This window comes from Lampetra planeri, chromosome 48 (assembly GCF_965212315.1).
Source record: "Lampetra planeri chromosome 48, kcLamPlan1.2.h2, whole genome shotgun sequence".
Taxonomy (NCBI): domain Eukaryota; kingdom Metazoa; phylum Chordata; class Hyperoartia; order Petromyzontiformes; family Petromyzontidae; genus Lampetra; species Lampetra planeri.
Genome location: NC_136154.1, coordinates 5809080 through 5881168, shown reverse-complemented (window position 1 = coordinate 5881168; position 72089 = coordinate 5809080). Strand labels below are relative to the sequence as shown.

Below are 72089 nucleotides of genomic sequence, written 5' to 3'. Positions count from 1 at the left end.
GAGACCCAGAGAATCGCACAGAGACCCACAGTCTCACACAGAGCCTTAGAGACTCGCACAGAGACCCAGAGAATCGCACAGAGAGACCCACAGACTCACACAGAGACCCTAGAGACTTGCACAGAGACCCAGAGACTCGCACAGAAACCCAAAGAGACTCGCACAGAGACCCAGAGCCCCACACAGTCACCCACAGACTCGCACAGAGACCCCGAGACTCGCACAGAAACCCATAGACTCGTACAGAGACCTAGAGACTCACCCAAATAATTTCAGAGAGACCCCCAGAATCACAGAGTGACCCATAAATTAACGTAATTATAATTTAAACTTGTAACACACAGCAAAGACGGTGGTCACCGCATGGCGCGCGCTTTTAGATGCACTTCTGCGGCCGTCTGGAAGGCTCTTCCTTCCAATATTAGAAGCCACTGGGAGCTATGTACTTTTAAATCTTGTAGATTGAAAACGCATTTCTTTAGAACTGCTTTTAGTGTTTAGTTTGTTGTCCTTCCCCCGCACCTCCGAACAGCACGGTTGACTACGTAGGGCACGAAAGAAGTTCAACTCACAGTCCAACTCACATTAATTATCCGTGAATCTGCTCGTGTGCGTGTGTGTTTCAGATTTACAAAAACAAAAAGGATCGTGAATATGTTGATGCTCAGGATGAATCTAAATCAAACTGGATGAGGTGATTCTTGCCTCAAGGACCACTACACAGAGATCGGAACCACTACACACAGAGACCAGAACCACTACCCAGAGACCAGAACCACTACACAGTGACCAGAACCACCACACACAGAGACCAGAACCACTTCACACAGAGACCAGAACCACTACACACAGAGACCAGAACCACTACACACAGAGACCAGAACCACTTCACACAGAGACCAGAACCACTACACACAGAGACCAGAACCACTACACACAGAGACCAGAACCACTACACACAGTGACCAGAACCACTACACACAGAGACCAGATCCACTACACAGTGACCAGAACCACCACACACAGAGGCCAGAACCACTACACACAGAGACCAGAACCACTACACACAGAGACCAGAACCACTACACACAGAGACCAGACCCACTACAGAGACCAGAACCACCACACACAGAGACCAGAACCACCACACACAGAGACCAGATCCACTACACAGTGACCAGAATCACCACACACAGAGGCCAGAACCACTACACACATAGACCAGAACCACTACACACAGAGACCAGAACCACCACACACAGAGACCAGAACCACCACAGAGACCAGAACCACCACACACAGAGACCAGAACCACTACACACAGAGACCAGAACCACTACACACAGAGACCAGAACCACTACATATAGAGACCAGAACCACTATACACAAAGACCAGAACCACTACACACAGAGACCAGAAGCACCACACACAGAGACCAGATCCACTACACAGTGACCAGAACCACCACACACAGAGGCCAGAACCACTACACACAGAGACCAGAACCACTACACACAGAGACCAGAACCACTACACACATAGACCAGAACCACCACACACAGAGACCAGAACCACTACAGAGACCAGAACCACCACACACAGACCAGAACCACCACACACAGACCAGAACCACCACACACAGAGACCAGAACCACTACAGAGACCAGAACCACTACAGAGACCAGAACCACCACACACAGAGACCAGAACCACTACACACAGAGACCAGATCCACCACACGCAGAGACCAGAACCACTACACACAGAGACCAGAACCACTACAGAGACCAGAACTACTACAGAGACCAGAACCACTACACACAGAGACCAGAACCACCACACACAGAGGCCAGAACCACTACACACAGAGACCAGAACCACAACACACAGAGACCAGAACCACTACACACAGAGACCAGAACCACCACAGAGACCAGAACCACCACACACAGAGACCAGAACCACTACACACAGAGACCAGAACCACTACACACAGAGACCAGAACCACTACATAGAGAGACCAGAACCACTATACACAAAGACCAGAACCACCACACACAGAGACCAGAACCACTACACACAGAGACCAGAACCACTACACACAGAGACCAGAAGCACCACACACAGAGACCAGATCCACTACACAGTGACCAGAACCACCACACACAGAGGCCAGAACCACTACACACAGAGACCAGAACCACTACACACAGAGACCAGAACCACTACACACAGAGACCAGAACCACTACACACATAGACCAGAACCACCAAACACAGAGACCAGAACCACTACAGAGACCAGAACCACCACACACAGACCAGAACCACCACACACAGACCAGAACCACCACACACAGAGACCAGAACCACTACAGAGACCAGAACCACTACAGAGACCAGAACCACCACACACAGAGACCAGAACCACTACACACAGAGACCAGATCCACCACACGCAGAGACCAGAACCACTACACACAGAGACCAGAACCACTACAGAGACCAGAAATACTACAGAGACCAGAACCACTACACACAGAGACCAGAACCACCACACACAGAGGCCAGAACCACTACACACAGAGACCAGAACCACAACACACAGAGACCAGAACCACCACACACAGAGACCAGAACCACAACACACAGAGACCAGAACCACTACACACAGAGACCAGAACCACTACACACAGAGACCAGAACCACCACACACAGAGACCAGAACCACTACACACAGAGACCAGAACCACCACACACAGAGACCAGAACCACCACACACAGAGACCAGAACCACAACACACAGAGACCAGAACCACCACACACAGAGACCAGAACCACTACACACAGAGACCAACCCTGGGCCTCCCCTTGGTCGACTCGGCATCAAATGAGCACCCGGTACGGAGCGTGGTTCCAGCCACACCACCCCCACGTAGCGCCCAGTGCCGGCCCTTAATAGGCGCTCGCTAACGGCGCCCACCCCGCCCCCGCGTCTGCCCGCGCAGGTTCGTCAACTGCGCGAGGAATGAGCAGGAGCAGAACCTGGTGGCCTTCCAGCACCGGGGGCAGATTTACTACCGCACGTTCCGTGCCGTGGGGCCCGGCTCTGAGCTGCTGGTCTGGTACGGCGAGGAGTTCGCCCAGGAGCTGGGCATCGCCTGCGAGGCCGGGCCCTCGCGACGCCGCAGCAGCAACAGCAACGAGATGGCTCCCAGGGCCACCGCCAGAGACCTGCAGCCCGTGCAGCCTCCACCAAGCGAGGAACACTGTGAGCACCGCTCACCAGAGACTAGCCACTGCTCACCAGACTATAGCCACCACTCACCAGAGATGATAGCCACCGCTCACCAGAGATGATAGCCACCACTCACCAGAGATGATAGCCACCACTCACCAGAGATGATAGCCACCACTCACCAGAGATGGTAGCCACCACTCACCAGAGATGATAGCCACCACTCACCAGAGACGATAGCCACCACTCACCAGAGATGATAGCCATCACTCACCAGAGATGATAGCCACCGCTCACCAGAGATGATAGCCACCGCTCACCAGAGATGATAGCCACCACTCACCAGAGATGATAGCCACCACTCATCAGAGATGACAGCCACCACTCATCAGAGATGACACCACCACTCACCAGAGATGATAGCCACCACTCACCAGAGATGATAGCCACCACTCACCAGATATGATAGCCACCACTCACCAGAGATGAAAGCCACCACTAACCAGATATGATAGCCTCCACTCACCAGAGATGATAGCCAGCACTCGCCAAAGATTATTGCCACCACTCACCAGCGATGATAGCCACCACTCACCAGAGATGATAGCCACCACTCACCAGAGATGACAGCCACCACTCGCCATAGACGATAGCCACTGCTCACCAGAGATGATAGGCACCACCCACACTGATAAGGTGCAAATGAGTAACTGGTGTGGTGTGTAGTAGGAGAAATGGCCACTGGAGAGACAAAGGCGGCCATGTGTGGTGCTGGCCACCCTCCCACTCGTGTGCCGTGCTGGCTTTCATAGGTGCCCGATAACAGCACTTGTCCCAAAAGTATATACAGGCTATACGGGGGTTCTTTGTCATTGTGTGTATATATAAATGGAGCCTTCTTCTTAGGTTTTTTCGGTAAAGTCACGTAGGTAAAACATCAAAATGAATGAAAATAAAATAAAATCAAAATTCACGACGTTTCGGAGGCAACACAAGTCTCCGTCATCAGGTGGGACCGTCACAGCCAGATTAGTTGCATCAAGTGAGGCAATGATTCAAGATGTAATCCCTTAAAAGCGAGTTGAGGGGGGGAGGAGAGGGAGGGGGGAGCTCATCAGACTATGGTAGCCAATGAATGGAACGTATCGGGAGGGAGGGGGGGGCGAGGCCAAAAGGGTGGGCGACGGCGTGCAAGCGATTGTGCGCAAGCGGCTAATTACTGCACACGTCAACACAATGGAGCGATTATGCGCAAGCGGCCAACTGCCGCACACGCCAACACAATGGACAGAGAGGGGGAGGGAAGCCTTAATACACATGATAGACAAAAGAACGAAAATGCCCATGTGCTGATACGTTCCATTCATTGGCTACCATAGTCTGATGAGCTCCCCCTCCCTCTCCTCCCCCCCCTCAACTCGCTTTTAAGGGATTACATCTTGAATCATTGCCTCACTTGATGCAGCTAATCTGGCTGTGACGGTCCCACCTGATGACGGAGACTTGTGTTGCCTCCGAAACGTCGTGAATTTTGATTTTATTTTATTTTCATTCATTTTGATGTTTTACCTACGTGACTTTACCGGAAAAAACCTAAGAAGATGATTCCTTGCAGTCACGAAAGCTTCAAATCTAGTATAAATGGAGCCCCCTGCACTACGAACCCGGCCACCTGAGTTCGATTCCCACTCACGGCCAACGTCAGTGGTGAATATTTAGGCCTCCTCTAGGTTGACTCAGCCCCAAATGAGTACCTAGCCTCAACGTGGAAACATCGCCACTGGAGAGATAAAGGCGGCCGGGCCTGGTGTTGGCCACCTACTCCCTCGTGTGCCATGCCGGCCTTCATAGGTACTCGCAAACAGCACTTGCCCAACAGTCTGATATGGCTGTTGGGGACCTTTACCTTTGTATGTACACACACACGTGTGCAAGAGTGTTCATGTCTCGGTGTTGGTGTTTGCGCGTGTGTCTTGTGCCTCTGGGATGATGAAGGTGGAGTGGGTGTGGAGGTCACAAGGCTGCCGTGTCCTGCCTGCAACCGTCAGTTCATCTGCCGCTCTAGTCTACAGCATCACGTGCAGAGGAGACACGCCACTAAGCCCAGTAACAAAAGTCATCAGTGTGACCAATGTCCATACAGCACAGACTACAAGAGTACCTTGAAGATGCACCAGAGAACACACACGGGAGAGAAGCCGTTCAAGTGCACCGTGTGTGAGAAGGCGTTTGCACACACAGCAACTCTTCACACGCACCAGAGAACACACACGGGAGAGAAGCCGTTCAAGTGCACCGTGTGTGAGAAGGAGTTTGCACATTTACAACATCTTCACAGCCACCAGAGAACACACACGGGAGAGAAGCCGTTCAAGTGCACCGTGTGTGAGAAGGAGTTTGCACAGCTATCAGATCTTCACAGGCACCAGAGAACACACACGGGAGAGAAGCCGTTCAAGTGCACCGTGTGTGAGAAGGCGTTTGCAGACCTATCAACTCTTCACAGGCACCAGAGAACACACACGGGAGAGAAGCCGTTCAAGTGCACCGTGTGTGAGAAGGCGTTTGCAGACCTATCAACTCTTCACAGGCACCAGAGAACACACACCGGCCAGAATGCATTTTCTCCTTCCCGTGAAAACAGAAAAGTCAACCATCCTGAGCATAAAGCGCACAGCGCCGAGCTGTGAATTAGTTTTAAACAGGCCACGTGATTAACTGAGGCTGTGCCACCCTTGAAACTGATTTTGAATGTGAACACGGAAACCTACGGATCCTCCTACACCTGCCTCACACTCTGTGGGGGGTGGGAGATTAAACCGACCCGGCCACCCCTCGATTGCAAGTGCGGAGTTCTAGGTCCCAACCACTGCACGTCCCCCCCCCACCCCCATCACCTGGGGGTCCCTGTGTGCGTGAGTGTGCAGAGTCCCTCGTGCAGAGCTGCACTGTTGTTACCCTAGAGGGGGGCACCGCAGGGCGATCCACCTACAGATACCCCAGTCTGCACGTCTCCGGCCGATCTCCATGCGCACCGCGTGCCGTCTCGTAGCCCTGCCCCGTGCGACGTATGTACAGTACGCACAGTACGTACTGTACATACAGTACGTACCCATCCAGCGGTAGACTGAACCGCGGCCGATGACGTAGGTGGCATCCGCTCACAAATCTCCGAACACTCAGTCCCGTAGCCCCGAGCCATCGCTTGCACGATATTCACTTTGCCGCTGAGAGGAAAGCTACGGGGAGGAGGTGGGGGGGGAGTGCTAGGAGAGGACATCTCGGCTGGAGATCTGCGGAGAAGAGCTTCATAGCTCATCGGATTCCTGCGGTCTGAAAAAATATTCTGAGAGGGCGTTGGAAGGGGGGGGTGTAGGTATGAGTGGGGCATCTGCACTTGAATCACCCTGCGTGTTGTTGCTGCCTCCCCCGTTGAAAATGTTCCCAGCGTGAACTTCACCCTTTGCCGTCGCGACGACGACGTTCACGCGCCGTGCGTGAACGTCGTCGACGTGGGAACAACAAAACGCAGTAAAAACTAAAGTAACTTTATCAGTACCGAGGCTCCCACAGGGCCACGCGGGGCAGGGAGTGTGGCACAGTTTTGGCGCCGGCTAGCGCAGAGTGGCGGCGGTCGTGTCGCTACGCTTCTCTGCGGTGAGCAACGACGTCTTTATAACAACAACAGCAGCAGTGCTGCTGCTGCTGCTGCCACTGTTGCGCCACTCTAAATACAATTAACGAGGGCGAGCCGCTCGCTCGTTTCTCGGGATTCTGCATTGAACGGTGACACCCACCCCGTGAACGGTGACACCCACCCCGTGAACTGTGACACAACCCCGTGAACGGTGACACCCACCCCGTGAACGGTGACACCCACCCCGTGAACGGTGACACCCACCCCGTGAACGGTGACATCCACCCCGTGAACGGTGACACCCACCGACCCTGCAACTCTGCAGACGTCTCGGGAAAGGGTTGAGAGATTCTCTGCGTCGTCCCGGTTGCTCGCGTGATGTCGCACGGTGGTGGCGCGCGTTGACTCTTACACGTTTAAGAAAGTTGAGCGTTAGTTTGTGATTCTGTTTACAATTATATATATGTACATACTTAAACTAACAAAAATTATTTTGGGATTTTACCAAGTAAGGTCTAACTAGATACGTAGTAGCTCTTTTATCAGACGCGACCACCTGGCCATCACGAATGAAAGCTCAACGAAGTGGCTTATCATTGTGTGGACATTTATAGCGGCCAAATACTCTGATTGCGTGATCTCGATTCTAAATGTCGAGGGAAAAACCGGAGGACCTGGAGAAAAATCCACACGACCACGGGGAGAGAGAGAGAGAGACGCGCAAACTCAAAATATACAGCAGGCGTCAGGGTCAGAATCAAACACACAATCTTCTGTATACCAGGAGAGGTAGTTAACATCTCAACATGCGTTCAGAGTATTTGGCTGCTGTGAATGTCACGTGATGAGCCACTTCGGTGCGCTGCTGTCGTTTGTGATAGCTAGGTCGCTACTACACAGCTCAGTGGGGGCCTTACCTGGAAAAGTAAAATGAATAATAGAAATCTACTGTATTCTTGGTTCTTTTGGTAAAGTCACGTAGAAGGGAAATAATAAAATAATGAAAATTTAAGAATCAAATGAACACGAAGTTTCGATTGCAACACAAGCAATCATCCTCAGGTTATGAAAACCACAGCAACAAATTTATTGCCGTGGTTTTCACACCTGATGATGATTGCTTGTGTTGCAATCGAAACGTCGTGAGAATGATGTTGTTTTATTTTTTATTATTTTACTATTTCCCTTCTACGTGACTCTACCGAAAGAACCAAGAATATGAATCCCTGTAGTGACGAAATCTTCAAATCGAGAAAAAAAATCTCCTCTTCTTGGTTCTTTCGGTAAAGTCACGTAGAAGGGAAGTAATAAAATAAAAATAAAACATAATAAAATAATATAATATAACATTATTATATAAGTCACGTAGAAGGGAAGTAATAAAATAATCAAAATTAAACATAATAAAATAATATAATATAAAAAATTTAAATAATATAACATATTATATTATGTTTTATTTTTATTATTTTGTTATTTCCCTTCTACGTGACTCTACCGAAAGAACCAACAATATGAATCCCTGTAGTGACGAAAGCTTCAAATCGAAAACTAAAATCTCCTGTTGAGAATTACCTCACCGGACCGGTGGAGGCAGCGCTGCCGTCTTGGTCCCAATTGGCAGCGGCGGCATCTCGTTGGTTGTGAATGGCAGCCCAGCTCACACAGCCCGTGCCGGTGCAACAGGCCGTAGTCTACCCGGGGTTCAAGCGGCCGAGGCTACATTGTACCCGGGTGTATTATGGCCTGGGCCAAATTATATCCCTCTCGGCCAAATCATACCCCCATGATAGTTATAGTGTTGAGCGATATACACGTGAATTACTAAATTTTTCCAACATTTTATTTAAAACTGTAAATACATAGACTTTTCATCTTCTTGGTTCTTTCGGTAAAGTCACGTAGAAGGGAAATAATAAAATAATAAAAATAAAACATAATAAGTTATATTATTATAGTATATCATGTTATTATATTATTTTATTATAGTATTATATTATTATATTATGTTAATATATTATAATACTATATTATTTTATTATACAATATTTATTTATTATTTTATTTTAATACATTTATGTTTTATTTTTATTATTTCCCTTCTACGTGACTCTACCGAAAGAACCAAGAAGATGAATCCCTGCAGTCACGAAAGCTTTAAATCGAAATTTTACATAGACTTTGATTGCTTCAACCAGAAAAACTGTAATAATAACCCTTAAAATGCTTCAATTGATCAAATTGAGATTCTTACATTCATTTATACGATTTTTAGATATCGATTGAAGTTCGTTGTCGGCTGTTCTCTGTATGGATAATTGCCTTTGAACTTTCACATGGGGCATATTCTGCCCTGGAGGGGTGGTATGGTCTGGACCAGTCTAGTTTAAACCCCCGGGTATAGTTTAGCCTAGGACACTTTATCCCCCCGGGTATACTCTGGCCTGGGCCAAACTATACCCGCGGGTTTAATCGGGGCAGGGGTTATTTTTAAGTCCTTTATATTAAGTTCACTTGGTTGCTTGCTTGCGCGCTTACGACCGTGCAAATCTTTCGGTCGTTTTTAACCCACTTCCCGTGATCCAATCGAGCTGACATTTTGCACACAGATTCGTTGTGCGTGACAATTTATTTTCGTGAAATTTTTTTTCCAAAATTTCCCACTTTTTAGGAAAAAAAAAATTTCACTAACACAATCATATATTTTTCCTAAACATAGAAAATTATTCAAGAAAACAACAAAAATGTACAATATAAACAATCATACAAAAACTGAAAACCTTATAATCCTTATATTCGACTTTCCTTATATTTAATTTAAAATACCAATGTGATAAAAGTGAAACTCTTACTCAAGAAAAACAGAAGTGAATAATAAAATAAAACCGATGCCACGCATATAAAGGATTTATAGTGAAAAACTTTGTTTTTACGGGTTAATTTTTATCCTGTTACACCGGTATCTCCAGGAGGTCGGAGCGACTTGCTCTGTGGTGACACTTTTCCGTGACAGAGGTTTGGTTTTTGTTGTTGTTGTTGTTGGGTTAGAGATCTCGTAAACATCAACATTGTGTCGTTAACCCACCACCACCCACCACCATCGCCTGACACGGCCAATCAGTAAGGGTTTGTCACGTAAACGAAACGTGCCAATTGGTTACCAACTTCAGCACACACAGCGCTTGTGTGTCGGGGAGAGTGAACCCACAACAGCATTTACAATTCGAGTGCTGGTGACGTTTTACAAACAACGGCGACCGGTTTCATCGGGCGATGTGCCAGGATTGTGATCCAACGCCATCTAACCCAGCAGCAGCAGCAGCAGCAACGACGACAACAAAAACCTTCATCACAGACACCGCTGGTCGCAAGAGACTGCGCGTGGCGCTTTGTGTTGCCGTTGCCACGAATCGTCGAAGCGCGTTCACGATCTGTTGTTCTCCTGTAACGCGGTGGTCATTTCGATTTAAAGCTTTCGTGACTGCAGGAATTCATCTTCTTGGTTCTGTCGGTAAAGTCACGTAGAATGGAAATAAAAAAATAATAAAAATACAACAATAAATGGCTGAATTTTTTTATTTTATTATTTAATAATAAAAATGTTATTTAATAATAAAATAAAAAAATGTAAACAATAAAGTAAGTGTTTTATTTTTATTATTTAATAATAAAATTGTTATTTAATAATAAAATAATAAAAATAAAACAATAAATTAATTGGTCAAATTTTATTATTTACTAATAAAATAATAAAAATGCTATGTCATAATAAAATAAAAATACACCAATTATTTTATTGCTTTATTTTTATTATTTCCATTCTACGTGACTTTACCGAAAGAACCAAGAAGAGGTGGTGGTCGTTGTTGCGTTCCTGAAGAACACCACGTTGTGGAGAAATAATATAAACTATAGGGGGTGAAGCGTGGTCCGCGACAACACGCGAGATGATGGGTAAGACAGAGGCCGGACTACGACTGAGGCGCGTGGGTAGCGTCTAGAAGCAGCATCCAGCAGCATCCCAATGCCTCCTCGCGTGATGCCGCGACGCCGAGGCAGACGCACGGAGAACCGCTTTTTCCTACTCGCGTTGCGACGTAGTTCCGTTCGCTCGCTCGCGTTGCATCCAATCCGCATCCGCGTCACAAACAGCGTGTTCCCCTGCACATCATTCATGGCGTTATATCATCCAATCGGCGTTCAAACTAACACGCGGCGTTGTAGGAGAACCAGACTGTGCCGTTGTCTTCTGCTGTTTAACGCAGAGGCCGCATCGACCGTTCCCAATAGTCGCTGTAGCCACTGCGAGCCCCAAGCTGTCGGCTCCCGGCTCTTAAAACTCCCCCCACCCCCCCCCCCTGGCGTTATCTGTAATCGTTACACACAGCAGCACCTGGTCACAACTGCTCGCTGCGAATCCTAACAACACCAATCCTAGTCGTCATCCCTGCACGTCAAGGATGGTAAAACTATGACCCAACAAAATTACACATCACACTGTCCTACAGAGTTCAATTCACACGCCCCTACAGATTTCAATTCACAAGACCCACAGAATGTTTGGTACTTTCGGTAAAGTCACGTAGGTAGAAATAAAATAAATCACGACGTTTCAAACGCAACACAAGCGCCCGTCTTCAGGCGTTTATCGCGATGTCCGCTCCATTGTGAAGAGAAGCTGTTACCAGCAAGAAGTTATTAAGTTTTGAGAGCATTAAACTACATATTCTAATCCTACACGCTAATCTGAGTTCTTATGCGCTACGGAAGCTCATTAACTTTGCGCTATAATGTACCATACTAATCGAAGTTAATTTCCTTTAACATGCCACACTATTTATCACTTTTACACTAAAATACCCCATTAACACCACTTCGGCTGCCTTTGTTCTCAAAACTTGTTAAACTTGCTGGCAACAGCTTCTCTTCACAAGGGAGCAGACATCGCGATTAACACCTGAAGACGGGCGCTTGTGTTGCGTTTGAAACGTGATTTATTTTTCTTCTTGGTTCTTTCGGTAAAGTCACGTAGAAGGGAAATAATACAAATATAACATAATAAACGAATTCTCACGATGTTTCGGCCACAACGCAAGCAGCCGTCCTCAGGTGAAGACCAGGTCTGTCGGGGAGACAGCGTCTGAATTGTGGCCGAAACGTCGTGAGAATTATTTAATTATGTTTTATTTTTATTATTTTATTATTTCCCTTCTACGTGACTTTACCGAAAGAACCAAGAAGATGAATCCCTGCAGTCACGAAAGCTTTAAATCGTGATTTGTTTTATTTTATTTCTACCTACGTGACTTTACCGAAAGAACCAAAGAGTATGGATTCCTGCAGTCACGAAAGCTTAAAATCAATAAAAACCCTACAGACTTCAATTCACATGACCCTACAGATGTGTCTTGGTCATGTGCCTACCTTTCCTATACTCTGCACTGCTACGGTGTTTATTGTGTTGTGTTTGTTGTTGTGGCGTTCTGACCACGTGCCCCTACTGGACATATGTGGACAATAAAGAGCTTCACAGCTCATCGGATTCCTCCAGAATAAAAATTTAAAACTTAAAAACTCTGATGACGTCACTGCGTGGTGACGTCACGCGTCTCGCCCCCCCCCACACCCCCGTTACCCCCACCCCTCCCACCCCCCACTTCCCCCACCGCCCCCACCCCCGATTCCCCCTCCCCCCAACTCCCCACCACCACCACCAACCGCCGCCATTGGCCACTGAGTGACGGTGACGTCACCACGGCGCCTGTGCCAGGCTGGGTGCACTTCGAGGCTGCCGCGTGAAGTGTCGACGACGGCTCGACACTGAGGTGGTGACGTCACGCGAGCGTTGTGTTTAACGATTTAACCACGTGACATTATTACGATATTAGCGTAAAAATATGAACATTAGCTGAAGTGATGTGAATACGTTCGGATTACCTCAAGTAATGTTACATTTACCTGAGGTGACGTTACCTCCCGCGAGGTAAAGTTACCTCACTTGAGGTAAAGTTAACTAACGTGGGTTAAAGTTACCTCATTTGAGATAATGTTACCTTACCTGACGTAATTTTACCTCTGCCTGAGGTAATGTTATCTCGACCTAACGTTATATTACATCGCTTGAGGTAAAGTTACCTCACGTGAGGTAAAGTTACCTCGCCTTCCATTGAATTCCGATTACCTTACCCTGAGGTAATAATCACGCGATAATTGTGTTTAATGATTTAACTACGTGAGAATATTACGATATGGGCATTAGCTGAAGTGATGTGAATACGTTAGGATTACCTCAAGTAATGTTACATTTACCCGAGGTAAATTTTCCTCGCTTCAGGTCAAGTTACCTCTATCTGAGGTAAAGATACCTCACCTGAGGTGAAATTAACTAACCTGGGGTAATGTTTCCTCTCCCTGAGGTAAAGTTACTTTACCTCAGATAGTGTTACCTCGCCAAAGGTAAAATTACGTCACGAGGTAAATTTACCTCGCTTAAGGTAAAGTTACCTCACCCGAGGTGAATTAAACTAACGTGGGGTTCTGTGACCTCTGCCTAAGGTAAAGTTACTTCACCTGAAGTAATTTTACTTCACCTAAGGTAATCTTACCTCGCATGTGGTAAAGTTACCTCATTTGAGATAATGTTACCTCTAACTGAGGTAAATTTACTTCACCTTAGCAAAAGTTACCTCACCTGAAGTAATTTTACTTAGCCTAGGGTAATGTTGCTTCGCATGAGGTGAAGTTACCTCATTTGAGATAATGTTACCTTACCTGAGGTAATTTTACCTCTGCCTAAGGTAAAGTTACCTCACCTGAGATAAAGTTATATCACCTGAGGTAAAGTTATCATACCTGGAGAAATGTTATCTCTACCTCTACCTGAGGTGAAGTTAATTCACCTCAGAAAAGTTAACTCCCTTGAGGTAAAGTTACCTCACCTGAGGTAATGTTACCTCAGGTAAGGTTAAGTTACCTCTACCTGAGGTAAAGTTTCCTCACCTGAGGCAATGTTACCTCCCCTGAGGTAAAGTTACCTCTACCTGAGGTGAAGTTACCTCGCCTGAGGTGAAGTTACCTCATCTGAGGTAATGTTATCTCAGGTGAGGTAAAGTTTCCTCACCTGAGGTAAAGTTACCTCATCTGAGGTAAAGTTTCTTCACCTGAGGTAAAGTTACTTCACCTAAGGTAAAGTTACCTCTACCTGAGGTTAAGTTACCTCTATCTGAGGTAACGTTATCTCACCTGAGGCAATGTTACCTCACCTGAGGTAAAGTTATCTCATATGAGGTAAAGTTACCTCTACCTCAAATGTTACCTCAGCTGAGATGAAGTTATCTTACCTGAGGTGAGGTAAAGTTACCTCTATCTGAAGTAAAGTTATCTCATCTGAGGTAAAGTTACCTCACCTGAGGCAATGTTACCTCACCTGAGGTAAAGTAATCTCTCTCTGACATAAAGTTATATCACCTGAGGTAAAGTTACCATACCTGGGGAAATGTTACCTCTACCTGAAGTAAAGTTAATTCACCTCAGAAAAGTTACCTCATCTGAAGTAATTTTACTTCACCTAAGGTAATGTTGTTACCTCGAATGAGGTAAAGTTACCTCATTTGAGATAATGTTACCTTACCTGAGGCAATTTTACTTCTGCCTAAGGTAAAGTTATCTCGCCTAAGGTAAAGTTACCTCGCCTGAGGAAAAGCTACTTCTACCTGAGGTAAAGTTACCTCACTTGAGCAAACTTTTGCGACTCCGATAATTATAAAACCCCACCCACTCTCCCCACCCCCCACCACTCCGCGCCACTCCCCCCACCCTATCACTCACCACCCCCCTCCTCCCCCCCCACCCTTCTTCCCCCCCACCCCTCCTTCCCCCCACTCCGCCTCCCCCCCACTCCCCCACCCCCCACTCTCCCACCCCCCATCGCTCCCCCCACCCCCACCTCACTCCCCGCCACTCCCCCCCACCCCTCCTCCCCCCCACCTCTCCTCCCCCCCACCCCTCCTCCCCCCCACTCCCCCAACCGCCATTCCGCCCCCACCCCCTCCTCCCCCCACCCCCCACTCCCCCCCACCACCACCAATCGCCGCCATTGGCCACTGAGTGACGGTGACGTCACCACGGCGCCTGTGCCAGGCTGGGTGCACTTCGAGGCTGCCGCGTGAAGTGTCGACGACGGCTCGACACTGAGGTGGTGACGTCACGCGAGCGTTGTGTTTAACGATTTAACCACGTGACGATATTACGATATTAGCGTAAAAATATGAACATTAGCTGAAGTGATGTGAATACGTTCGGATTACCTCAAGTAATGTTACATTTACCTGAGGTAAAGTTACCTCGCCTGAGGTAAAGTTACCTCATCTGAGGTAAAGTTACTTCACCTAAGGAAATGTTACCTCGTATGAGGTAAAGTTACCTCATTTCAGATAATGTTACCTTACCTGACGTAATTTTACCTCTGCCTGAGGTAATGTTACCTCGACCTAACGTTATATTACATCGCTTGAGGTAAAGTTACCTCACGTGAGGTAAAGTTACCTCGCCTTCCATTTCATTCCGATTACCTTACCCTGAGGTAATAATCACGCGATAATTGTGTTTAACGATTTAACTACGTGAGAATATTACGATATGAGCATTAGCTGAAGTGATGTGAATACGTTAGGATTACCTCAAGTAATGTTACATTTACCTGAGGTAGATTTACCTCACTTAAGGTCAAGTTACCTCTCCTGAGGTAAAGTTACCTCTATCTGAGGTAAAGATACCTCGCCTGAGATAAAATTAATTAACCTGGGGTAATGTTTCCTCTCCCTGAGGTAAAGTTACTTCACCTCAGATAGTGTTACCTCGCCGAAGGTAAAATTACGTCACCTGAGGTAAATTGACCTCACTTAAGGTAAAGTTACCTCACCTGAGGTGAATTAAACTAACGTGGGGTTCTGTGACCTCTGCCTAAGGTAAAGTTACTTCACCTGAAGTAATTTTACTTCACCTAAGGTAATCTTACCTCGCATGTGGTAAAGTTACCTCATTTGAGATAATGTTACCTCTAACTGAGGTAAATTTACTTCACCTCAGGAAAAGTTACCTCACCTGAAGTAATTTTACTTCACCTAAGGTAATGTTAGCTCGCATGAAGTGAAGTTACTTCTACCTGAAGTGAAGTTACCTCTACCTGAGGTAAAGTTACCTTTACCTGAGGTAATGTTACCTCACTTGAGCTAACTTTTGCGACTCCGATAATTATAAAACTCCCCGCCACTCCCCCCCCACCCCATCACTCCCCCCCCACCCCATCACTCCCCCCCCCACCCCATCACTCCCCCCCCACCCCATCACTCCCCCCCCACCCCATCACTCCCCCCCCACCCCATCACTCCCCCCCCACCCCATCACTCCCCCCCCACCCCATCACTCCCCCCCCACCCCATCACTCCCCCCCCACCCCATCACTCCCCCCCCACCCCATCACTCCCCCCCCACCCCATCACTCCCCCCCCACCCCATCACTCCCCACTCCCCCCCACCCTATCACCCCCCATCCCTCCTCCACCCCCCACTCCCCCCACTCCTCTCACCCGTCCCACCAATCACCAACCGCCATTCCGCCCCCACCCCCTTTTCCCCACAACCCCCCCCCCCTCCCCCCACCCCATCACTCACCCCCACTCACTCCTCCCCCCCACCCTCCATTCCCCCCTCCCACTCCCCCAACCGCCATTCCGCCCCCACCCCCTCCTCCCCCCCACCCCCCACTCCCCCCCACCACCACCAATCGTCGCCATTGTCCACTGAGTGACGGTGACGTCACCACGGCGCCTGTGCCAGGCTGGGTGCACTTCGAGGCTGCCGCGTGAAGTGTCGACGGCTCGACACTGAGGTGGTGACGTCACGCGAGCGTTGTGTTTAACGATTTAACCACGTGACGATATTACGATATTAGCGTAAAAATATGAACATTAGCTGAAGTGATGTGAATACGTTCGGATTACCTCAAGTAATGTTACATTAACCTGAGGTAATGTTACCTCCCGCGAGGTAAAGTTACCTCATTTGAGATAAAGTTACCTCATTTGAGATAATGTTACCTTACCTGACGTAATTTTACCTCTGCCTGAGGTAATGTTATCTCGACCTAACGTTATATTACATCGCTTGAGGTAAAGTTACCTCACGTGAGGTAAAGTTACCTCGCCTTCCATTGAATTCCGATTACCTTACCCTGAGGTAATAATCACGCGATAATTGTGTTTAATGATTTAACTACGTGAGAATATTACGATATGGGCATTAGCTGAAGTGATGTGAATACGTTAGGATAACATCAAGTAATGTTACATTTACCTGAGCTAAAGTTACCTCTATCTGAGGTAACGTTACCTCACTTAAGGTCAAGTTACCTCGCCTGAGGTATTACTTCACCTCAGGAAAAGTTATCTCACCTGAAGTAATTTTACTTAGCCTAGGGTAATGTTACCTCGCATGAGGTAAAGTAACCTCATTTGAGATAATGTTACCTTACCTGAGGCAATTTTACCTCTGCCTAAGGTAAAGTTATCTCGCCTAAGGTAAAGTTACCTCACCTGAGGAAAAGCTACTTCACCTGAGGTAATGTTACTTTACCTCGGATAGAGGTAACTTTACCTCTACCTGAGATAAAATTACCTCCCCTGAGGTAACGTTACCTCACCTGAGGTAACGTTACCTCACCTGAGGTAATGTTACCTCATCTGAGGTAAAGGTACCTCACCTGAGGTAAAGGTTACCTGTATCTGAGGTAACCTGAGGTTACCTCAGGTGGAGGTAAAGCTGGAGCTAGTACGTCATGGTAGAGGTGTGGAGTTCACACACTTTACCACAAAGACAAAGATCACCCGTGTAGCCTCTAACAGGCTGTTAGTGAGCAGCACCTACTAAGGCTACCGGCGCTGTGGCACACGAGGGGTGGGTGGCCAGCACCACGCCCGGCCGCCTTTGTCTCCCCAGTGGCGATGTTCACACACCGCTAAACTGGGTGCTCATTTGAGGCTGAGTCGACCTAGGGGATGAGGTCCACGACCGGTTCAGATGATCATCACCGGTGTTGGTGGTGGCCGTGAGCGGGAATGGAACTGGGGTCTCTGCCCTAGGTCGACTCGGCCTCAAATGAGTTCCTGGTGTAGCGGTGTGTGAAACAAAGGCGGCCGGGCGTGGTGCTGGCCACCCACCCCCTCGTGTGTCGTTCCGGCCTTCATAGGCGCCGCTACTCGCTCACAGCGCTTGACCCGACAGTCTGTTAAGGCCACACGGGGGATCTTAGTCTCGTATCCCTGTGACTCTGTCTCCGTGTGACTCCATCTCCGTGACTGCGTCTGACCGTCGTCCGCGTCTCGTCCCTCCGTGTCTCTGCGCCTCAGCAGCAGCAGCAGCAGGAGATGGGCGACTTCCAAGACATCAGAGGCTTCTTCACCAAGGCCGAGTGGAGCGATCTGGCCGAGTGCGAGAAGCGGCGCTACAGGAACATCAAGCAGAACCACGCCGTCCTGCTGAACCTCGGTGGGTACGGCAGGCCGAGCCTCTTCACAACTAAACTAATTGTCGCGGTAATTATAATGATGAGACCAAGACGTCGTAGCAGAGTGGCATGCATGGGGCGCCACGGTGACGAGATGTTAACTCACTCTCATGGTCTACAGGAGGTCGTGGGTTCGATGGCGACCCTGACGATGCCTGTCATATATCTGGAGTCTGCGTGTGTCTCTCCCCGGCGAGATGTTAACTACCTCGCCTGGTCTACAGGAGGTCGTGGGTTCGATCCCGGTCCTCCGCGTTTTCGCTCCACATGTAGAATCAACATCACGCGTTTAACGTATTTGTCTGCTGCTATAAATGTCCACGTGGTAAGCCACTTGGTTGAGCTGTCATTTATGGCAGCCAGGTCGCTTCTGAAAAGGAAGCCAATAGCTCAGTGGACTTCACCTGGTGAAATAAAAAATTAACCCGTAAAACAAAGTTTTTCACTATAAATCCTTTATATGCGTGGCGGCTAGAGTCCTCTCGTCCTCTGGCTTGAGATGGCTGCCACCTATGGGTCAGATGATTTCCTGCCACCATTAAGCAATTGGTAATTAAATACAATTTCTTTTTTCCTAAAAAGTGTAAAATTTTCACGAAAATTAATTTTCACGCACAACGAGTCTGTGTGCAAAATGTCAGCTCGATTGGATCACGGGAAGTGGGTTAAAAAACGACCGAAAGATTTGCACGGTCGTAAGCGCGCAAGCAAGCAAGCAAGTGAACTTAATATAAAGGATTTTAAAATAGATTTAATTTTAGTTTAATGATTTGTTTACCTTTCCTCTACTTTGCACGCCTATTGTATTTGTGTTTTGTGTTGTTGTAACTTTCTGACCCCGTGCCCCCTATGGGACATCTATGAAAAAGAGCTTCATAGCTCATCGGATTCATAATTCTAGTCACGTAGGTAAAAAATAAAATAAAAAATAATAAAAGTACTTTTATTAATTTTTATTAATTTTTTTACCTACGGATTCATAATGTTGGAGAGGAAACCCACAACATTTACAAAAATAAATTTTGAACTTTTGTGAATGCAGGAATTCATAATCTTTGGATATTTCGGTAAAGTGACGTAGATAGAAAAAATAAAATTAAAATAATGTGAATAATAAGTATAACCCGTAAAAACAAAGTTTTTCACTATAAATCCTTTATATGCGTGGCAGCGAACTTAATATAAAGGATTTAAAAATATATTCGCCTGTGGAGGACGCGGGGATCGATCCCGCGACCTTTGGCATGGGAAGCAAGGGCGCTACCAACTGCGCTACTCCGCCACGGCCTGTGGAGGGGTTACGCTCTGGGCTCTTACACTCTGACGTTCGGCCAAAGCCATGAATGCGTTCTATTTGAATATATGTAAAATATTTTTTTTTGCCTAAAAAGTGTAAAATTTGGGGAATTTTTTTTCACGAATAATAATTGTCTGGCACAACGAGTCTGTGTGGAAAATGTCAGCTCGATTGGATCACGGGAAGTGGGTTAAAAAACGACCGAAAGATTTGCACGGTCCTAAGCAAGCAAGCAAGCACGCGAACTTAATATAAAGGATTAAAAAAAAAATGTACATTTAAATAATAATAAACCAAAAAGCACTAATGTATAGTTCAAAATACATTAGTCTGCTTGGTTCTTTCGGTAAAGTCACGTAAAAGGGAAATAATAAAAATACTCCTATCGTGTTTGTGTTTTGTGTTGTTGTAACTTTCTGACCCCGTGCCCCCTATGGGACATCATAGCTCATCGGATTCCTAATGTTGGAGAGTAAACCCACAACATTTACAAAAATAGTTTATTTATTGTGTGTGTGGTTTGTTTACCTTTCCTATACTTTGCACTCCTATCATACTCTTAGGTTTTTTCGGTAAAGTCACGTAGGTAAAAATAAGTAATAAAAATAATAGAAATAAAATAAATTATTTCTATTATTTTTATTTTTACCTACGTGACTTTACCGAAAAAACGTAAGAGTATGAATCCTTGCAGTCACGAAAGCTTCAAATCTAGAATCACTCCTATCGTGTTTACTGTATTGCTTGGGGTTGTTGTTGTAGCAGCCAAATAATATAAATGAACGTAGTGGCGGTACACCTAAGCGCTGTATTAAATAATCAGCACATTTGTGGCAAAAATTATTTATTTTCCTCGCGATTCGAGACCCCGAACAGAAGGATATTTCGGGGTGGTGGTGGTGGTGCGTCAAAACCAGTTGTCGTGATGCCAAAGCGGTGGGAAGACGGAACGTTACATGAGCAACACTGAACACGAAGCTTCGCAGTCTGTTGCCGTACAGCGGCGCCCAGTCTGATGACGATCGGCTGCTCCGTGCTCCAGTGGCAAGATTGGACTCCTCGTGCCCCTAGAGACTCGGTCGGACGGTGCCTCGATACGACTCGTGGTGTCGCCACCGCACGTTCGGAATGGGGGACGCAGCTGCTGAATCTGAGTACAACAGCGACATCGTCGGGACTATGAAAAATAAAAATAGGGTTCACGCTTTTTGGGAATGAAACAGGAGGTGGTAAGATGTTATAACACCAGATAGATTATAGCTTTTGCAAGGAATCAGGTGACTGCATCAACCACGTGTACTTGTGGTGAACACACAAACAAACACTCTCTGATAATATTTAATCATTGTCTTTGAAACTGATTGGTCTACCCCAGAGACAGCCTTCTTCATGGCCTAGTCTCACCAGTGTCAGACCAGAGAACAACACCAAAAGGCGACAGCGCAAAGACAATGCAGTGTCAAGAGCATTTATAGCTCGGGGTGAGCAGCTATATCATGGGACCTTTTTGCCAGTATCAAAGTATGAAAAATAAGAATCGGTTTTACCCTTTCTGGCAATAAAACAGGAGGTGTTAATATGTTCACACACCAGATAGATTATTCCTTTTGCAAGGAATAAAGTTACTGCATTAACCACGTGTACTTGTGGTGAACACGCAAACAAACGCGCTCTGATAATAATCACATCGTCAGGACTGTGTTACGAGGACCCGGTGTGTTGCTATGCTGCACCGGTGTACCGCCAATACGTCCAAATAACAATGACCGACTGCCTCCTTCTTGCGCAGGGATGAACCCGGCCCAGCCCGAGTTCATGCGCGCACGCGGCAAGCGCAGGGCGAGGGGGAATGGAGCGGAGTGCGGGCGGTCGAGCGACTCCGACGAGGAGTGGACGGGGAGGAGGAAGAGGAAGGAGGTCGCGATGCACGGAGGACGAAGAGGCAGAGGCAAACGTAAAAGGGCGCTTGCAGACCGTGCAGAGACCCCCTGTAGACTCACACAGAGACCCCCTGTAGACTCACGCAGAGACACCTTGTAGACTCACACAGAGACCCCCTGTAGACTCACACAGAGACCCACTGTAGACTCACACAGAGACCCCCTGTAGACTCACATAGAGACCCCTGTAGACTCACGCAGAGACCCCCTGTAGACTCACACAGAGACCCCCTGTAGACTCACACAGAGACCCCCTGTAGACTCACACAGAGACCCCCTGTAGACTCACACAGAGACCCCCTGTAGACTCACACAGAGACCCCCTGTAGACTCACATAGAGACCCCTGTAGACTCACGCAGAGACCCCCTGTAGACTCACACAGAGACCCCCTGTAGACTCACACAGAGACTCCCTGTAGACTCACACAGAGACCCCATGTAGACTCACACAGAGACCCCCTGTAGACTCACACAGACCCCCTGTTGACTCACACAGAGACCCCCTGTAGACTCACGCAGAGACCCCCTGTAGACTTACACAGAGACCCCTGTAGACTCACACAGAGACCTCCTGTAGACTCACACAGAGACCCCTGTAGACTCACACAGAGACACCCTGTAGACTCACACAGAGACCCCTTGAAGACTCACACAGAGACACCCTGTAGACTCACACAGAGACACCCTGTAGACTCACATAGAGACACCCTGTAGACTCACGCAGAGACCCCCTGTAGACTCACAGAGACCCCCTGTAGACTCACGCAGAGACCCCCTGTAGACTCACACAGAGACCCCCATAGACTCACACAGAGACCCCCTGTAGACTCACGCAGAGACCCCCTGTAGAATCACACAGAGACCCCCTGTAGACCACACAGAGACCCCTGTAGACTCGCTTGATGAAGCTGGTTGTAATCACCAGCGAAACGTCACAGTACCATACTCGAATTGTGAATGTTGTGGGTTTACTGTCCAACACACAACTGGTTAGTGCTGAACTAGTAACTAATTGGCACGTTTTGTTTACCTGACAAACCTTACGGATTGGCTGCGTCGGGTGGTGACGGGTTTAACGACGCATTTATATTAACGCCATATAACCCAAAAAAACCTTTATTAATAATATTGGTCGCGAAATCCTACATGTTAAACTGGTTAGCAGTCTGTGCTATGAACCTGGCGAGCCGGTTCGATTCCTGCTCACGGTCAACACCAGTGACGATTATCTGAACCGGTCCTGGGCCTCCCCTAGGTCGACTCAGCCTAAAATGAGTACCTGGTGTGGTGTGTAAACATCGCCACTGGGGAGACAAAGGCGGTCGGGCGTGGTGCTGGCCACCCACCCCCTCGTGTGCCGTGCCGGCCTTCATCGGTGCTCACTAACTGCACTTGCCCCTACAGTCTGTAAAGGCTATACGGGAGATCTTTGTCTTTGCATATGTTCATGCGTGTCCGCGTGTGTTCACGTGTGTGCGTGTGTTCACGGGTATCCATGTGTTCACACACATGGACGCGTGCGTTCGTGTGTTCACGTGTGTGCGTGTGTTCACGTGCGTGTGTGTGTTCACGTGCGTGCGTGTGTTCACGCAGGAGGAGGCAAGGGGGCTGCTTCACGCTGGGCCACCGTGGGAGAGTCGCACGCGAGGGCAGCTCCCAGCAAGCGCAAGGTCTCTGTGCACAGCGCACGGCACTCCTCTCGTTACAGCTGCTGCTGTTGTTGTTGTCTTTAGTTTGTTGTCCTTCACCCGCACCTCCCATTAGCGAGGTTGGCTACGTACGGTGACGAAGAAATTCAACGTACATACATACTACTAGACACTGCTATACCAGGGACGTGCGGTCAGGGGAGGCAGGCGAGGCAGAGCCTCACCTGTCATATACTCCAATGAAAATAGCTGTTAGGGGCTGTCCATAAATGACGTCACGTGATTTTTGACGATTTCTGACCCCCCCCCCCCCTCGTCACACGGCGTCACAAAAAGCCAGACCCCCCCCCTCAAATATGACGTCACAAAGCTTTGCCACCCCCCCCCCCCCAAAACAAACAAAACTTGCTTCAAATCGCTTTAAACTATTGTCATTGTAGTGCGTATTTAATGTAGCGCTGCACTTTGATGTTGTAGGAGAAAACATTTATTGAAAAGTCTATTTAATTAAGTAGAACGTGTTGTCTATATTTATTTAAAGTTGTGCATTTTGATGTGACGTCACATTTCTCAAACCCCCCCCCCCCCTTATCACACATCGTCACAAATGTCTGACCCCCCCCCCCCCCCAGGTGCGTGACGTCATTTATGGACGGTCCCTTACGAAAAGTAAAAACAAATTCCACTGATTTGTGTTATAAATGTAATATCTGTATAATTTCAATCATTACAGAGAGATAGTAACAGGCACGCGCTTATTGCCCGCGCTCCATCCAGTTTCTGAGGGGTTGCGCAATCAGAGGAGAGGCTGAGCTCGTCGCTGCCTCACCTCTCGTCTCCCTGTATTTGCAGCGGAGCTCCGCAAATTTGGCGATTTTGACTATCAAAATTATTGGAATCGTACAGAAATGACGTAACACAGATCAGTGGAAGAATCTTAATTTTCACTTTATTATTTTGTACTTTTCGTAACAGCTATTTCCATTGGAGTATAACAGGTGAGGCTGTGCCTCCTCTAACTCGCCTCACCACGGGGAGAGAGAAAAAAAATTAACCCGTAAAAACAAAGTTTTTCACTATAAATCCTTTATATGCGTGGCGGCTAGAGTCCTCTCGTCCTCTGGCTTGAGATGGCTGCCACCTATGGGTCAGATGATTGTCTGGCAGCATTAAGCAATTGGTAATTAAATATTAAAACAATTTTCCCTAAAAAGTGTAAAATTTTGGAAACATTTTTTCACGAAAATAAATTGTCACGCACAACGAGTCTGTGTGCAAAATGTCAGCTCGATTGGATCACGGGAAGTGGGTTAAAAAACGACCGAAAGATTTGCACGGTCATAAGCAAGCAAGCAAGCAAGTGAGCTTAATATAAAGGATTTTAAAAAGACGAAGACTTGAAATATACTCCAAATATACATCAGCAGGCGTCAGGATTAGGATAAAACCCATGACCTCCTGCATACCAGGAGAGGTTGTTAACATCTAGTCACCATGCCCCCCCTGCATGGCACTCTGGTACAACGTTTGGGCTTCTTGTTTATTAATTAGTTTAGTTGTGAAGAGGCTTGGCCTGCCATACCCACCGAGGTTCAGCATGACGGCATGGTTCTGCTTGATGTATGGAATCAGATTTACAGAATCAGAATATCAGAATCAGAATATGTATTGTACTGGAGGAATCCGATGAGGTGTCAGGGTCGAGATCGAACACGCGACCTCCTGCGTACCAGGCGAGGGAGTTAACATCTCCTAGCCACTGCTGGTCACCGCACCAACTCCACCCCCCACACCCCCTCCGCCCCCTCACCCCACCGCCCCCTCCGCTCAGACTAAAGCGGAAGCCCTGGAGTACGTGTGGAGCATCTTACAGGGCGTGGAGGATGAGGCGCAGCAGCAGGAGGAGGAGTTCAGGGGATTTGAGCTGAGGGAGGTGCACAAGGCCAGGATGGCGATGTTCAGGCTGGAGCGCAGAGCCACCACCTGCAAGGAGGCCCTGAGGGTGGCGCTCCAGAGGATACGTGGAGGTGCGTAGCCTGCAGCGGTGATTTCTTTTCTCACCGGAACTCCACACTCCCCTCTATTCTCACCGGAACTCCACACTCCCCTCTATTCTCACCAGAACTCCACACTCCCCTCTATTCTCACCGGAACTCCACACTCACCTCTATTCTCACCAGAACTCCACGCTCCCCTCTATTCCCACCAGAACTCCACACTCCCCTCTATTCCCACCAGAACTCCACACTCCCCTCTATTCTCACCGGAACTCCACACTCCCCTCTATTCTCACCAGAACTCCACACTCCCCTCTATTCCCACCAGAACTCCACACTCCCCTCTATTCCCACCAGAACTCCACACTCCCCTCTATTCTCACTGGAACTCCACACTCCCCTCTATTCTCACCAGAACTCCACACTCCCCTCTATTCTCACCAGAACTCCACACTCCCCTCTATTCCCACCGGAACTCCACACTCCCCTCTATTCTCACCAGAACTCCACACTCCCCTCTATTCTCACCAGAACTCCACACTCCCCTCTATTCCCACCGGAACTCCACACTCCCCTCTATTCTCACCAGAACTCCACACTCCCCTCTATTCCCACCAGAACTCCACACTCCCCTCTATTCCCACCGGAACTCCACACTCCCCTCTATTCTCACCGGAACTCCACACTCCCCTCTATTCTCACCAGAACTCCACACTCCCCTCTATTCCCACCGGAACTCCACACTCCCCTCTATTCTCACCAGAACTCCACACTCCCCTCTATTCTCACCAGAACTCCACACTCCCCTCTATTCTCACCAGAACTCCACACTCCCCTCTATTCCCACCAGAACTCCACACTCCCCTCTATTCTCACCGGAACTCCGCAATCTGCTGTTGCTGCTGATGGAAGTCGCCACTGCTGTTGATGCTACTGCTACATGTGCTCCTGTCAGTGCTGCTGCTGGTACTGATGCAGCCTATGAACTAAACGATGTTTATTTTACCAGGGTAAGCCGCACTGAGCTGTGTAGCTGTTTCTCAGAAGCGACCTGGCTAACACAAATGAGAGCTCAACGAAGTGACTTGTCATCATCATGGTCATTACGTGGACATTTATAGCAGCCAAATACTCTCAACGCGTGACGTTGATTCTAAATGTCGAGGGAAAAAACCGGAGGACCCGGAGAAAAATCTACGCAATCACGGGGAGGTATTCGCCATGATGGTTTGCACAGACAAGGAATTTACTATGGCCGGAAGGTGCATACATTCAACATGTAGGAATAAGTGGTATACAGTCTAACTATACTAAAATTACAAAGTCTAACTAATACTAAGGGGCTAAAGTATGTAAAATTGTGAATAAATGTACAATATAAAATGTAAACTAGCCGTAATATACAATCTAAAAATACAAAAATACAAATAGGGTAACATGTTGTAAACTATACAGTCGGGATGGAACCCACGACCTCCTGTAGACCATGCGAGGGAGTTAACATCTCGCCACGGAGGAGAGAGAGACACGCAGACTCCAAATATACAGCACGCTTCGTCAGGGTCGGGATGGAACCCACGACCTCCCGTATACCAGGAGAGGTAGTCAACATCTCGCCGTGTTTGCTTGCAGGCTCCTCCGTGCCGCCGGCCTCCGCCCAGGCTGTGGCGGTGTCGCGCAGCGCTCGCTACGGCCTGCGCCCGCGCGAGAGGAAAGTCTACACAGAGGTGGAGGAGCCCCAGGACGACGACTTCTTCTGTGAGACCCACTGCTCCCTCTCACTCTCTCTCTCACTTTCTCACTCTCTCTCTCACACTGTCACTTTCTCACACTCTCTCTCACACTGTCACTTTCTCACTCTCTCTCACACTCTCTCTCTCACTTTCTCACACTGTCACTTTCTCTCACTCTCACACTGTCACTTTCTCACACTCTCTCTCACACTGTCACTTTCTCACACTCTCTCTCTCACTGTCACTTTCTCACTCTCTCACACTCTCTCTCTCTCACTTTCTCACACTCTCTCTCACACTGTCACTTTCTCACACTCTCTCTCTCACTGTCACTTTCTCACTCTCTCACACTCTCTCTCTCTCACTTTCTCACACTCTCTCTCACACTGTCACTTTCTCACACTCTCTTAGGGGCCGTCCATTAATGGCGTCACGCGATTTTGGACCCCCCTCCCCCCCATCACACGGCATCACAAAAAGTCAGACCCCCCCCTCAAATGTGACGTCACAAAGCTCATTTAATATGCTTAAAATCGCTTCAAACTATTGTCATTGTAGTGCATATTTAATGTGGCACTGCAGTCTGATGTTGTAGGTGAAAACATTTATTAAAAAGTATTTAATTAAGTAGAACGTGTTGTCTGTGGTTCCTCACACATCGTCACAAATGTCTGACCCCCCCACCCCCCCTAGGTGCATGACGTCATTTATGGACGGCCCCTTACTCTAACTTTCTCACACTCTCTCCTATCTCTCTATTGCTCCCGCGCTCTCACTCGATATATTCCACCTGCTCCCTCTCACTCTCTCTCCACTCTCACTTACCTCCCTGTCTTTTGCTCCCTCACTCAGGGATGCAGGGAGGGAGCAGGGAGGGTGACAGGGTTTACATCTCCGATGAGCGAGCTAAAGAAGTTCACAATGCAGAGAGGGAGGGAGGCATCTGTCTGGAGCGCTCCTCACCCTCTCACAGTGCCACTGCTGCTGCTGTTGTTGCTACTGCGGTTCGCCCTCCTCCCGCTGCTGCTGCTGTGGCTCTCAGTCTGCGAGCTGTGCAGGGATTTCTACTTGGGGGAGTGCTCCGTGCACGGCCCGCCAGAGTTCATCGCGGACGCGGCCGTGGCCCCGGGAGTGGCCAATAGGGCCCGGCTCAGCCTGCCCCAGGGCCTCACCGTCGGCGCCTCCTCCATTGCCGGCGCCGGCCTCGGGGTGTGGAGCAACAGGAAGAAGCTGCCCAAGGGGGTGATGTTTGGGCCGTACCAGGGAGAGGTGTCTGAGGAGAACCCCGTGAGCGAGTACTGCTGGCTGGTGAGCTGCTGCTGCTGCCACTGCCACTGCTGCAGCCTCCTCCTATTCCTACATCATCATCATGTGTGTGGAGAGGAGGCTCGTGAAGGAGATACAGAGAAACCCATAGCTTCACACAGTCACCCACAGACTCACACAGAGACCCAGAGACTGGCACAGAGAGACCCACAGACTCGCACAGAGACCCATAGCCTCACACAGTCACCCAGAGACTGGCACAGAGGAGACCCAGAGACTTTGCACAGAGACCCAGAGGCTCGCATAGAGAGACCCACAGACTTGCACAGAGACCTAGAGACTTGAACAGAGACCCAGAGACTCACAGTGGGACACACAGACTCACACAGAGACCCAGAGACTCGCACAGAGAGACCCAGATACTCACACAGAGGCTCAGAGAATCGCACAGAGAGACCCACAGACTCACAGAGAGACCCAGAGACTCGCACAGAGACCCAGAGAATCGCACAGAGACCCACAGTCTCACACAGAGCCTTAGAGACTCGCACAGAGACCCAGAGAATCGCACAGAGAGACCCACAGACTCACACAGAGACCCTAGAGACTTGCACAGAGACCCAGAGACTCGCACAGAAACCCAAAGAGACTCGCACAGAGACCCAGAGCCCCACACAGTCACCCACAGACTCGCACAGAGACCCCGAGACTCGCACAGAAACCCATAGACTCGTACAGAGACCTAGAGACTCACCCAAATAATTTCAGAGAGACCCCCAGAATCACAGAGTGACCCATAAATTAACGTAATTATAATTTAAACTTGTAACACACAGCAAAGACGGTGGTCACCGCATGGCGCGCGCTTTTAGATGCACTTCTGCGGCCGTCTGGAAGGCTCTTCCTTCCAATATTAGAAGCCACTGGGAGCTATGTACTTTTAAATCTTGTAGATTGAAAACGCATTTCTTTAGAACTGCTTTTAGTGTTTAGTTTGTTGTCCTTCCCCCGCACCTCCGAACAGCACGGTTGACTACGTAGGGCACGAAAGAAGTTCAACTCACAGTCCAACTCACATTAATTATCCGTGAATCTGCTCGTGTGCGTGTGTGTTTCAGATTTACAAAAACAAAAAGGATCGTGAATATGTTGATGCTCAGGATGAATCTAAATCAAACTGGATGAGGTGATTCTTGCCTCAAGGACCACTACACAGAGATCGGAACCACTACACACAGAGACCAGAACCACTACCCAGAGACCAGAACCACTACACAGTGACCAGAACCACCACACACAGAGACCAGAACCACTTCACACAGAGACCAGAACCACTACACACAGAGACCAGAACCACTACACACAGAGACCAGAACCACTTCACACAGAGACCAGAACCACTACACACAGAGACCAGAACCACTACACACAGAGACCAGAACCACTACACACAGTGACCAGAACCACTACACACAGAGACCAGATCCACTACACAGTGACCAGAACCACCACACACAGAGGCCAGAACCACTACACACAGAGACCAGAACCACTACACACAGAGACCAGAACCACTACACACAGAGACCAGACCCACTACAGAGACCAGAACCACCACACACAGAGACCAGAACCACCACACACAGAGACCAGATCCACTACACAGTGACCAGAATCACCACACACAGAGGCCAGAACCACTACACACATAGACCAGAACCACTACACACAGAGACCAGAACCACCACACACAGAGACCAGAACCACCACAGAGACCAGAACCACCACACACAGAGACCAGAACCACTACACACAGAGACCAGAACCACTACACACAGAGACCAGAACCACTACATATAGAGACCAGAACCACTATACACAAAGACCAGAACCACTACACACAGAGACCAGAAGCACCACACACAGAGACCAGATCCACTACACAGTGACCAGAACCACCACACACAGAGGCCAGAACCACTACACACAGAGACCAGAACCACTACACACAGAGACCAGAACCACTACACACATAGACCAGAACCACCACACACAGAGACCAGAACCACTACAGAGACCAGAACCACCACACACAGACCAGAACCACCACACACAGACCAGAACCACCACACACAGAGACCAGAACCACTACAGAGACCAGAACCACTACAGAGACCAGAACCACCACACACAGAGACCAGAACCACTACACACAGAGACCAGATCCACCACACGCAGAGACCAGAACCACTACACACAGAGACCAAAACCACTACAGAGACCAGAACTACTACAGAGACCAGAACCACTACACACAGAGACCAGAACCACCACACACAGAGGCCAGAACCACTACACACAGAGACCAGAACCACAACACACAGAGACCAGAACCACTACACACAGAGACCAGAACCACCACAGAGACCAGAACCACCACACACAGAGACCAGAACCACTACACACAGAGACCAGAACCACTACACACAGAGACCAGAACCACTACATATAGAGACCAGAACCACTATACACAAAGACCAGAACCACCACACACAGAGACCAGAACCACTACACACAGAGACCAGAACCACTACACACAGAGACCAGAAGCACCACACACAGAGACCAGATCCACTACACAGTGACCAGAACCACCACACACAGAGGCCAGAACCACTACACACAGAGACCAGAACCACTACACACAGAGACCAGAACCACTACACACAGAGACCAGAACCACTACACACATAGACCAGAACCACCAAACACAGAGACCAGAACCACTACAGAGACCAGAACCACCACACACAGACCAGAACCACCACACACAGACCAGAACCACCACACACAGAGACCAGAACCACTACAGAGACCAGAACCACTACAGAGACCAGAACCACCACACACAGAGACCAGAACCACTACACACAGAGACCAGATCCACCACACGCAGAGACCAGAACCACTACACACAGAGACCAGAACCACTACAGAGACCAGAAATACTACAGAGACCAGAACCACTACACACAGAGACCAGAACCACCACACACAGAGGCCAGAACCACTACACACAGAGACCAGAACCACAACACACAGAGACCAGAACCACCACACACAGAGACCAGAACCACAACACACAGAGACCAGAACCACTACACACAGAGACCAGAACCACTACACACAGAGACCAGAACCACCACACACAGAGACCAGAACCACTACACACAGAGACCAGAACCACCACACACAGAGACCAGAACCACCACACACAGAGACCAGAACCACAACACACAGAGACCAGAACCACCACACACAGAGACCAGAACCACTACACACAGAGACCAACCCTGGGCCTCCCCTTGGTCGACTCGGCATCAAATGAGCACCCGGTACGGAGCGTGGTTCCAGCCACACCACCCCCACGTAGCGCCCAGTGCCGGCCCTTAATAGGCGCTCGCTAACGGCGCCCACCCCGCCCCCGCGTCTGCCCGCGCAGGTTCGTCAACTGCGCGAGGAATGAGCAGGAGCAGAACCTGGTGGCCTTCCAGCACCGGGGGCAGATTTACTACCGCACGTTCCGTGCCGTGGGGCCCGGCTCTGAGCTGCTGGTCTGGTACGGCGAGGAGTTCGCCCAGGAGCTGGGCATCGCCTGCGAGGCCGGGCCCTCGCGACGCCGCAGCAGCAACAGCAACGAGATGGCTCCCAGGGCCACCGCCAGAGACCTGCAGCCCGTGCAGCCTCCACCAAGCGAGGAACACTGTGAGCACCGCTCACCAGAGACTAGCCACTGCTCACCAGACTATAGCCACCACTCACCAGAGATGATAGCCACCGCTCACCAGAGATGATAGCCACCACTCACCAGAGATGATAGCCACCACTCACCAGAGATGATAGCCACCACTCACCAGAGATGGTAGCCACCACTCACCAGAGATGATAGCCACCACTCACCAGAGACGATAGCCACCACTCACCAGAGATGATAGCCATCACTCACCAGAGATGATAGCCATCACTCACCAGAGATGATAGCCACCGCTCACCAGAGATGATAGCCACCGCTCACCAGAGATGATAGCCACCACTCACCAGAGATGATAGCCACCACTCATCAGAGATGACAGCCACCACTCATCAGAGATGACACCACCACTCACCAGAGATGATAGCCACCACTCACCAGAGATGATAGCCACCACTCACCAGATATGATAGCCACCACTCACCAGAGATGAAAGCCACCACTAACCAGATATGATAGCCTCCACTCACCAGAGATGATAGCCAGCACTCGCCAAAGATTATTGCCACCACTCACCAGCGATGATAGCCACCACTCACCAGAGATGATAGCCACCACTCACCAGAGATGACAGCCACCACTCGCCATAGACGATAGCCACTGCTCACCAGAGATGATAGGCACCACCCACACTGATAAGGTGCAAATGAGTAACTGGTGTGGTGTGTAGTAGGAGAAATGGCCACTGGAGAGACAAAGGCGGCCATGTGTGGTGCTGGCCACCCTCCCACTCGTGTGCCGTGCTGGCTTTCATAGGTGCCCGATAACAGCACTTGTCCCAAAAGTATATACAGGCTATACGGGGGTTCTTTGTCATTGTGTGTATATATAAATGGAGCCTTCTTCTTAGGTTTTTTCGGTAAAGTCACGTAGGTAAAACATCAAAATGAATGAAAATAAAATAAAATCAAAATTCACGACGTTTCGGAGGCAACACAAGTCTCCGTCATCAGGTGGGACCGTCACAGCCAGATTAGTTGCATCAAGTGAGGCAATGATTCAAGATGTAATCCCTTAAAAGCGAGTTGAGGGGGGGAGGAGAGGGAGGGGGGAGCTCATCAGACTATGGTAGCCAATGAATGGAACGTATCGGGAGGGAGGGGGGGGCGAGGCCAAAAGGGTGGGCGACGGCGTGCAAGCGATTGTGCGCAAGCGGCTAATTACTGCACACGTCAACACAATGGAGCGATTATGCGCAAGCGGCCAACTGCCGCACACGCCAACACAATGGACAGAGAGGGGGAGGGAAGCCTTAATACACATGATAGACAAAAGAACGAAAATGCCCATGTGCTGATACGTTCCATTCATTGGCTACCATAGTCTGATGAGCTCCCTCTCCTCCCCCCCCTCAACTCGCTTTTAAGGGATTACATCTTGAATCATTGCCTCACTTGATGCAGCTAATCTGGCTGTGACGGTCCCACCTGATGACGGAGACTTGTGTTGCCTCCGAAACGTCGTGAATTTTGATTTTATTTTATTTTCATTCATTTTGATGTTTTACCTACGTGACTTTACCGGAAAAAACCTAAGAAGATGATTCCTTGCAGTCACGAAAGCTTCAAATCTAGTATAAATGGAGCCCCCTGCACTACGAACCCGGCCACCTGAGTTCGATTCCCACTCACGGCCAACGTCAGTGGTGAATATTTAGGCCTCCTCTAGGTTGACTCAGCCCCAAATGAGTACCTAGCCTCAACGTGGAAACATCGCCACTGGAGAGATAAAGGCGGCCGGGCCTGGTGTTGGCCACCTACTCCCTCGTGTGCCATGCCGGCCTTCATAGGTACTCGCAAACAGCACTTGCCCAACAGTCTGATATGGCTGTTGGGGACCTTTACCTTTGTATGTACACACACACGTGTGCAAGAGTGTTCATGTCTCGGTGTTGGTGTTTGCGCGTGTGTCTTGTGCCTCTGGGATGATGAAGGTGGAGTGGGTGTGGAGGTCACAAGGCTGCCGTGTCCTGCCTGCAACCGTCAGTTCATCTGCCGCTCTAGTCTACAGCATCACGTGCAGAGGAGACACGCCACTAAGCCCAGTAACAAAAGTCATCAGTGTGACCAATGTCCATACAGCACAGACTACAAGAGTACCTTGAAGATGCACCAGAGAACACACACGGGAGAGAAGCCGTTCAAGTGCACCGTGTGTGAGAAGGCGTTTGCACACACAGCAACTCTTCACACGCACCAGAGAACACACACGGGAGAGAAGCCGTTCAAGTGCACCGTGTGTGAGAAGGAGTTTGCACATTTACAACATCTTCACAGCCACCAGAGAACACACACGGGAGAGAAGCCGTTCAAGTGCACCGTGTGTGAGAAGGAGTTTGCACAGCTATCAGATCTTCACAGGCACCAGAGAACACACACGGGAGAGAAGCCGTTCAAGTGCACCGTGTGTGAGAAGGCGTTTGCAGACCTATCAACTCTTCACAGGCACCAGAGAACACACACGGGAGAGAAGCCGTTCAAGTGCACCGTGTGTGAGAAGGCGTTTGCAGACCTATCAACTCTTCACAGGCACCAGAGAACACACACCGGCCAGAATGCATTTTCTCCTTCCCGTGAAAACAGAAAAGTCAACCATCCTGAGCATAAAGCGCACAGCGCCGAGCTGTGAATTAGTTTTAAACAGGCCACGTGATTAACTGAGGCTGTGCCACCCTTGAAACTGATTTTGAATGTGAACACGGAAACCTACGGATCCTCCTACACCTGCCTCACACTCTGTGGGGGGTGGGAGATTAAACCGACCCGGCCACCCCTCGATTGCAAGTGCGGAGTTCTAGGTCCCAACCACTGCACGTCCCCCCCCCACCCCCATCACCTGGGGGTCCCTGTGTGCGTGAGTGTGCAGAGTCCCTCGTGCAGAGCTGCACTGTTGTTACCCTAGAGGGGGGCACCGCAGGGCGATCCACCTACAGATACCCCAGTCTGCACGTCTCCGGCCGATCTCCATGCGCACCGCGTGCCGTCTCGTAGCCCTGCCCCGTGCGACGTATGTACAGTACGCACAGTACGTACTGTACATACAGTACGTACCCATCCAGCGGTAGACTGAACCGCGGCCGATGACGTAGGTGGCATCCGCTCACAAATCTCCGAACACTCAGTCCCGTAGCCCCGAGCCATCGCTTGCACGATATTCACTTTGCCGCTGAGAGGAAAGCTACGGGGAGGAGGTGGGGGGGGAGTGCTAGGAGAGGACATCTCGGCTGGAGATCTGCGGAGAAGAGCTTCATAGCTCATCGGATTCCTGCGGTCTGAAAAAATATTCTGAGAGGGCGTTGGAAGGGGGGGGTGTAGGTATGAGTGGGGCATCTGCACTTGAATCACCCTGCGTGTTGTTGCTGCCTCCCCCGTTGAAAATGTTCCCAGCGTGAACTTCACCCTTTGCCGTCGCGACGACGACGTTCACGCGCCGTGCGTGAACGTCGTCGACGTGGGAACAACAAAACGCAGTAAAAACTAAAGTAACTTTATCAGTACCGAGGCTCCCACAGGGCCACGCGGGGCAGGGAGTGTGGCACAGTTTTGGCGCCGGCTAGCGCAGAGTGGCGGCGGTCGTGTCGCTACGCTTCTCTGCGGTGAGCAACGACGTCTTTATAACAACAACAGCAGCAGTGCTGCTGCTGCTGCTGCCACTGTTGCGCCACTCTAAATACAATTAACGAGGGCGAGCCGCTCGCTCGTTTCTCGGGATTCTGCATTGAACGGTGACACCCACCCCGTGAACGGTGACACCCACCCCGTGAACTGTGACACAACCCCGTGAACGGTGACACCCACCCCGTGAACGGTGACACCCACCCCGTGAACGGTGACACCCACCCCGTGAACGGTGACACCCACCCCGTGAACGGTGACATCCACCCCGTGAACGGTGACACCCACCGACCCTGCAACTCTGCAGACGTCTCGGGAAAGGGTTGAGAGATTCTCTGCGTCGTCCCGGTTGCTCGCGTGATGTCGCACGGTGGTGGCGCGCGTTGACTCTTACACGTTTAAGAAAGTTGAGCGTTAGTTTGTGATTCTGTTTACAATTATATATATGTACATACTTAAACTAACAAAAATTATTTTGGGATTTTACCAAGTAAGGTCTAACTAGATACGTAGTAGCTCTTTTATCAGACGCGACCACCTGGCCATCACGAATGAAAGCTCAACGAAGTGGCTTATCATTGTGTGGACATTTATAGCGGCCAAATACTCTGATTGCGTGATCTCGATTCTAAATGTCGAGGGAAAAACCGGAGGACCTGGAGAAAAATCCACACGACCACGGGGAGAGAGAGAGAGAGACGCGCAAACTCAAAATATACAGCAGGCGTCAGGGTCAGAATCAAACACACAATCTTCTGTATACCAGGAGAGGTAGTTAACATCTCAACATGCGTTCAGAGTATTTGGCTGCTGTGAATGTCACGTGATGAGCCACTTCGGTGCGCTGCTGTCGTTTGTGATAGCTAGGTCGCTACTACACAGCTCAGTGGGGGCCTTACCTGGAAAAGTAAAATGAATAATAGAAATCTACTGTATTCTTGGTTCTTTTGGTAAAGTCACGTAGAAGGGAAATAATAAAATAATGAAAATTTAAGAATCAAATGAACACGAAGTTTCGATTGCAACACAAGCAATCATCCTCAGGTTATGAAAACCACAGCAACAAATTTATTGCCGTGGTTTTCACACCTGATGATGATTGCTTGTGTTGCAATCGAAACGTCGTGAGAATGATGTTGTTTTATTTTTTATTATTTTACTATTTCCCTTCTACGTGACTCTACCGAAAGAACCAAGAATATGAATCCCTGTAGTGACGAAATCTTCAAATCGAGAAAAAAAATCTCCTCTTCTTGGTTCTTTCGGTAAAGTCACGTAGAAGGGAAGTAATAAAATAAAAATAAAACATAATAAAATAATATAATATAACATTATTATATAAGTCACGTAGAAGGGAAGTAATAAAATAATCCAAATTAAACATAATAAAATAATATAATATAAAAAATTTAAATAATATAACATATTATATTATGTTTTATTTTTATTATTTTGTTATTTCCCTTCTACGTGACTCTACCGAAAGAACCAACAATATGAATCCCTGTAGTGACGAAAGCTTCAAATCGAAAACTAAAATCTCCTGTTGAGAATTACCTCACCGGACCGGTGGAGGCAGCGCTGCCGTCTTGGTCCCAATTGGCAGCGGCGGCATCTCGTTGGTTGTGAATGGCAGCCCAGCTCACACAGCCCGTGCCGGTGCAACAGGCCGTAGTCTACCCGGGGTTCAAGCGGCCGAGGCTACATTGTACCCGGGTGTATTATGGCCTGGGCCAAATTATACCCCTCTCGGCCAAATCATACCCCCATGATAGTTATAGTGTTGAGCGATATACACGTGAATTACTAAATTTTTCCAACATTTTATTTAAAACTGTAAATACATAGACTTTTCATCTTCTTGGTTCTTTCGGTAAAGTCACGTAGAAGGGAAATAATAAAATAATAAAAATAAAACATAATAAGTTATATTATTATAGTATATCATGTTATTATATTATTTTATTATAGTATTATATTATTATATTATGTTAATATATTATAATACTATATTATTTTATTATACAATATTTATTTATTATTTTATTTTAATACATTTATGTTTTATTTTTATTATTTCCCTTCTACGTGACTCTACCGAAAGAACCAAGAAGATGAATCCCTGCAGTCACGAAAGCTTTAAATCGAAATTTTACATAGACTTTGATTGCTTCAACCAGAAAAACTGTAATAATAACCCTTAAAATGCTTCAATTGATCAAATTGAGATTCTTACTTTCATTTATACGATTTTTAGATATCGATTGAAGTTTGTTGTCGGCTGTTCTCTGTATGGATAATTGCCTTTGAACTTTCACATGGGGCATATTCTGCCCTGGAGGGGGGGTATGGTCTGGACCAGTCTAGTTTAAACCCCCGGGTATAGTTTAGCCTAGGACACTTTATCCCCCCGGGTATACTCTGGCCTGGGCCAAACTATACCCGCGGGTTTAATCGGGGCAGGGGTTATTTTTAAGTCCTTTATATTAAGTTCACTTGCTTGCTTGCTTGCGCGCTTACGACCGTGCAAATCTTTCGGTCGTTTTAACCCACTTCCCGTGATCCAATCGAGCTGACATTTTGCACACAGACTCGTTGTGCGTGACAATTTATTTTCGAGAAAATTTTTTTCCAAAATTCTCCACTTTTTAGGAAAAAAATTTTTTCACTAACACAATCATATATTTTTCCTAAACATAGAAAATTATTCAAGAAAACAACAAAAATGTACAATATAAACAATCATACAAAAACTGAAAACCTTATAATCCTTATATTCGACTTTCCTTATATTTCATTTAAAATACCAATGTGATAAAAGTGAAACTCTTACTCAAGAAAAACAGAAGTGAATAATAAAATAAAACCGATGCCACGCATATAAAGGATTTATAGTGAAAAACTTTGTTTTTACGGGTTAATTTTTATCCTGTTACACCGGTATCTCCAGGAGGTCGGAGCGACTTGCTCTGTGGTGACACTTTTCCGTGACAGAGGTTTGGTTTTTGTTGTTGTTGTTGGGTTAGAGATCTCGTAAACATCAACATTGTGTCGTTAACCCACCACCACCCACCACCATCGCCTGACACGGCCAATCAGTAAGGGTTTGTCACGTAAACGAAACGTGCCAATTGGTTACCAACTTCAGCACACACAGCGCTTGTGTGTCGGGGAGAGTGAACCCACAACAGCATTTACAATTCGAGTGCTGGTGACGTTTTACAAACAACGGCGACCGGTTTCATCGGGCGATGTGCCAGGATTGTGATCCAACGCCATCTAACCCAGCAGCAGCAGCAGCAACGACGACAACAAAAACCTTCATCACAGACACCGCTGGTCGCAAGAGACTGCGCGTGGCGCTTTGTGTTGCCGTTGCCACGAATCGTCGAAGCGCGTTCACGATCTGTTGTTCTCCTGTAACGCGGTGGTCATTTCGATTTAAAGCTTTCGTGACTGCAGGAATTCATCTTCTTGGTTCTGTCGGTAAAGTCACGTAGAATGGAAATAAAAAAATAATAAAAATACAACAATAAATGGCTGAATTTTTTTATTTTATTATTTAATAATAAAAATGTTATTTAATAATAAAATAAAAAAAATGTAAACAATAAAGTAAGTGTTTTATTTTTATTATTTAATAATAAAATTGTTATTTAATAATAAAATAATAAAAATAAAACAATAAATTAATTGGTCAAATTTTATTATTTACTAATAAAATAATAAAAATGCTATGTAATAATAAAATAAAAATACACCAATTATTTTATTGCTTTATTTTTATTATTTCCATTCTACGTGACTTTACCGAAAGAACCAAGAAGAGGTGGTGGTCGTTGTTGCGTTCCTGAAGAACACCACGTTGTGGAGAAATAATATAAACTATAGGGGGTGAAGCGTGGTCCGCGACAACGCGAGATGATGGGTAAGACAGAGGCCGGACTACGACTGAGGCGCGTGGGTAGCGTCTAGAAGCAGCATCCAGCAGCATCCCAATGCCTCCTCGCGTGATGCCGCTACGCCGAGGCAGCCGCACGGAGAACCGCTTGTTCCTACTCGCGTTGCGACGTAGTTCCGTTCGCTCGCTCGCGTTGCATCCAATCCGCATCCGCGTTACAAACAGCGTGTTCCCCTACAAATCGTTCATGGCGTTATATCATCCAATCGTCGTTGTTCAAACTAACATGCGGCGTTGTAGGAGAACCAGACTGTGCCGTTGTCTTCTGCTGTTTAACGCAGAGGCCGCATCGACCGTTCCCAATAGTCGCTGTAGCCACTGCGAGCCCCAAGCTGTCGGCTCCCGGCTCTTAAAACTCCCACCCCCCCCCCCCCTGGCGTTATCTGTAATCGTTACACACAGCAGCACCTGGTCACAACTGCTCGCTGCGAATCCTAACAACACCAATCCTAGTCGTCATCCCTGCACGTCAAGGATGGTAAAACTATGACCCAACAAAATTACACATCACACTGTCCTACAGAGTTCAATTCACACGCCCCTACAGATTTCAATTCACAAGACCCACAGAATGTTTGGTACTTTCGGTAAAGTCACGTAGGTAGAAATAAAATAAATCACGACGTTTCAAACGCAACACAAGCGCCCGTCTTCAGGCGTTTATCGCGATGTCCGCTCCATTGTGAAGAGAAGCTGTTACCAGCAAGAAGTTATTAAGTTTTGAGAGCATTAAACTACATATTCTAATCCTACACGCTAATCTGAGTTCTTATGCGCTACGGAAGCTCATTAACTTTGCGCTATAATGTACCATACTAATCGAAGTTAATTTCCTTTAACATGCCACACTATTTATCACTTTTACACTAAAATACCCCATTAACACCACTTCGGCTGCCTTTGTTCTCAAAACTTGTTAAACTTGCTGGCAACAGCTTCTCTTCACAAGGGAGCAGACATCGCGATTAACACCTGAAGACGGGCGCTTGTGTTGCGTTTGAAACGTGATTTATTTTTCTTCTTGGTTCTTTCGGTAAAGTCACGTAGAAGGGAAATAATACAAATATAACATAATAAACGAATTCTCACGATGTTTCGGCCACAACGCAAGCAGCCGTCCTCAGGTGAAGACCAGGTCTGTCGGGGAGACAGCGTCTGAATTGTGGCCGAAACGTCGTGAGAATTATTTAATTATGTTTTATTTTTATTATTTTATTATTTCCCTTCTACGTGACTTTACCGAAAGAACCAAGAAGATGAATCCCTGCAGTCACGAAAGCTTTAAATCGTGATTTGTTTTATTTTATTTCTACCTACGTGACTTTACCGAAAGAACCAAAGAGTATGGATTCCTGCAGTCACGAAAGCTTAAAATCAATAAAAACCCTACAGACTTCAATTCACATGACCCTACAGATGTGTCTTGGTCATGTGCCTACCTTTCCTATACTCTGCACTGCTACGGTGTTTATTGTGTTGTGTTTGTTGTTGTGGCGTTCTGACCACGTGCCCCTACTGGACATATGTGGACAATAAAGAGCTTCACAGCTCATCGGATTCCTCCAGAATAAAAATTTAAAACTTAAAAACTCTGATGACGTCACTGCGTGGTGACGTCACGCGTCTCGCCCCCCCCACACCCCCGTTACCCCCACCCCTCCCACCCCCCACTTCCCCCACCGCCCCCACCCCCGATTCCCCCTCCCCCCAACTCCCCACCACCACCACCAACCGCCGCCATTGGCCACTGAGTGACGGTGACGTCACCACGGCGCCTGTGCCAGGCTGGGTGCACTTCGAGGCTGCCGCGTGAAGTGTGGACGACGGCTCGACACTGAGGTGGTGACGTCACGCGAGCGTTGTGTTTAACGATTTAACCACGTGACGATATTACGATATTAGCGTAAAAATATGAACATTAGCTGAAGTGATGTGAATACGTTCGGATTACCTCAAGTAATGTTACATTTACCTGAGGTGACGTTACCTCCCGCGAGGTAAAGTTACCTCACTTGAGGTAAAGTTAACTAACGTGGGTTAAAGTTACCTCATTTGAGATAATGTTACCTTACCTGACGTAATTTTACCTCTGCCTGAGGTAATGTTATCTCGACCTAACGTTATATTACATCGCTTGAGGTAAAGTTACCTCACGTGAGGTAAAGTTACCTCGCCTTCCATTGAATTCCGATTACCTTACCCTGAGGTAATAATCACGCGATAATTGTGTTTAATGATTTAACTACGTGAGAATATTACGATATGGGCATTAGCTGAAGTGATGTGAATACGTTAGGATTACCTCAAGTAATGTTACATTTACCCGAGGTAAATTTTCCTCGCTTCAGGTCAAGTTACCTCTATCTGAGGTAAAGATACCTCACCTGAGGTGAAATTAACTAACCTGGGGTAATGTTTCCTCTCCCTGAGGTAAAGTTACTTTACCTCAGATAGTGTTACCTCGCCAAAGGTAAAATTACGTCACGAGGTAAATTTACCTCGCTTAAGGTAAAGTTACCTCACCCGAGGTGAATTAAACTAACGTGGGGTTCTGTGACCTCTGCCTAAGGTAAAGTTACTTCACCTGAAGTAATTTTACTTCACCTAAGGTAATCTTACCTCGCATGTGGTAAAGTTACCTCATTTGAGATAATGTTACCTCTAACTGAGGTAAATTTACTTCACCTTAGCAAAAGTTACCTCACCTGAAGTAATTTTACTTAGCCTAGGGTAATGTTGCTTCGCATGAGGTGAAGTTACCTCATTTGAGATAATGTTACCTTACCTGAGGTAATTTTACCTCTGCCTAAGGTAAAGTTACCTCACCTGAGATAAAGTTATATCACCTGAGGTAAAGTTATCATACCTGGAGAAATGTTATCTCTACCTCTACCTGAGGTGAAGTTAATTCACCTCAGAAAAGTTAACTCCCTTGAGGTAAAGTTACCTCACCTGAGGTAATGTTACCTCAGGTAAGGTTAAGTTACCTCTACCTGAGGTAAAGTTTCCTCACCTGAGGCAATGTTACCTCCCCTGAGGTAAAGTTACCTCTACCTGAGGTGAAGTTACCTCGCCTGAGGTGAAGTTACCTCATCTGAGGTAATGTTATCTCAGGTGAGGTAAAGTTTCCTCACCTGAGGTAAAGTTACCTCATCTGAGGTAAAGTTTCTTCACCTGAGGTAAAGTTACTTCACCTAAGGTAAAGTTACCTCTACCTGAGGTTAAGTTACCTCTATCTGAGGTAACGTTATCTCACCTGAGGCAATGTTACCTCACCTGAGGTAAAGTTATCTCATATGAGGTAAAGTTACCTCTACCTCAAATGTTACCTCAGCTGAGATGAAGTTATCTTACCTGAGGTGAGGTAAAGTTACCTCTATCTGAAGTAAAGTTATCTCATCTGAGGTAAAGTTACCTCACCTGAGGCAATGTTACCTCACCTGAGGTAAAGTAATCTCTCTCTGACATAAAGTTATATCACCTGAGGTAAAGTTACCATACCTGGGGAAATGTTACCTCTACCTGAAGTAAAGTTAATTCACCTCAGAAAAGTTACCTCATCTGAAGTAATTTTACTTCACCTAAGGTAATGTTGTTACCTCGAATGAGGTAAAGTTACCTCATTTGAGATAATGTTACCTTACCTGAGGCAATTTTACTTCTGCCTAAGGTAAAGTTATCTCGCCTAAGGTAAAGTTACCTCGCCTGAGGAAAAGCTACTTCTACCTGAGGTAAAGTTACCTCACTTGAGCAAACTTTTGCGACTCCGATAATTATAAAACCCCACCCACTCTCCCCACCCCCCACCACTCCGCGCCACTCCCCCCACCCTATCACTCACCACCCCCTCCTCCCCCCCACCCCTCTTCCCCCCCACCCCTCCTCCCCCCCACCCCTCCTCCCCCCCACTCCGCCTCCCCCCCACTCCCCCACCCCCCACTCTCCCACCCCCCATCGCTCCCCCCACCCCCACCTCACTCCCCGCCACTCCCCCCCACCCCTCCTCCCCCCCACCTCTCTTCCCCCCCACCCCTCCTCCCCCCCACTCCCCCAACCGCCATTCCGCCCCCACCCCCTCCTCCCCCCACCCCCCACTCCCCCCCACCACCACCAATCGCCGCTATTGGCCACTGAGTGACGGTGACGTCACCACGGCGCCTGTGCCAGGCTGGGTGCACTTCGAGGCTGCCGCGTGAAGTGTCGACGACGGCTCGACACTGAGGTGGTGACGTCACGCGAGCGTTGTGTTTAACGATTTAACCACGTGACGATATTACGATATTAGCGTAAAAATATGAACTTTAGCTGAAGTGATGTGAATACGTTCGGATTACCTCAAGTAATGTTACATTTACCTGAGGTAAAGTTACCTCGCCTGAGGTAAAGTTACCTCATCTGAGGTAAAGTTACTTCACCTAAGGAAATGTTACCTCGTATGAGGTAAAGTTACCTCATTTCAGATAATGTTACCTTACCTGACGTAATTTTACCTCTGCCTGAGGTAATGTTACCTCGACCTAACGTTATATTACATCGCTTGAGGTAAAGTTACCTCACGTGAGGTAAAGTTACCTCGCCTTCCATTTCATTCCGATTACCTTACCCTGAGGTAATAATCACGCGATAATTGTGTTTAACGATTTAACTACGTGAGAATATTACGATATGAGCATTAGCTGAAGTGATGTGAATACGTTAGGATTACCTCAAGTAATGTTACATTTACCTGAGGTAGATTTACCTCACTTAAGGTCAAGTTACCTCTCCTGAGGTAAAGTTACCTCTATCTGAGGTAAAGATACCTCGCCTGAGATAAAATTAATTAACCTGGGGTAATGTTTCCTCTCCCTGAGGTAAAGTTACTTCACCTCAGATAGTGTTACCTCGCCGAAGGTAAAATTACGTCACCTGAGGTAAATTGACCTCACTTAAGGTAAAGTTACCTCACCTGAGGTGAATTAAACTAACGTGGGGTTCTGTGACCTCTGCCTAAGGTAAAGTTACTTCACCTGAAGTAATTTTACTTCACCTAAGGTAATCTTACCTCGCATGTGGTAAAGTTACCTCATTTGAGATAATGTTACCTCTAACTGAGGTAAATTTACTTCACCTCAGGAAAAGTTACCTCACCTGAAGTAATTTTACTTCACCTAAGGTAATGTTAGCTCGCATGAAGTGAAGTTACCTCTACCTGAGGTAAAGTTACCTTTACCTGAGGTAATGTTACCTCACTTGAGCTAACTTTTGCGACTCCGATAATTATAAAACTCCCCGCCACTCCCCCCCCCACCCCATCACTCCCCCCCCCACCCCATCACTCCCCCCCCACCCCATCACTCCCCCCCCACCCCATCACTCCCCCCCCACCCCATCACTCCCCCCCCACCCCATCACTCCCCCCCCACCCTATCACCCCCCCCCACCCCATCACTCCCCCCCCACCCCATCACTCCCCCCCCACCCCATCACTCCCCCCCACCCCATCACTCCCCCCCACCCCATCACTCCCCCCCCACCCCATCACTCCCCCCCCACCCCATCACTCCCCACTCCCCCCACCCTATCACCCCCCCCTCCCTCCTCCACCCCCCACTCCCCCCACTCCTCTCACCCGTCCCACCAATCACCAACCGCCATTCCGCCCCCACCCCCTCCTCCCCCCCACCCCCCACTCCCCCCCACCACCACCAATCGTCGCCATTGGCCACTCAGTGACGGTGACGTCACCACGGCGCCTGTGCCAGGCTGGGTGCACTTCGAGGCTGCCGCGTGAAGTGTCGACGGCTCGACACTGAGGTGGTGACGTCACGCGAGCGTTGTGTTTAACGATTTAACCACGTGACGATATTACGATATTAGCGTAAAAATATGAACATTAGCTGAAGTGATGTGAATACGTTCGGATTACCTCAAGTAATGTTACATTAACCTGAGGTAATGTTACCTCCCGCGAGGTAAAGTTACCTCATTTGAGATAAAGTTACCTCATTTGAGATAATGTTACCTTACCTGACGTAATTTTACCTCTGCCTGAGGTAATGTTATCTCGACCTAACGTTATATTACATCGCTTGAGGTAAAGTTACCTCACGTGAGGTAAAGTTACCTCGCCTTCCATTGAATTCCGATTACCTTACCCTGAGGTAATAATCACGCGATAATTGTGTTTAATGATTTAACTACGTGAGAATATTACGATATGGGCATTAGCTGAAGTGATGTGAATACGTTAGGATAACATCAAGTAATGTTACATTTACCTGAGCTAAAGTTACCTCTATCTGAGGTAACGTTACCTCACTTAAGGTCAAGTTACCTCGCCTGAGGTATTACTTCACCTCAGGAAAAGTTATCTCACCTGAAGTAATTTTACTTAGCCTAGGGTAATGTTACCTCGCATGAGGTAAAGTTACCTCATTTGAGATAATGTTACCTTACCTGAGGCAATTTTACCTCTGCCTAAGGTAAAGTTATCTCGCCTAAGGTAAAGTTACCTCACCTGAGGAAAAGCTACTTCACCTGAGGTAATGTTACTTTACCTCGGATAGAGGTAACTTTACCTCTACCTGAGGTAAAATTACCTCCCCTGAGGTAACGTTACCTCACCTGAGGTAACGTTACCTCACCTGAGGTAACGTTACCTCATCTGAGGTAAAGGTACCTCACCTGAGGTAAAGGTTACCTGTATCTGAGGTAACCTGAGGTTACCTCAGGTGGAGGTAAAGCTGGAGCTAGTACGTCATGGTAGAGGTGTGGAGTTCACACACTTTACCACAAAGACAAAGATGCCCCGTGTAGCCTCTAACAGGCTGTTAGTGAGCAGCACCTACTAAGGCTACCGGCGCTGTGGCACACGAGGGGTGGGTGGCCAGCACCACGCCCGGCCGCCTTTGTCTCCCCAGTGGCGATGTTCACACACCGCTAAACTGGGTGCTCATTTGAGGCTGAGTCGACCTAGGGGATGAGGTCCACGACCGGTTCAGATGATCGTCACCGGTGTTGGTGGTGGCCGTGAGCGGGAATGGAACTGGGGTCTCTGCCCTAGGTCGACTCGGCCTCAAATGAGTTCCTGGTGTAGCGGTGTGTGAAACAAAGGCGGCCGGGCGTGGTGCTGGCCACCCACCCCCTCGTGTGTCGTTCCGGCCTTCATAGGCGCCGCTACTCGCTCACAGCGCTTGACCCGACAGTCTGTTAAGGCCACACGGGGGATCTTAGTCTCGTATCCCTGTGACTCTGTCTCCGTGTGACTCCATCTCCGTGACTGCGTCTGACCGTCGTCCGCGTCTCGTCCCTCCGTGTCTCTGCGCCTCAGCAGCAGCAGCAGGAGATGGGCGACTTCCAAGACATCAGAGGCTTCTTCACCAAGGCCGAGTGGAGCGATCTGGCCGAGTGCGAGAAGCGGCGCTACAGGAACATCAAGCAGAACCACGCCGTCCTGCTGAACCTCGGTGGGTACGGCAGGCCGAGCCTCTTCACAACTAAACTAATTGTCGCGGTAATTATAATGATGAGACCAAGACGTCGTAGCAGAGTGGCATGCATGGGGCGCCACGGTGACGAGATGTTAACTCACTCTCATGGTCTACAGGAGGTCGTGGGTTCGATGGCGACCCTGACGATGCCTGTCATATATCTGGAGTCTGCGTGTGTCTCTCCCCGGCGAGATGTTAACTACCTCGCCTGGTCTACAGGAGGGCGTGGGTTCGATCCCGGTCCTCCGCGTTTTCGCTCCACATGTAGAATCAACATCACGCGTTTAACGTATTTGTCTGCTGCTATAAATGTCCACGTGGTAAGCCACTTGGTTGAGCTGTCATTTATGGCAGCCAGGTCGCTTCTGAAAAGGAAGCCAATAGCTCAGTGGACTTCACCTGGTGAAATAAAAAATTAACCCGTAAAACAAAGTTTTTCACTATAAATCCTTTATATGCGTGGCGGCTAGAGTCCTCTCGTCCTCTGGCTTGAGATGGCTGCCACCTATGGGTCAGATGATTTCCTGCCACCATTAAGCAATTGGTAATTAAATACAATTTATTTTTTCCTAAAAAGTGTAAAATTTTCACGAAAATTAATTTTCACGCACAACGAGTCTGTGTGCAAAATGTCAGCTCGATTGGATCACGGGAAGTGGGTTAAAAAACGACCGAAAGATTTGCACGGTCGTAAGCGCGCAAGCAAGCAAGCAAGTGAACTTAATATAAAGGATTTTAAAATAGATTTAATTTTAGTTTAATGATTTGTTTACCTTTCCTCTACTTTGCACGCCTATTGTATTTGTGTTTTGTGTTGTTGTAACTTTCTGACCCCGTGCCCCCTATGGGACATCTATGAAAAAGAGCTTCATAGCTCATCGGATTCATAATTCTAGTCACGTAGGTAAAAAATAAAATAAAAAATAATAAAAGTACTTTTATTAATTTTTTATTAATTTTTTTACCTACGGATTCATAATGTTGGAGAGGAAACCCACAACATTTACAAAAATAAATTTTGAACTTTTGTGAATGCAGGAATTCATAATCTTTGGATATTTCGGTAAAGTGACGTAGATAGAAAAAATAAAATTAAAATAATGTGAATAATAAGTATAACCCGTAAAAACAAAGTTTTTCACTATAAATCCTTTATATGCGTGGCAGCGAACTTAATATAAAGGATTTAAAAATATATTCGCCTGTGGAGGACGCGGGGATCGATCCCGCGACCTTTGGCATGGGAAGCAAGGGCGCTACCAACTGCGCTACTCCGCCACGGCCTGTGGAGGGGTTACGCTCTGGGCTCCTACACTCTGACGTTCAGCCAAAGCCATGAATCGTGTTTGTGTTTTGTGTTGTTGTAACTTTCTGACCCCGTGCCCCCTATGGGACATCATAGCTCATCGGATTCCTAATGTTGGAGAGTAAACCCACAACATTTACAAAAATAGTTTATTTATTGTGTGTGTGGTTTGTTTACCTTTCCTATACTTTGCACTCCTATCATACTCTTAGGTTTTTTCGGTAAAGTCACGTAGGTAAAAATAAGTAATAAAAATAATAGAAATAAAATAAATTATTTCTATTATTTTTATTTTTACCTACGTGACTTTGCCGAAAAAACGTAAGAGTATGAATCCTTGCAGTCACGAAAGCTTCAAATCTAGAATCACTCCTATCTGGTTTACTGTATTGCTTGGGGTTGTTGTTGTAGCAGCCAAATAATATAAATGAACGTAGTGGCGGTACACCTAAGCGCTGTATTAAATAATCAGCACATTTGTGGCAAAAATTATTTATTTTCCTCGCGATTCGAGACCCCGAACAGAAGGATATTTCGGGGTGGTGGTGGTGGTGCGTCAAAACCAGTTGTCGTGATGCCAAAGCGGTGGGAAGACGGAACGTTACATGAGCAACACTGAACACGAAGCTTCGCAGTCTGTTGCCGTACAGCGGCGCCCAGTCTGATGACGATCGGCTGCTCCGTGCTCCAGTGGCAAGATTGGACTCCTCGTGCCCCTAGAGACTCGGTCGGACGGTGCCTCGATACGACTCGTGGTGTCGCCACCGCACGTTCGGAATGGGGGACGCAGCTGCTGAATCTGAGTACAACAGCGACATCGTCGGGACTATGAAAAATAAAAATAGGGTTCACGCTTTTTGGGAATGAAACAGGAGGTGGTAAGATGTTAAAACACCAGATAGATTATAGCTTTTGCAAGGAATCAGGTGACTGCATCAACCACGTGTACTTGTGGTGAACACACAAACAAACACTCTCTGATAATATTTAATCATTGTCTTTGAAACTGATTGGTCTACCCCAGAGACAGCCTTCTTCATGGCCTAGTCTCACCAGTGTCAGACCAGAGAACAACACCAAAAGGCGACAGCGCAAAGACAATGCAGTGTCAAGAGCATTTATAGCTCGGGGTGAGCAGCTATATCATGGGACCTTTTTGCCAGTATCAAAGTATGAAAAATAAGAATCGGTTTTACCCTTTCTGGCAATAAAACAGGAGGTGTTAATATGTTCACACACCAGATAGATTATTCCTTTTGCAAGGAATAAAGTTACTGCATTAACCACGTGTACTTGTGGTGAACACGCAAACAAACGCGCTCTGATAATAATCACATCGTCAGGACTGTGTTACGAGGACCCGGTGTGTTGCTATGCTGCACCGGTGTCCCGCCAATACGTACAAATAACAATGACCGACTGCCTCCTTGCGCAGGGATGAACCCGGCCCAGCCCGAGTTCATGCGCGCACGCGGCAAGCGCAGGGCGAGGGGGAATGGAGCGGAGTGCGGGCGGTCGAGCGACTCCGACGAGGAGTGGACGGGGAGGAAGAAGAGGAAGGAGGTGGCGATGCACGGAGGACGAAGAGGCGGAGGAGGCAAACGTAAAAGGGCGCTTGCAGACAGAGACCCCCTGTAGACTCACACAGAGACCCCTGTAGACTCACACAGAGACCCCTGTAGACTCGCGCAGAGACCCCCTGTAGACTCACACAGAGACCCCCTGTAGAATTACACAGAGACCCCCTGTAGACTCACACAGAGACCCCCTGTAGACTCACACAGAGACCCCCTGTAGACTCACACAGAGACCCCCTGTAGACTCACACAGAGACTCCCTGTAGACTCGCTTGATGAAGCTGGTTGTAATCACCAGTGGAACGTCACAGTACCATTTTCGAATTGTGAATTTTGTGGGTTTACTGTCCAACACACAACCGGTTAGTGCTGAACTAGTAACTAATTGGCACGTTTTGTTTACCTGACAAACCTTACGGATTGGCTGCGTCGGATGGTGACGGGTTTAACGACACATTCATATTTACGCGATATAACCCAAAAAATTAATAATATTGGTCGCGAAATCCTACATGTTAAACTGGTTAGCAGTCTGCGCTATGAACCTGGCGACCCGGGTTCGATTCCTGCTCACGGTCAACACCAGTGACGATTATCTAAACTGGTCCTGGGCCTCCCCTAGGTCGACTCACCTTCAAATTAGTACCTGGTACAGTGTGTAAACATCGCCACTGGGGAGACAAAGGCGGTCGGTCGTGGTGCTGGCCACCGACCCCCTCGTGTACCGTTCTGGCTCACTAACAGCACTTGCCCCTAGAGTCTGCTAAGGCTATACGGGGGATATTTGTCTTTGCATATGTTCATGCGTGTCCGCGTGTTCACACGTGTGTGCGTGTGTTCACGGGTATCGATGTGTTCACACACATGGACACGTGCGTGCGTGTGTTCGCGGGTGTTCACGTGTGTGCGTGTGTTTTTCTTACGAACAAAAGAATGAAGGGGGCTTGGGAGCGTGGCGATGAGGTGTGGGAAGCTGTAAGGCCCAGGCTACTTTGGGCTCGCCTTCCCATCAACCGGAGGCGAGGAGTGGTGGTCGTGGTTACTTATGCCCCCACCGAAGACGAACATCCGTGGAGGGATGCAGGCAAAGCCGATGATTCAGATGCCTTCTATGACCTCCTGTCACAGGTACTGGCTAAAGTGGCCACTCGGGATAGAGTCATCTTGTTGGGTGACTTCAATGCCCGAGTTGGTCATGATACTGGCACCTGGTCTGGAGTGATTGGAGGGCATGGGCCAGATCAGCTCAATAACAACGGTAGGAGGCTGCTAGATTTTTGTGCAGCCCATGGGCTTGTAATTACCAACACGCTCTTCCGACATCGGCGCATCCACACAACATCATGGATGCATGCCGGGTCCAAGCAAGAACATCTGCTGGACTACATAGTGATGGACCAGCGGATGCGAACCCATGTCTTTGACACCAGGACCTACTGTACCGTGGAGCTGATCTGCCCTCTGACCATCGACTAGTCATCTGTAAGATGTGCCTGCCATTCTTCCACTCTGGTGGTGGGTGTACACCCAGGACCCCATTCCAACCTAAAGTGGCCTGGTTTTAGTTAGCTGATGAAAGTTGCAAGTGAGAATTTCATCATCGCTTGCGGCTGGGGTTGGCATCATCCCCCAGTCTTCCTGATGTCGAGGGTAAATGGGCGAGGTTTAGGACTGTGACTCATGCAGCTGCAATGGCTGCTTTGGGTACGCGTTCCAGAACCCCCAGAGACCCTGGCTGACAGAGGAGGTGTTCAGGATAATTGAGAAAAAGTGACAGGCCCACTCTCATCGGCTCCAGCATCCCACGTCAGACAATGAGGAGGCTTACCGCAACCTTCGCTCGGAGGGTTGAAGAGCCGTAAGGCGCTGCAAGGATGGGTGGTGGTCACGGGTTGCTGAGGAGATGGAGTCTGCCTCAGTGGCCCGCGATCACAAATCACTATTTAACTCCATCAAAAAAGTAACCTCCAGCGCCACACCGATTACCATCATTAGGGGAAAAAACGGTGATCCAATCTCCGACCCCCAGGAACAGGTTTGCAGATTTGCTGAGCATTTCTGTGAGGTCCTGGGGGAGGGGAAATCCCTCAGCCAGGAAAACATCATGGCACAAAGTGGGGATGACCCTGCTGAGGCTGTGGTGCCTCAAATATTGGAAGAAGTCACCCTCTGTGAGTGGCTGGCTGAGATGCCATCTGTTGAGGAAGTACTGACGGCGATCCGGAGTCTGAGACCAGGAAAGGCACCGGGCAGAGATGATCTCCCAAGCGAAATGATGAGGGAGGGTGGCATTTGTGCACAGACTGCCCTATATGACATCATAACAACAGTCTGGACCACTGGACGGGTACCGCAAAATTGGAAGGATGCCCTGGTGGTCCCCCTCTTTAAGAAGGGGGACCGCACAGACAGTAACAACTACAAGGGCATCTCACTCCTCAGTGTGCCGGGAAAGGTGCTGGCAAGGATTATTCAACATCGCTTTGCTAGGCACGCTGAGGAGAGGCTTGCGGATCCCCAATGCGGTTTCAGGAAAGGGCGGTCCTGCACAGATGCCATATTTTCTGTCCGTCTGCTACAGCAGAGGTGTAGGGAATTCCAACAAGACCTACATCTCTGCTTTATTGACCTGGTCAAGGCCTATGACACCATCAGTAGGCCTGGGCTCTGGGTTGTTCTTCGTGCTTTCGGAGTCCCTGACCCTCTGCTCACGATTATTAAGGACCTTAATGATGGTGAGCGGGCCCGGGTAAAACTACGTAGCCGGGAGTCGGAGCCATTCCCTGTACACCTTGGGGTGTGACAGGGATGTCCTCTGGCTCCCACATTATTTAACATCAATTTTGACCACGTGGGTTCGTGAAGCCTTCAATAGCTGTACCGAGGGAATTTCCATTTGGTAGATATAATGGGAGGCTGATCGATGCCTGGGTGCGATCAAGGGATGGCTCCCTATTGGTCAACCACGTTATGTATGCCGATGATGTAGTAATAGCTGCTCATTTAGAGGAGGAGTTGGAGACGCTGCTGCTGAGACTGGAGAATGCCACTAGGAGGTGGGGCCTTACCATCAGCCCCACCAAAAACGAAGCACCTGCCTGGGTATTTTTTACCATTGGACACTCCACCCACACAACTCCCAATCAGTGATGGGGCAGTTGTGGAGAGTTTCCCATACCTGGGCAGTGTGCTTATGACCGGCTCCAGTTTAACAGCAGAGGTCTCACTCCGAATCAGTCAAGCGGCAATATATTTTCATCGGTTGCGTAACGCTGTGTGGAAGCTACCTGGTCTGTCACTCCGCACGAAGCTTCAGGTTTTCTCGGCCACAGTCATTCCCTTCCTTCTCTACGCTTGCGAAACGTGGACCCCCCTAATGGAGCATCTTCGCTGGTTAGAAACATTTAGGCTGGCCTGCCTACGATCCATCCTGGGTGTTACCAGGCTGGATTGTGTGAGGAGCTCACAAATCCTTGAAAGATCTGGGCAAAGTCCCATCGGTGAGCTCCTCCGTTAGGCAAGGCTGCATTGGCTGGGTCATGTAGCCCGCATGCCCAGCCACTGCATGCCTAAACAGCTTTTGTTCGGCCGGATCGAGGGGGCTAAACGGGCGTGACACGGGCTAGAGAAGAGATGGAGTGATGTGGTACAGGAGGACATGGAGCTGAGTGGACTTGCCGATGACTGGTACCAGCGGTGTCAAGATCGGGCTCTGTGGAGGAGGCTCGTGAAGGACGCCCTCCAACAACAACGGAGGGCGGAGGAGCGACGCTCACAACAACGAGCGGAGCGCCGGGTGGCAAAAGCACAGCAAGTTGGCACAGTAAGGGGCACAGGTGGTGCATCAGCCAGTCATCTCGGTCATCTTAGTCAATCGACCCGTGGCACCTGGGTCTGCCCCGTGACCTCCTGCCAGCGGGCGTTCTACACTTCACGTGGCCTCAAGGTGCACATGGCCTGGCACAAACGTCGTGGTGACGTCACCGCCAATTAGTGGCGAATGGCGGTTGTTGTTGTTGTTGCGTGTGTTCACGTGCGTGCGTGTGTTCACGTGTGTGTGTTCACGTGTGTTCACGTGCGTGAGTGTGTTCACGTGTGTGTGTGTGTTCACGTGTGTGCGTGTGTTCACGCAGGAGGAGGCAAGGGGGCTGCTTCACGCTGGGCCACCGTGGGAGAGTGGCACGCGAGGGCAGCTCCCAGCAAGCGCAAGGTCTCTGTGCACAGCGCACGGCACTCCTCTCGTTACAGCTGCTGCTGCTGCTGTTGTTGTCTTTAGTTTGTTGTCCTTCCCCCTCACCTCCCATTAACGAGGATGGCTACGTACGGTGCCAAATAAATTCAACGTACATACATACTACTAAACACTGCTATACCAGGGACGTGCGGTCAGGGGAGGCAGGCGAGGCAGAGTCTCGCCTGTCATATACTCCAATGAAAATAGCTGTTACGAAAAGTAAAAAGAAATGTTCCACTGATCCGCGTTATAAATGTAATTTCTGTATAATTCCAATCATTACAGAGAAATAGGAACAGGCACGCGCTTATCGCTGCCTCACGTACAGACTAGACGTACGCCATGATAGACTACTATACACTACACTATTCATGACTAAATACTACACGACACACTACACCATGATACACTACTATACACTACACTATACACTAATATACACTACACTACTATACACTAAACACCTAACGTACACACACACAACACGTACACACGAGACGTTCGCCACTCCTCTCTAGGATCTGAGGTGATAGAACAGAACCTGAGAAGGGCGTAGACAAGCGTAGACACCGTGACCACGGTGACAATGACCACTGGGTTTGCAACGCGCACAGACTCCACGAGACGGGCAGACGTCGATGTCCCATCGCAGACTCGGAGGTTACGGAGCTCAGAGTCACGGTTCACTGAGCTACGGAGTCGCTCTTTCTTTCACAAGCGGTACCCGGCTATCACAACTCATAGCTCAACGAAGCGGCTGATATCATCATCACGTGGATATTTCAAATACTCTAAAACGAGCGATCCGGATTCTCAATGTGACGGGAAAAACCGGAGGACCCAGAGAAAAATCCACGCAGCGACCACCACATCAGGGTCAGGATCGAACACATGACCTCCTGCGTACCAGGCGAGGTAGTTAACATCTCCTAGCTACCATGCCCGCTCTGCATGGCACTCTGGTACAACGTCTGGGCTTATTATTATAATTAGTTTATTCATTAGTTTAGTTGTGAAGAGGCTTGGCCTGCCATACCCACCGAGGTTCAGCATGACGGCATGGTTCTGCTTGATGTATGGAATCAGATTTACAGAATCAGAATATCAGAATTAGAATATGTATTGTACTGGAGGAATCCGAAGAGGTGTCAGGGTCGAGATCGAACCCGTGACCGCCTGCGTACCAGGCGAGGGAGTTAACATCTCCTAGCCACCGCTGGTCACCGCACCAACTCCACCCCCCACACCCCCTCCGCCCCCTCACCCCACCGCCCCCTCCGCTCAGACTAAAGCGGAAGCCCTGGAGTACGTGTGGAGCATCTTGCAGGGCGTGGAGGAGGAGGAGCAGCAGCAGGAGGAGGAGGAGTTCAGGGGATTTGAGCTGAGGGAGGTGCACAAGGCCAGGATGGCGATGTTCAGGCTGGAGCGCAGAGCCACCGCCTGCAAGGAGGCCCTGAGGGTGGCGCTCCAGAGGATACGTGGAGGTGCGTAGCCTGCAGCGGTGATTTCTATTCACACCAGAACTCCACACTCCCCTCTATTCCCACCGGAACTCCACACTCCCCTCTATTCTCACCGGAACTCCACACTCCCCTCTATTCCCACCAGAACTCCAAGCTCCCCTCTATTCTCACCAGAACTCCACGCTCCCCTCTATTCTCACCGGAACTCCACACTCCCCTCTATTCCCACCGGAACTCCACACTCCCCTCTATTCCCACCAGAACTCCACGCTCCCCTCTATTCTCACCAGAACTCCACACTCCCCTCTATTCTCACCGGAACTCCACACTCCCCTCTATTCTCACCGGAACTCCACACTCCCCTCTATTCTCACCGGAACTCCACACTCCCCTCTATTCTCACTGGAACGTCACACTCCCCTCTATTCTCACCAGAACTCCACACTCCCCTCTATTCTCACTGGAACGTCACACTCCCCTCTATTCCCACCAGAACTCCACACTCCCCTCTATTCTCACTGGAACTTCACACTCCCCTCTATTCTCACCGCAATTCCACGCTCCCCTTTATTCCCACCGGAACTCCGCAATCTTCTGTTGCTGCTGATAAAAGTCGCCACTGCTGTTGATACTACTGCTACTGTCAGTGCTGCTGCTGGTACTGATGCAGCCTATAAACTTAATGTTTCTAGATTAGAAGTTTTCGTGACTGCAAGGATCCATACTCTTTGGTTTTTTCGGTAAAGTCACGTAGGTAAAAAAATTGAATAAATTTAAAATGAAAACAACTAAATTAAATCACGACATTTCGGGCGCAACACAAGCGTCTAGTCTTCAGGTGGGGACAACGCAGCGAAAGCGTAACCGCTTAAGCGTGTCTAAGAGATGGCTGTGACGAGGAATTATATAGTTGTGGGGGGAGGGGGCATGGTGAGTGTGGGGGCGGGGTGTGGGCTGGGAGGTAACGCATGGAGTTCAAACTGAAGCTTTGTGATGCAGGGGGCGGAAGTAGATAAGAAAGCTAAGTTAAGCCGAGTGTGGGGGCGGGGTGTGGGCTGGGAGGTAACGCATGGAGTTCAAACTGAAGCTTTGTGATGCAGGGGTGGAAGTAGATAAGAAAGCTAAGTTAAGCCGATTAAAGACATCCTTTGTTATGCTGCAGGAGGGTAAATTAGAGTTGTGCAAGCTAAACTTGCACGCTCGAAACAACGTGTGGCACATTTTTCAAGTGATGGGAGTAAGCCGGGATTGAAGTCAAATTTCATAGTGATGGTAGTGTGTAAAGCTGGGAGTAAAAGACTGGGAATATGGATATGTATAGTGAATATACAGCAGTGTGGTATACAGTAGGGTGGGTAGAATAATACATAGTGTAATATTACAATGTATAGTCTAAGGTATAGGGTGGTGTATAGTAATGCAGTATATAATTTAATGTTGGGTTTGTCTATGGCAGTATATAGTACGGGGTAGACCCGTGTGATGTAAGAGAAACAAGTTTAGCTGGAGGCATATTATATTTTTTGCGACATAGAATTGTAATGTATGACTTACTGTTAGTAGCTCAGCTTATTGGAGAGTATATTTAGTATATTGATGATACTGATGTCGTTTATATTTTAGTTCTTTACGTGGTGGTTTAGCTGCTGCAGCTCCTTACTATTAAAATTCCTTCCCTCTATTACTGCTAACCCTACTCCCTCCCTTTGATGCTGCTAATCCTGCATACTGCGTCATGCACGGGCATAATATGACTTTGAACCCCCCCCCCCCCCCACCTCCTACGCAATCCACAAGTAGTGACTAATCCCATATCTGCATTTCCCATAAATATGCTAAATTCCTCTTGATATGGAAATTCCTTTGTCAAGGCGCCCTTCCCCCTCCAACCCAGCTTAAATATACGCTGCCAAGCCTGGTGGTGCCCATTCAGACGCTGTCTTTCCGACAGACCTGTTCTTCACCTGAGGACGGCTGCTTGCGTTGTGGCCGAAACGTCGTGATAATTATTTTATTATGTTTTATTTTTATTATTTTATTACTTCCCTTCTACGTGACTTTACCGAAAGAACCAAGAAGATGAATCCCTGCAGTCACGAAAGCTTTAAATCGAAATTTAATGATTTTGATCGGAGTCTCCATGGTAGGAGAAACAGCTTGGCGGATCACACGGTCCGAGTATCTATTCATCTTGAGGGCCAGATGTACATGTTCTAATTCACTGGCCAGGTGGTGTTGGTCAGAGATGCAGTGGGCCCTATGGTATAGTGTTTTGATGAGGGAATTATTTTGAGCCGGGTGGTGGTGGGAATGAGGCTTCAGGTAGGAATCTGTGTGGGTGGCCTTCCTGTAAACATAATGTCCCAAAGAGCCATTGGGCCTCCTCTCAAACAGAACATCCAAGAATGGTAGCTTGCCATCCTTCTCCACTTCCATGGTGAATTTGATGGATGAGTGTATGGAGTTGATGTGGTCTAGAAATTGGTTCAATGCTGTGGCCAAATGACAGGGAAGGACGCAGGGTGAATGTCTGGATGGCGCCTGTTTCAAAATTCTCCTTGAAAACATTGGCTATCACTGGTGGCAAGGGGGAACCCATAGGGGTACCCTCATTTTGTTTGTAGAAGGTACCATTCCAGGTGGAGTACGTGTTGGTGAGGCAGTGCCTAACCAGTGCAGGGACATCAGGGTTCAGTCCATGTTGGACTACGTCTTCTCCTGATTATGTCCTCGTCAGCTTTGATGTGATCTCTCTATTCACCAAGGTTCCAGTGCCTGACACCATAACAATAATTGAAGACTTAGTCCATGTGTAATGCGAGCAAGGAAAGAGGGGGCGGAGTCTGGGTCACGTGAGGAGAAGGAGGAGTCAGGGTCACGTGAGAGAGAGGATTTAGGGGGAGAACCGGAAGCGATCTGGGAGTTGGGAAGGAGTGGAAACAGGGGGAGGCCACGCTGGGCAGTGGCGAGAGGGTGGCGCCATTTGCCACGTGGTGGGAGGCCACGGCACCGTCGGCCAGCGGTGTACGTGGGGCACAGCAGAGCTAGTGGGATAGAGTTAGTGGAGTCGAGCTAGTGGAGGAGAGCTAGCGGAGTGTGGGAAGCTCGCCGGGTGTGAAGAGCTAGCAGAGTGTGCGGGGCACACAGAGCAGCAGTGTGGCTGCAGAGCGGAGCAGCGGTGTGGCTGCAGACGGAGCAGCGGTGTAGCTGCGGAGCGGAGCAGCGGTGTGGCTGCAGGGTGTACGGTGGAGGAGGTGCGGGTCTGAGCGAGGACGCCGTAGGGGCGAGAGAGAGACAAGAACCCGAATAAAGGACAACGGAGATCTACACTGTGAAAGAGTCCTTTATTACATATACAGCAGGCTTCATCAGGGTCGGGATAGAACCCACGACCTCCCGTATACCAGGAGAGGTAGTCAACATCTCGCCGTGTTTGCCTGCAGGCTCCTCCGTGCCGCCGGCCTCCGCCCAGGCTGTGGCGGTGTCGCGCAGCGCTCGCTCTCGCTACGGCCTGCGCCCGCGCGAGAGGCAAGTCTACACAGAGGTGGAGGAGCCCCAGGACGACGACTTCTTCTGTGAGACCCCCTGCTCCCTCTCACTCTCTCTCTCACTTTCTCACACTCTCTCTCACACTGTCACTTTCTCACTCTCTCTCTCTCGCCACCGTGGGGTGAGGCTGTGCGCACCTGCTGCTCCCGCTTCAACGTTGGTGTGGATGGGGGCCTGGGCTCAGGTGTGAGCCTGAGCCCGGCCTAAGGAGAGTAAACTAGGGAAAAACGCTAGTTTATCCTGCGTTTCTCCCTGTAAATCAGCCTGCTATAGAAACAGTTTTTTTCATTACTACTGTTGTGTGTGTGTGTCTGTCGGGGTTGTGTGTTTGTCTGTGTGTTTGTTTTGTTTGTTTGTCTGCTTGGTTGGTCGCGTTGTGTGTTGGCCTGGTGCTTTGTACCTGGCTTAACACCGCGTGTGTCTGGCCTGCTTGTCTGTTTGGTGAGTGTTTGTTTTGTGTTGCGTGTGTGTCTGTCTGGTTTGTGTGTTTGTCTGTGTGTTTGTTTTGATTGTTTGTCTGCTTGGTTGGTCGCGTTGTGTGTTGGCCTGGTGCTTTGTACCTGGCTTAACACCGCGTGTGTCTGGCCTGCTTGTCTGTTTGGTGAGTGTTTGTTTTGTGTTGCGTGTGTGTCTGTCTGGTTTGTGTGTTTGTCTGTGTGTTTGTTTTGATTGTTTGTCTGCTTGGTTGGTCGCGTTGTGTGTTGGCCTGGTGCTTTGTACCTGGCTTAACACCGCGTGTGTCTGGCCTGCTTGTCTGTTTGGTGGGTGTTTGTTTTGTGTGTCTGCTTGTTTGTATGTTTGCTTGCGCGTGCGTTTGTTCGTTTATCTGTCTTTTTGTTCATTTGTATGTTTGTTTGATTGTTCGGTTTCGTTTGTTTTTACTTGTTGGTTCGGTCGTGTGTGGTTCGTCTGTGTGTTTGTCCTGCGCGTGTGTGCTTGTCTGTGCGTGAGTGTTTGTTTGTCTGTCTGGTGGTTGGTCTCAGGTGTGTTGTTGTGTGTTTGGTTTGTGTGGGGTCTATTACTTTTTTATCACTTTTTTATTTTTTTCTACGATTAATTTTCGCTGCCACTGCGCTGCTGCCATGCAAGCACCATGGCTCAGCCTGGCAGCATGGAGGCCCTCACGGACCGGCACGGGTTTCGCTGCTTCCCTCCGCTGGGGACGCCGCTTGACGACGTCGCTGAGGCGGTGGCGGCGCACACCGGGCCAGCAGCCATCCGAGTAATACAGAGGGAGAACCGGGGCTACGTGGTCTACGTGGCCACGGTGGAGGCGGCGGTGCGTGTCGTCGAGACCGGGCTCCGCGTCGGAGGGGAGGGGGGGCTGCTCGTGCAATGCAGCCCGCTCTCTACACCGGCTGCGCGGGTAACCATCTCCGGCGCACCACCATACTTCACGAACGCAGAGCTAAGGGCGGAACTGCAACGCTACGGCGTGGTAGTGTCGCCCATCGTCCTGCTGCACATAAGAACGCAAAAGAAGGAACTGAGGCACGTCCTGTCAGGCCAACGACAGGTGTTCCTCGTGCTCAAGAGTGGGTGTACCGAACTGGACGTGGCCATCAAACGTACCGCTGGTGGCCGCGTCCATACAATATACCTGGCCACGGCCGAGCCACGCTGCTACGCGTGTGGTGGTGCCGGGCACCTCAAGAAAAACTGCTCCACCGGAACGAAGCGGAGTGGAGCTGCAACGAAGGAGACAACACCGATGCTGCAGCAACAACAACAGCAGCAGCAGCAGCAGCAGCGTGAGCAGCATGAGGCGCAGAAGCAGCAGCAGCGTGAGCACCCACAGCAGGCGTCGCTGCAGCAGGAGCGACAGCAGCAGCAGCAGCAGCTACAGGGCCAGCAGCAGCAGCTGCAGGGCCAGCAGCAGCAGCTGCAGCGGGAGCACCTGCAGCAGGCGTCGCCGCAGCAGGAGAAACAACAGCAGCGGCAGGACCAGCAGCAGCAGCAGGAAGACGCCGACACTGCACCGGAGTGTGGAGAGCCGGCACCTGTTGATGAGAATGACAACAATGGTGGAAAGTCCGCCGCTGTTAGGAGCGCGAGGAAAAAGAGGAGAATGGGCAAGCGTGAAAACGGCCAGCCAAAGAGGGCGGCCGTAGCTGGCGACGTCGGACAGACGGCCAGCCAGCCAGCCTGCTGCCCAGTGGAGACAGAGAGAGAGGTATTTGAGACCACTAGCGACGCGAACCCGGCGGACGTGGTGACGCCGAGAGCGCGGTCGCTGAGCCCGGCTCCGCCTGTCCCGGCATCGGGAGGAGAGAAGCCGTCGACCACCGCCAGCGCCAGTGCTGAGCTGAGCGGAGCTGCAGCCCGGGAGGGCCTCCCTTCACACGGCCCAATGGGTGACGAGGAGGGGAGCATGGAGCTGACGATGACCGAGAGAGAAAGTGCTGCAGAGAGCAGCAGCTGCTGGGAGAACATGGAAAGAGAGGCCATGAAGGCCAGAGGTAGCGTTTCTCTGGCAGAGGCGACGGAGGGAGCGCAGCAGCCGGACCTAACTTTGCTGGGCGCCGCGGACGCCAGTTGGGTGCCGGGCGTTTTCGTGCCTCCAAAAAACATCCCCTCGTCCGCCACGGGACGGGCCAAGAGACCGAAGGGTTGGAGGAAGCTGCACGCACTCACCGCCAGCGCCAGTGCTGAACCGAGCGGAGCTGCAGCCCAGGAGGGCCTCCCTTCACACGGCCCAATGGGTGACGAGGAGAGGAGCATGGAGCTGACGACGACCGAGAGAGAAAGTGCTGCAGAGAGCAGCAGCTGCTGGGAGAACATGGAGAGAGAGGCCATGAAGGCCAGAGGTAGCGCACATCTGGCAGAGACGACGGAGGGAGTGCAGCAGCCGGGCCTAACTTTGCTGGGTGCCGCGGGCGCCAGTTGGGTGCCGGGCGTTTTCGTGCCTCCAAAAAACGTCCCCTCGTCCGCCACGGGGCGGGCCAAGAGACCGAAGGGTTGGAGGAAGCTGCACGCACTTGGGACCGAGCCCGGTGAGGTCCCCGTTCCCGGAACGTCGGCGGATACCGGAAGGTGGGTTGGCGCCGACGGGAAAGCTCAGGGTGACGACCGGGAGGACGATTGGGACGGGAGGGCGTCCCCCCAAAAGCTTGGAGGCAGGAGGAAGCAGGCTGAGCCCGGGGAATGCACGCCCGAAGCCCTCCTCCAGTGGTGGAGGACGGCGGAAAAAGAGAAGAAGGGGAATGTGGCGAGGGAGCTGGCAAAAGTTTTCCCCGGAAGGTACTCTCTTGCGGGGGTGGTAGTGGAAGTGAGGTATGAGCCACATAAGTATGGTTTCAGCGCCCAAGAGATCGAAAAGATAGCGGGAATAATGGACAAATCGGGGCTGTTCCCCTCCTTTGATGTGGACGAAATCGAAGAGGAAGAAGACGAGAGGATAGCCTGGGCGAGGGAGGTCAAAGAGAGGGAGGCCATGAAGGCCAGCGGCGATGCGCGGGTGAAGGCGGCGACCGAGGGAGCGGAACAGCCGGACCCGGCCTCGCCTGCCTCGTCGTCGCAGGGGAGCGAGGTGAGCGTCGTCAGCGGTGGTGCCCCAACGGGATGGAGGGAGAGGCCGAAGGCCTGGCCTCCGATGGACGAGATGGGGTGCTCTCCCGAATACCTCCTTGGTTTCCTAAAATGGTCGTATGGGAGACGAAACATTCGCGTGCAGGACAGTTTCCTCAACAGGAGGAACTTTGTGAGCACGGCCCGGCGTGTGGTCCAGGACCCGAGCACGTTCGGATATAGTCGCCAGGAAATCTTCCGGGTAAAGGCCTTGATGACCAAAGTCCGAAAGCAGCCACCATCCCCCCCCATCACCCCCTTCCCCCCCGAGGCGTTGAAGAAGACACCATCACCACTACCACCGCCGCCGCCAGCCGGGGAGGAGGGTGAGGAGGTGGGAGCGGAAGAACTACTCTGCCAGGCAAAAGGGTGTGAGGGCCCGGATGACGAGCACACCGGACACTGGCTGTGGAGCGGTGGTGATGTGGTGTGTGATGACGATAAGTGTTTATTGCCATAAAGGCAGGTACACTGTGTTTTGAAAAGCACACCGGACACTGGCTGTGGGGCGGTGGCGATGTGGTGCGAGATGACGGTGTATAATTTTTGGTTGCCATAAAGGCAGGTATACTGAATGAACCGGAATATTCCAGCGCAATTTGCGCTGGTGAAATAAAATTATAAAAGTCAAAAGTCTCTCACACTGTCACTTTCTCACTCTCTCTCACACCGTCACTTTCTCACTCTCTCTCTCACACCGTCACTTTCTCACACTCTCTCTCACACTGTCACTTTCTCACTCTCTCTCTCACACTGTCACTTTCTCACTCTCTCTCTCACACCGTCACTTTCTCACACTCTCTCTCACACTGTCACTCTCTCCCCCTTTCTCTCCCTCTCACATGCTCCCTTTCTCGCACTCTCACTTACCTCTCTCTCTTTTGCTCCCTCACTCAGGGATGCAGGGAGGGTGACAGGGGATACATCTCCGATGAGCGAGCTAAAGAAGGGAGGGAGGCATCTGTCTGGAGCGCTCTTCACTCTCTCACTCTCTCACAGTGCCACTGTTGCTGTTGCTACTGCGGTTCGCTCTCCTCCCACTGCTGCTGCTGTGGCTCTCAGTCTGCGAGCTGTGCAGGGATTTCTACCTGGCGGAGTGCTCCGTGCACGGCCCGCCAGAGTTCATCGCGGACACGGCCGTGGCCCCGGGAGTGGCCAACAGGGCCCGGCTCAGCCTGCCCCAGGGCCTCACCGTCGGCGCCTCCTCCATCGCCGGCGCCGGCCTCGGGGTGTGGAGCAACAGGAAGAAGCTGCCCAAGGGGGTGATGTTTGGGCCCTACCAAGGAGAGGTGTCTGAGGAGAACCTCGTGAGCGAGTACTGCTGGCTGGTGAGCTGCTGCTGCTGCCACTGCCACTGCTGCAGCCTCCTCCTGTTCCTACATCATCATCGTGTGTGTGTGTGGAGAGGAGGCTCGTGAAGGAGATACAGAGAAACCCATAGCCTCACACAGTCACCCACAGACTCACACAGAGATCTAGAGACTGGCACAGAGAGACCCAGAGACTCACAGAGACCCATAGACTCACACAGAGACCCATAGACTCCCACAGAGACCCATAGACTCGCACAGAGACCCATAGATTCACACAGAGACCCATAGACTCGCACAGAGACCCATAGACTCGCACAGAGACCCATAGCCTCACACAGTCACCCACAGACTCAGGCAGAGACCCAGAGACTGGCACAGAGAGACCCAGAGACTTTGCACAGAGACCCAGAGAATCGCACAGAGAGACCCACAGACTCACAGAGAGACCCAGAGACTCGCACAGAGACACGCACAGAGCCCAGAGAATCGCACAGAGCCCTAGAGACTTGCACAGAGACTCAGAGACTCACACAGGGACCCACAGTCTCACACAGAGACCCAGAGACTCGCACAGAGACTCGCACAGAGCCTTAGAGACTTGCACAGAGAATCAAACAGGGATCCACAGATTCACAGAGAGACCCAAAAATTAACATAATTATGAGTTCAACTTCTAACCCACAGTAGCCGCTCGCTCGCAAGGACAGAACAAATTCGATGGGCGAGGAGGAACCACAGACAAGTGGTTCTGCCTCACGCACTCCTTACACAAAAATAAACCACGATACCTCGCCGCTGATCTCGTCAAGAAGCATAAACCATCATCACGCAAACTCTGTTCATGCTCACAGCAGCAGCGGTGTTTGGCTACTGATCGTGCAAAGACGGTGGTCACCGCATGGCGCGGCGCTTACAGATGCACTTCTGCGGCCGTCTGGAAGGCTCTTCCTTCCAATGCTAGGAAGCCACTGGGAGCTATGCACTTTTAAATCTTGTAGATTGAAAATGCATTTCTTTACAACTGCTTTTAGTGTTTAGTTTGTTGTCCTTCTCCCACACCTCCGATCAGCACGGTTGGCTACGTACAGTACGAAAGAAGTTCAACTTACAGTCCAACTCACATTCATTATCCGTGGATCTGTTCGTGTGCGTGTGTGTTTCAGATTTACAAAAACAAAAAGGATCGTGAATATGTTGATGCTCAGGATGAATCTAAATCAAACTGGATGAGGTGATTATTGTTTTAAGGACCACTACACAGAGATCGGAACCACTACACACAGAGACCAGAACCACCACACACAGAGACCAGAACCACTACAGAGACCAGAACCACTACAGAGACCAGAACCACTACACACAGAGACCAGAACCACCACACACAGAGACCAGAACCACTGCACACAGAGGCCAGAACCACTACACACAGAGACCAGAACCACGACACACAGTGACCAGAACCACTACACACAGAGACCAGAACCACTACACACAGAGACCAGAACCACGACACACAGAGACCAGAACCACTACACACAGAGACCAGAACCACAACACACAGAGACCAGAACCACTACACACAGAGACCAGAACCACTACACACAGAGACCAGAACCACTACACACAGAGACCAGAACCACTACACACAGAGACCAGAACCACTACACACAGAGACCAGAACCACTACACACAGAAACCAGAACCACTACACACAGAGACAAGAACCGCCACACACAGAGACCAGAACCACCACACACAGAGACCAGAACCACCACAAACAGAGACCAGAACCACTACAGAGACCAGAACCACTACACACAGAGACCAGAAGCACTACACACAGAGACCAGAACCACTACACACAGAGACCAACCCTGGGCCTCCCCTTGGTCGACTCGGCATCAAATGAGCACCCGGTACGGAGCGTGGTTCCAGCCACACCACCCCCACGTAGCGCCCAGTGCCGGCCCTTAATAGGCGCTCGCTAACGGCGCCCACCCCGCCCCCGCGTCTGCCCACGCAGGTTCGTCAACTGCGCGAGGAATGAGCAGGAGCAGAACCTGGTGGCCTTCCAGCACCGGGGGCAGATTTACTACCGCACGTTCCGTGCCGTGGGGCCCGGCTCTGAGCTGCTGGTCTGGTACGGCGAGGAGTTCGCCCAGGAGCTGGGCATCGCCTGCGAGGCCGGGCCCTCGCGACGCCGCAGCAGCAGCAACGAGATGGCTCCCAGGGCCACCGCCAGAGACCTGCAGCCCGTGCAGCCTCCTCCAAGCGAGGAACACTGTGAGCACCGCTCACCAGAGACTCGCCACTGCTCACCAGACTATAGCCACCACTCACCAGAGATGATAGCCACCACTCATCAGAGATGATAGCCTCCACTCACCAGAGATGATAGCCTCCACTCACCAGAGATGATAGCCTCCACTCACCAGAGATGATAGCCACCACTCACCAGAGATGATAGCTAACGCTCACCAGAGATGATAGCCACCACTCACCAGAGATGATAGCCACCGCTCACCAGAGATGATAGCCACCACTCACCAGACTATAGCCACCGCTCACCAGAGATGATAGCCACCACTCACCAGAGATGATAGCCACCACTCACCAGAGATGATAGCCACCACTCACCAGAGATGATAGCAACCGCTCGCCAGAGATGATAGCCACCACTCACCAGAGATGATAGCCACCACTCACCAGAGATGATAGCCACCACTCACCAGAGATGATAGCCACCACTCACCAGAGATGATAGCCACCACTCACCAGAGATGATAGCCACCACTCACCAGAGATGATAGCCACCACTCACCAGAGATGATAGCCACCGCTCACCAGAGATGATAGCCACTGCTCACCAGAGATGATATTCACCACTCACCAGAGATGATAGCCACGACTCACTAGAGATGGTAGCCACCACTCACCAGAGATGATAGCCACCACTCACCAGAGATGATAGCCACTGCTCACCAGACTATAGCCACCACTCACCAGAGGTGGTAGCCACCACTCACCAGAGATGATAGCCACCACTCACCAGAGATGATAGCCACCACTCACCAGAGGTGATAGGCACCACCCACACTGATAAGGTGCAAATGAGTAACTGGTGTGGTGTGTAGTAGTAAACATCGCCACTGGGGAGACAAAGGCGGCCATGTGTGGTGCTGGCCACCCTCCCACTCGTGTGCCGTGCTGGCTTTCATAGGTGCCCGATAACAGCACTTGTCCCAAAAGTATATGCAGGTTATACGGGGGTTCTTTGTCTTTGTGTGTATATATAAATGGAGCCCACTGCACTACGAACCCGGCCACCTGAGTTCGATTCCCACTCACCACTAACGTCAGTGGTGAATATTTAGGCATTCCCTAGGTTGACTCAGCCTCAAATGAGTACCTAGCTTAAACGTGGAAACATCGCCACTGGAGAGACAAAGGCGGCCGGGCCTGGTGTTGGCCACCTACTCGTGTGCCATGCCGGCCTTAATAGGTACTCGCAAACAGCACTTGCCCAATAGTCTATGTCTGTTGGGGACCTTTACCTTTGTATATGCAAACACACACACACGTGTGCAAGAGTGTTCATGTCTAGATGTTGGTGTGTGCGCGTGTGTCTTGTTTCTCTGGGATAACGCAGGTGGAGTGAGAGTGGAGGTCACAAGGCTGCCGTGTCCTGCCTGCAACCGTCAGTTCATCTGCCGCTCTAGTCTACAGCATCACGTGCAGAGCAGACACCCCTCTAAGCCCAGTAACAAAAGTCATCAGTGTGACCAATGTCCATACAGCACAGACTACAAGGGTAACTTGAAGATACACCAGAGAACACACACGGGAGAGAAGCCGTTCAAGTGCACCGTGTGTGAGAAGGAGTTTGCACATTTACAACATCTTCACAGCCACCAGAGAACACACACGGGAGAGAAGCCGTTCAAGTGCACCGTGTGTGAGAAGGAGTTTGCACATTTACAACGTCTTCACAGCCACCAGAGAACACACACGGGAGAGAAGCCGTTCAAGTGCACCGTGTGTGAGAAGGCGTTTGCAGACCTATCAACTCTTCACAGGCACCAGAGAACACACACGGGAGAGAAGCCGTTCAAGTGCACCGTGTGTGAGAAGGCGTTTGCAGACCTATCAACTCTTCACAGGCACCAGAGAACACACACGGGAGAGAAGCCGTTCAAGTGCACCGTGTGTGAGAAGGCGTTTGCACATTTACAACATCTTCACAGCCACCAGAGAACACACACGGGAGAGAAGCCGTTCAAGTGCACCGTGTGTGAGAAGGCGTTTGCAGACCTATCAACTCTTCACAGGCACCAGAGAACACACACCGGCCAGAATGCATTTTCTCCTTCCCGTGAAAACAGAAAAGTCAACCATCCTGAGCATAAAGCGCACAGCGCCGAGCTGTGAATTAGTTTTAAACAGGCCACGTGATTAACTGAGGCTGTGCCACCCTTGAAACTGATTTTGAATGTGAACACGGAAACCTACGGATCCTCCTACACCTGCCTCACACTCTGTGGGGGGTGGGAGATTAAACCGACCCGGCCACCCCTCGATTGCAAGTGCGGAGTTCTAGGTCCCAACCACTGCACGTCCCCCCCCCCACCCCCATCACCTGGGGGTCCCTGTGTGCGTGAGTGTGCAGAGTCCCTCGTGCAGAGCTGCACTGTTGTTACCCTAGAGGGGGGCACCGCAGGGCGATCCACCTACAGATACCCCAGTCTGCACGTCTCCGGCCGATCTCCATGCGCACCGCGTGCCGTCTCGTAGCCCTGCCCCGTGCGACGTATGTACAGTACGCACAGTACGTACTGTACATACAGTACGTACCCATCCAGCGGTAGACTGAACCGCGGCCGATGACGAAGGTGGCATCCGCTCACAAATCTCCGAACACTCAGTCCCATAGCCCCGAGCCATCGCTTGCACGATATTCACTTTGCCGCTGAGAGGAAAGCTACGGGGAGGAGGTGGGGGGGGAGTGCTAGGAGAGGACATCTCGGCTGGAGATCTGCGGAGAAGAGCTTCATAGCTCATCGGATTCCTGCGGTCTGAAAAAATATTCTGAGAGGGCGTTGGAAGGGGGGGGTGTAGGTATGAGTGGGGCATCTGCACTTGAATCACCCTGCGTGTTATTGCTGCCTCCCCCGTTGAAAATGTTCCCAGCGTGAACTTCACCCTTTGCCGTCGCGACGACGACGTTCACGCGCCGTGCGTGAACGTCGTCGTCGTGGGAACAACAAAACGCAGTAAAAACTAAAGTAACTTTATCAGTACCGAGGCTCCCACAGGGCCACGCGGGGCAGGGAGTGTGGCACAGTTTTGGCGCCGGCTAGCGCAGAGTGGCGGCGGTCGTGTCGCTATGCTTCTCTGCGGTGAGCAACGACGTCTTTATAACAACAACAGCAGCAGTGCTGCTGCTGCTGCCACTGTTGCGCCACTCTAAATACAATTAACGAGGGCGAGCCGCTCGCTCGTTTCTCGGGATTCTGCATTGAACGGTGACACCCACCCCGTGAACGGTGACACCCACCCCGTGAACTGTGACACAACCCCGTGAACGGTGACACCCACCCCGTGAACGGCGACACCCACCCCGTGAACGGTGACACCCACCCCGTGAACGGTGACACCCACCCCGTGAACGGTGACACCCACCCCGTGAACGGTGACACCCACCGACCCTGCAACTCTGCAGACGTCTCGGGAAAGGGTTGAGAGATTCTCTGCGTCGTCCCGGTTGCTCGCGTGATGTCGCACGGTGGTGGCGCGCGTTGACTCTTACACGTTTAAGAAAGTTGAGCGTTAGTTTGTGATTCTGTTTACAATTATATATATGTACATACTTAAACTAACAAAAATTATTTTGGGATTTTACCAAGTAAGGTCTAACTAGATACGTAGTAGCTCTTTTATCAGACGCGACCACCTGGCCATCACGAATGAAAGCTCAACGAAGTGGCTTATCATTGTGTGGACATTTATAGCGGCCAAATACTCTGATTGCGTGATCTCGATTCTAAATGTCGAGGGAAAAACCGGAGGACCTGGAGAAAAATCCACACGACCACGGGGAGAGAGAGAGAGACGCGCAAACTCAAAATATACAGCAGGCGTAAGGGTTAGAATCAAACACACAATCTTCTGTATACCAGGAGAGGTAGTTAACATCTCAACATGCGTTCAGAGTATTTGGCTGCTGTGAATGTCACGTGATGAGCCACTTCGGTGCGCTGCTGTCGTTTGTGATAGCTAGGTCGCTACTACACAGCTCAGTGGGGGCCTTACCTGGAAAAGTAAAATGAATAATAGAAATCTACTGTATTCTTGGTTCTTTTGGTAAAGTCACGTAGAAGGGAAATAATAAAATAATGAAAATTTAAGAATCAAATGAACACGAAGTTTCGATTGCAACACAAGCAATCATCCTCAGGTTATGAAAACCACAGCAACAAATTTATTGCCGTGGTTTTCACACCTGATGATGATTGCTTGTGTTGCAATCGAAACGTCGTGAGAATTATGTTGTTTTATTTTTTATTATTTTACTATTTCCCTTCTACGTGACTCTACCGAAAGAACCAAGAATATGAATCCCTGTAGTGACGAAATCTTCAAATCGAGAAAAAAAATCTCCTCTTCTTGGTTCTTTCGGTAAAGTCACGTAGAAGGGAAGTAATAAAATAAAAATAAAACATAATAAAATAATATAATAATATTACATATTATTATATAAGTCACGTAGAAGGAAAGTAAAGTAATAAAATAATCAAAATTAAACATAATAAAATAATATAATATAAAAAAAATTAAATAATATAACATATTATATTATGTTTTATTTTTATTATTTTGTTATTTCCCTTCTACGTGACTCTACCGAAAGAACCAACAATATGAATCCCTGTAGTGACGAAAGCTTCAAATCGAAAACTAAAATCTCCTGTTGAGAATGACCTCACTGGACCGGTGGAGGCAGCGCTGCCGTCTTGGTCCCAATTGGCAGCGGCGGCGTCTCGTTGGTTGTGAATGGCAGCCCAGCTCACACAGCCCGTGCCGGTGCAACAGGCCGTAGTCTACCCGGGGTTCAAGCGGCCGAGGCTACATTGTACCCGGGTGTATTATGGCCTGGGCCAAATTATACCCCTCTCGGCCAAATCATACCCCCATGATAGTTATAGTGTTGAGCGATATACACGTGAATTACTAAATTTTTCCAACATTTTATTTAAAACTGTAAATACATAGACTTTTCATCTTCTTGGTTCTTTCGGTAAAGTCACGTAGAAGGGAAATAATAAAATAATGAAAATAAAACATAATAAGTTATATTATTATAGTATATCATGTTATTATATTATTTTATTATAGTATTATATTATTATATTATGTTAATATATTATAATACTATATTATTTTATTATACAATATTTATTTATTATTTTATTTTAATACATTTATGTTTTATTTTTATTATTTCCCTTCTACGTGACTCTACCGAAAGAACCAAGAAGATGAATCCCTGCAGTCACGAAAGCTTTAAATCGAAATTTTACATAGACTTTGATTGCTTCAACCAGAAAAACTGTAATAATAACCCTTAAAATGCTTCAATTGATCAAATTGAGATTCTTACTTTCATTTATACGATTTTTAGATATCGATTGAAGTTTGTTGTCGGCTGTTCTCTGTATGGATAATTGCCTTTGAACTTTCACATGGGGCATATTCTGCCCTGGAGGGGGGGTATGGTCTGGACCAGTCTAGTTTAAACCCCCGGGTATAGTTTAGCCTAGGACACTTTATCCCCCCGGGTATACTCTGGCCTGGGCCAAACTATACCCGCGGGTTTAATCGGGGCAGGGGTTATTTTTAAGT

The 72089-nt window shown here is 49.3% G+C and overlaps 4 protein-coding genes across 4 annotated transcripts in view; all 4 read left to right on the top strand.

Moving 5' to 3' along the window:
- The window catches only part of LOC144733639 (histone-lysine N-methyltransferase PRDM7-like), a 20126-nt gene extending 11953 nt beyond the window's left edge, over positions 1 to 8173 (top strand). The window contains exons 8-10 of the mRNA XM_078615666.1: positions 627 to 694; positions 3011 to 3273; positions 5236 to 8173. Coding sequence (XP_078471792.1) covers positions 627 to 694; positions 3011 to 3273; positions 5236 to 5930 — 1026 coding nt within the window. The 3' untranslated portion in view covers positions 5931 to 8173. The remainder of the gene's footprint in view (positions 1 to 626; positions 695 to 3010; positions 3274 to 5235) is intronic.
- Positions 8174 to 16681: 8508 nt separating this feature from the next.
- LOC144733638 (histone-lysine N-methyltransferase PRDM7-like) lies at positions 16682 to 37026 on the top strand. The gene is made up of 10 exons (XM_078615665.1): positions 16682 to 16766; positions 18289 to 18421; positions 21527 to 21691; positions 23272 to 23348; positions 25159 to 25354; positions 26957 to 27082; positions 28100 to 28365; positions 29442 to 29509; positions 31826 to 32088; positions 34068 to 37026. Exons 2-10 carry the CDS (start codon positions 18301 to 18303, stop codon positions 34760 to 34762), a joined length of 1977 nt encoding a protein of 658 aa, XP_078471791.1. The 5' UTR covers positions 16682 to 16766; positions 18289 to 18300; the 3' UTR covers positions 34763 to 37026.
- An 8394-nt stretch (positions 37027 to 45420) lies between these two features.
- Positions 45421 to 59517, top strand: LOC144733637 (uncharacterized). The gene is made up of 7 exons (XM_078615664.1): positions 45421 to 45505; positions 47025 to 47157; positions 49923 to 50090; positions 54198 to 54274; positions 55584 to 55782; positions 59205 to 59336; positions 59495 to 59517. The coding sequence occupies exons 2-7, from the start codon at positions 47037 to 47039 to the stop codon at positions 59515 to 59517; spliced, it is 720 nt and encodes a 239-aa protein (XP_078471790.1). The 5' UTR covers positions 45421 to 45505; positions 47025 to 47036.
- Positions 59518 to 62599: 3082 nt separating this feature from the next.
- Positions 62600 to 68981, top strand: LOC144733636 (histone-lysine N-methyltransferase PRDM9-like). Its single transcript, XM_078615662.1, has 5 exons — positions 62600 to 64205; positions 65354 to 65421; positions 66214 to 66473; positions 67840 to 67950; positions 68857 to 68981. Exons 1-5 carry the CDS (start codon positions 64143 to 64145, stop codon positions 68979 to 68981), a joined length of 627 nt encoding a protein of 208 aa, XP_078471788.1. The 5' UTR covers positions 62600 to 64142.
- Positions 68982 to 72089: the final 3108 nt, after the last annotated feature.

Bases quoted from the DNA above. Each gene is read 5' to 3' on its own strand.
- LOC144733637 (XM_078615664.1), top strand. From the start codon at position 47,037: ATGGGCGACTTCCAAGACATCAGAGGCTTCTTCACCAAGGCCGAGTGG. The intron at 50,091-54,197 runs GTAAAAGGGCGC...GTGTTCACGCAG, and splicing joins AAGAGGCGGAGGAGGCAAAC to GAGGAGGCAAGGGGGCTGCT. The intron at 55,783-59,204 runs GTGCGTAGCCTG...GTTTGCCTGCAG, and splicing joins GCTCCAGAGGATACGTGGAG to GCTCCTCCGTGCCGCCGGCC.
- LOC144733638 (XM_078615665.1), top strand. From the start codon at position 18,301: ATGGGCGACTTCCAAGACATCAGAGGCTTCTTCACCAAGGCCGAGTGG. The intron at 23,349-25,158 runs GTCTCTGTGCAC...CCCTCCGCTCAG, and splicing joins CAGCTCCCAGCAAGCGCAAG to ACTAAAGCGGAAGCCCTGGA. The intron at 28,366-29,441 runs GTGAGCTGCTGC...TGTGTGTTTCAG, and splicing joins TGAGCGAGTACTGCTGGCTG to ATTTACAAAAACAAAAAGGA.
- LOC144733636 (XM_078615662.1), top strand. From the start codon at position 64,143: ATGTTTGGGCCCTACCAAGGAGAGGTGTCTGAGGAGAACCTCGTGAGC. The intron at 64,206-65,353 runs GTGAGCTGCTGC...TGTGTGTTTCAG, and splicing joins TGAGCGAGTACTGCTGGCTG to ATTTACAAAAACAAAAAGGA. The intron at 66,474-67,839 runs GTGAGCACCGCT...GGGATAACGCAG, and splicing joins TCCTCCAAGCGAGGAACACT to GTGGAGTGAGAGTGGAGGTC.